General features: G+C 40.9%; 2 protein-coding genes across 3 annotated transcripts in view; both read right to left on the bottom strand.

Annotated features, from left to right (window-relative positions):
* The window catches only part of LOC144512408 (copine-8), an 88,583-nt gene extending 62,741 nt beyond the window's left edge, over window positions 1–25,842 (bottom strand). Inside the window, exons 1-3 of one of the 2 annotated variants that reach the window (XM_078243159.1) lie at window positions 25,614–25,842; window positions 2,409–2,449; window positions 1–34 (exon numbers count right to left, since the gene is read on the bottom strand). The exon at window positions 1–34 is cut by the window's left edge and continues 13 nt beyond it. In XM_078243159.1, the coding sequence (XP_078099285.1) occupies window positions 1–34; window positions 2,409–2,449; window positions 25,614–25,711 (173 nt within the window). In that variant the 5' untranslated portion in view covers window positions 25,712–25,842. Of the gene's footprint in view, window positions 35–2,265; window positions 2,335–2,408; window positions 2,450–25,613 lie in introns of those variants that run through there. The other variant, XM_078243160.1, reaches the window with a different exon arrangement.
* Window positions 25,843–37,462: 11,620 nt separating this feature from the next.
* LOC144537693 (kinesin-like protein KIF21A) lies at window positions 37,463–66,928 on the bottom strand. The gene is given in 35 exon segments (XM_078281513.1): window positions 37,463–40,729; window positions 40,924–41,123; window positions 41,262–41,432; window positions 41,535–41,652; window positions 41,754–41,912; window positions 42,012–42,101; window positions 42,207–42,291; window positions 42,380–42,516; window positions 43,155–43,187; window positions 43,987–44,160; window positions 44,410–44,624; window positions 44,804–44,858; window positions 47,645–47,702; window positions 49,114–49,279; window positions 49,970–50,071; window positions 52,181–52,375; window positions 52,571–52,715; window positions 52,806–52,951; window positions 53,060–53,128; window positions 53,858–53,965; window positions 54,690–54,889; window positions 55,542–55,730; window positions 55,822–55,933; window positions 56,034–56,091; window positions 57,626–57,673; window positions 58,144–58,350; window positions 59,049–59,112; window positions 60,119–60,308; window positions 60,436–60,631; window positions 61,344–61,459; window positions 61,939–62,103; window positions 62,281–62,415; window positions 63,075–63,224; window positions 63,733–63,915; window positions 66,656–66,928. Coding segments are annotated over 35 exon segments (4,770 nt in total). The 3' UTR covers window positions 37,463–40,671.
* Between the last annotated feature and the right edge of the window lie 5,161 nt (window positions 66,929–72,089).

Raw genomic sequence — 72,089 nt, 5'->3', positions numbered from 1 at the left:
TTGTTGCCCATGCCTTGTGTGTAGAGAACACAAACTGTGAAGAACAGAGACACATCACATGATGACATAACATTAAAGATACATGCTCAAACCTATGCTTATATCCATTGTAGTTGTCCAGGCAATCAAACTTTCTCAATTATGTATGTACTACACCTAACAAGCTACCTGACCATGTACAATGGTATTCTTTTTATTATAATATGTTTATATATTTTTGAATTGGTGGGTAGGCTAACTAAGGGAAGGATAGAGGAGCCTAACTCATATAACTCCGAGCAAATAAATAAAAAAACAAACTCAAATGACATGGTATTTATTGGCTCCATCAAAATATGACTAATAAGCCATAAATGCATGAATTATGTTATTATAACAAAACTACATCGCACCAAACAGTTTTATTCATGAAGCCCACAAACATATTTCCCTGTCTCCAGATGGTGAAAGACATCATTTCAGGCCATTATGCAATTTCCCCAAATAAGACAATTCACTAAAAGGCAAATTACTGAGCTCACTCATCATCATACACTTCATTTCTGGAGGCCTTTGATGTTCTTATGAGATAACTGACAGAAAGATATATCAATGGGCATGTACATACACACACACACACTTCTTGGGTCTGGTAGAAACTTTAAAACTCGAAGATATTTTGGGGTAGAGATAAACCAATAATAGATTAGAAAACGTTTTCACAGTTTCGCAGCTTACTGCATGTATTGAAGGGCTTTATATCTCTATCCCACTTGTAACCAAGAGTCTTGGTTTTCTTTTTGGACCACTGCTCTTTATATTTTAAAGATATGTTTACCAGCAAGTGACAGATCCAGGATATCTCTATATTTCCATTATCTCACATTATTCTCTTTTTCCTCTTTCCTTTCCTTCCTTGCTCTTTCCCCCCTGTCAGGCCGGTTCATATCAGGAGACTGAAGTCGCCATGCTCAGCATAACCACAAGTGCTACTCAGCACAAGAGCACGCCTAACACGGGTAAAGCCTGAGCTTCTTCCTCCTCCTCATGTAAATCACTGTCGTCATCGTGTTCATCACAGTCGTCACCATCACCTTGAGTCATTTTTATCCCATGCTACTGTAAATGTGCTGACAAACTATGTTTTGCAAAAAAAAAAAAAAACAGTATTTGTGTGTATTGATGGGTCATAGTAAAGTCATCCTGATATCATAACCCCAAACTCACACACACCTCAATATGACACATATCATCTTTGATAATGAGGATTTTATTTTTACAGGATGAATCTTACGCTTGCATGGATCCCTTACACACACTTCTATCCATACTCCCTAACACACACACTTCTATCCATACTCCCTAACACACACACACACACACACACACACACACACACACTCTTCTATCCATACTCCCTAACACACACACTTCTATCCATACTCCCTAACACACTTCTATCCATACTCTCTTAACACACTTCTATCCATACTCTCTAACAGACACACACTTCTATCCATACTCCCTTACACACTTCTATCCATACTCCCTTACACACTTCTATCCATACTCCCTAACACACTTCTATCCATACTCTCTAACAGACACACACACACACACACTTCTATCCATACTCCCTTACACACTTCTATCCATACTCTCTAACACACTTCTATCCATACTCTCTAACACACACTTCTATCCATACTCCCTTACACACTTCTATCCATACTCCCTAACACACTTCTATCCATACTCCCTAACACACTTCTATCCATACTCCCTTACACACTTCTATCCATACTCCCTTACACACTTCTATCCATACTCCCTAACACACTTCTATCCATACTCCCTAACACACAATGACATACCCGCCACACACACACCCAGTGGAGAATACATCAAGCATTTACAAACCACTCTTAACACACCGTAAAACTCTCCTACAGGAATAGTTCAACATTTTGGGAAATATTCTTATTCAGCAAAATAAGAGACTACTAACAGCATTATTTTAATGATTTTAATTGCTGCGAGAGGAGAATTGCCACCCATTCTGTGAATCTATAGAAGCTTCTTAGGTAGCCTCATGCATTAGTCAGACCCGTCTCCAGCCGAGCTCACACGTTTAGTGAAAAAAACAACAACACACGAGGAGTGACTCACGACTACATAAAACAAAAGACCTTCTTTTAGTCCCTAATAATTCTATCACTCCCTTAAACTCCATTCATTCCCCTTATTGTTTGACATTTTTCTCATTTGTTCATACTTTTTTTATACCTTTATTTCCTCACACCCTTCTTTTCTATCCGTATAATCTCCTCTTGTGATGTTGACCAAGCTCAGACACTGCACTGACAGAAACACAGACTTGTTGACCATGAGTGACAAGGAAAGAAAAAGAAAGAGGCGGCAGATCATACTTGGGTCTGATTTGGAGAAGGTGTCCCTGTCCAGCAGGTTTCTGTGGAGACACAAAGGGGAAAGTAGTCAGTTCCCTTGTGTAAGAAGGAATAAAAAAACATTTGTCATCCAAATGTGGCAGTGAATGCATTTTAACACACAGCCTATTTACAGTATGTACTCTGTTGGCCATGAGTCAGCACGTTACCATGACGCTCCGTTTACAGGATCCCTGTAAAACTTCTTATCTGAGGTGTAAAAAAACTAAACAAATATCTAAAAAAAACTGATATATCACAGCATTAGCCACAACAAAGAGGCTTTTGACAAATTTAGAATTTCTCCACCCTTATACTTTAACACTACACGGGGGGGGACTCTTCACATTTCTCTGTCTAGTCGTCTCCTCTTTCCTCAGTCCTCCTGCCTGTGCCTGGGACATCGATTTCAGCGCTGCATCTTGAAGGATCTGCTCGAGATGCAATTCCTAAAATGCATCTCGAGGAGAGAGGAGGCTTGCAGGAGGCGCTTTGAGCGAGGATGCACACAGGTGTATTTTTTTGCGGAAGATTTTTTTGGCACCCGTGACATCTAAAAGAGGCGTGACACACAGCTGGAATCTACAGACCGTGGCAGCCGTGCCACACGTCATATTTAATTGACGTTGCTTTAAAATGGCAGCTTCGAAGCAAGGATGTTTATCCTGCTAATTGCCCGTTGCCTCAACTCCTCTCTCCTTGTCTAAGGTTGACTAAGACGCGGGGAGACGAGGCGAGGAAAGGAATCGAGGACGTTAGGGGTGTGAATCTTCACTGGTCTCACGATTCGATTACGATTATCCTGTCAACGATTCATATCGATATCCCGATGCATCACGATGCGTCACCTCCTCAATATTAACATACATTGCTACACATGGTTTTCATCAACAAATTCAAGCAGTCATATATATATATATATATATATATATATATAAACTCCCATTTTTATTGCATCTGCTCTTAAAAAAAAGACACTTCCTGAATGTAGCGGAGTTTGAACACAGCAGACTAAAGCCAAAAACAAGTAACATCAGTAGGCAATAATCGATTATGGTCTGTCACTGCATCGATGCGATGATTAGAGAAGAAGGGCTAGGAACCAATGGACAGCTTGCAAGTACTTCCACCACACTATCTTCAGGTCATGGAACTATTATTTATTCAACTTATATTCAGACTCTTTATTTATAGGTACTCAGATTTTCTATGGCTCCTCATTTCATGCTTGAAAAAACACTACGTCTAAGATCACATCCTCTGTGTGATATATTGTGCAGCCCTCTGTCTCAGCAAACCATTGAGTTTCCGCCGAGATGATGATGATTAAGAAAACCGTGAAGAATTTATGTTCCCCAAAAAAAAGAGGAAGGAGGAGGGCTGTGGAAAACTAAATGGCTTGATGTGAAAGTGGCACAAGATCTGATTTGTGAATAGATGAATGAGATGAATGATGGCGATGATGGCACCTAATGGTCTGGAGAGGAGAGGAGAGATTGGGATCACTTACTCATCAATGAGGTTAACTCACTCTAGCGTGTTAAGGGCCTCGATGAGAAATAATATCTACTCTCCGATCCACTTCCTTCCATCTATTAAAAAGGTGCCATGACGTTTCCTGGTTGCGGAAGGGCATGAAAATGCAGGTAATGTTTCCTGTCATCCTTTCAATCCCAGGGATTGTGAACGGCTGTCAGACTAAGTCCTGAAACCTGGAGAGTACCCAGGCTGCAAGCTGCTTTTCAGTAACGGCCTCTCCAACTGTAGCCGTTTTCTTTTTTCAGCTCACAATCAGTTGTCTCGGTGTCTCTTTTTCTTGTGTGAACTCATCAACACCACCTACTGTATGGCATCTCTCTCTCTCTTGTTTGTTCTCAAAACAGAAACACCTCTGGTATCCCCTCGACCCTCTCCTTCGCTCGTTCAGTCGCAAATTGCCCTTCTATCAAATCTAGGGCTGGGTACCGAATTCAATAGTTTTTAGGCACCGACCGAATTGCCTCCAAAAGTATTAAGTATCCAAAAATGCCTTGTCATTCAAAACCCAATTTCAATACCTAAGGAATAAGTGTAATTAGCGTCAGTGAGCCAACAAGCATGCAGCATGCTGCTTCCAAGATCTAATAATGCTGGTGATTGGCAGTCTAACGTTACACGTCGTAGAGATACGCAGTAAAAACTAACTCCGGATTTCCACTGAATGCAGAACGTCTGCGGACCGGCTCCGCTGCGTGTCGGCTCCGTGCTCCGTCGTCCGTCAATACCCACCAGGTCCGGATTTGTTGCGGCGCGGTTTGTGGCCATGACTGACAGCTGTAGTCACGAGGACCCACAAGATCTCGCGAATTCCCGTAGAATAGAAGCACAAAACCAACATCCAGAGGAGTAGAGGGGAAACAACTCTGTGCGGTGTTTTCAAGGTTGTGGTGCAGGGAAATATGATCCGCCGTGAGCACGGTGTATTTTATTTTGAAAATTAACCGGAGCTCTCCGGCGTCCGGCAAAAATAGAAGCTCTGCGTATCTGCTCCGGAGGGCTGCGGACCGCCGGAGCTGGGACGGAGTAGGGACGCAGCCGTTGGTACAGGTGTCAAATCTTTTTGAACAATGCCCAGACCTAATCAAATCACTCGTATCAAATGTACCTTGTCAAGGCACTTGGCACAATGATTTGTCATCACTTTTGCGTTTGGGGAATTTGAAGCAGTTTTTTGTAGTACTTGGCTCAGTTTCATGTCCCATGGCACTTAGGGGTTTCCCATAATCCTAAAACACACACGTCTGGTGTACTGCAGACTTAAAAATGACTTGTGTGCGTTTGCCTATTGTGCCGTCTGTCCTTAGCAACAAAAACACTGAAGGACACAAGAATCCAGCTAAGATGTTTACATTTGCAAAAAAAAAAAACATTCAATTTGCCTTTATACAGTATTTCCTGATCTGGAAAACTCATGTAACTTAGCATTATCCCTGTCAAATATTACTTCATTGGTCCAGCAGGAGGGAGATGCTGTTGCCTAGTGACGGCAGAATCAAGTTGATTTTTAGAAGATAAGGCTCGCAACATTCAACGTTTTTCTTACTTTAAACTAATGCTATTAAAAGACCAAAAGCAACGATGAATCAATCAAATAACGTGTGTGTGTGTGTGTGTGTGTGTGTGTGTGTGTGTGTAATGCTCCAAACTCTCTGACTGGCTGCTGCTCAAAGCACATCAGACATGGTGGAACTCCAAATAGGCTCCTGGGCTCCCCCTGCGCGCGAGTTGTGTGTGTGAGTAAGACACATTTTCAGGATTTCCACTTCAGAGGATATTGTGAATGAGTCATGGCTTGCTCACTCTCTCTCTCTCTCTCTCTCTCTCTCTCTCTCTCTCTCTTTTTCTCAGCGGAAAGCTAAAAGCTGCCATCCGAGTCACAGAGAGGTCTGCAGGAATAAAAAGGTACCACACTTAAATAGTGCGTTAGTATTTTTAGCAGTGAGTTTCCCACAAACGCTATAATCTCGTATGATTAATGTGCGATTTTGATTTTAGGCTTTTTTTTTTGGTCAAATAAATGACAGTACAATAGGTCACTTAACAGAAAACGATGAATGCATCAATCAGCGGATCGACTATGACGACAAGCAATGGAATCCTACCGTAAATGGCAAAGTGAAGTACTCGTCGGTGTCGAAAAAAAAAAATAGATTTCTTCAATAGATTTCCCAGAGGCTTTGGCGTGTTTAGATGCAGCCTCTTTCTCTCTCTCATCCTTGCCCACAAAAACACCACCTCTGGCATTTCTGCTGGCTCTGGAATCGCTTCATGTTTTTTTTTTTGTTTGTTTGTTTAATCTCTCTCTTCTAATCCGTTACCACATCTAACTGAAACCCACTGCAAATAATTAAACATAATAATAATAATTAAATATATAAAACACTAAGTGACTCAGTCAGCCATAACTGGGTTGATTATCCTTTAAACAAGAAAATCTAATCAATTACAGATTCTGGGCAGTATACATGTTTGGTGATTCTGTGATAAAAAAAATAATATATATATATATATATATATATATATATATATATATATATATATATATATATATATATATATATATATATATTTATTATTATTTTTATTTTTTTTAAATCTATACTTGATATATTAAAATGACATTGTTCTAAGAACGGCAGTTCAACGTCTTCTGATTTTATAAGACGTTTCCGGTGATTTTGATTGGGTTCCATCTCCAGAAAATTTGCAGCTTTATTGCACAAGAAATTAGTCATGCATACATGGATAGGAATGATAAAATGCTGGATTAGCCTCTAAATAAAGCATTCAACGCGCTCCAGTTTTACCACGTTGGTTCCTTTGGGTTTGCAGCATCTTCTTCTAATTCATTTCGGCAGACTAGATGCTGTTCTACGGCAGATCCTACATTTAATCGAAATGTGATCTGAATCATCAATATAGCCTACAGATATGTGAGTCGCCACTGGTATGACCAAAGCCATCAAACTGGATCATCTTAATGCATTGCATCACTAGCCAATGAAAACTGTATCTCCAAATGGTTGTTTTTTACGAGTTGACAGAACTAAACTGGGGTCTACTAAGTTAATGGTAAATGACCCATCCTCTCTGACAATTGCCATGCGATTTATTTTTTTTGAATCATATTGTCTGCTAAATGACATCACTATTCATGTACAGTTTGAATCAACTTTAATCTTATATTTCACCACTCAGCTCTGAAGTACAACTCACTGATATTCTCATCGAAAACAAGCCAAATACAATGCCCGCATCACGGACACATTCAGTCATCGGCAGATCAGAAGGTGCTGATCTCAAATCTGATCAAAGAGTCTACGCTGCCGTCAAACCATGCTTTCTCCTCCCTGGGGGCAAACTATACCAGTTCAGTTCCCCTGCCATCCTGGCCATGCATCACCCTTGACAACTGTCAATCACAGCTACAGGAAGTGAAATCCTCCAACAGATGGGCGGGAAACACACACACACACACACACACACACACACACACACACACACACACACACACACACACACACACACACACACACACACACACACACACACACACACACACACACACACACAAAAACGAGGGACAAAAGAGACAGTCATATAGATGGTGTGGAAGCATCTTTAACTGATATGACAACTCTGCAATTATGTCAAATGCCTGGTTTTCTCCCACACACACAAACTGGAAGACACACCTCTGTGCGTTTGCTCACGGGGAGAGCCACACGATAACGGCAGAATGGGGGCAGTAGCCATGGCAACTACTGACAGAAAATTGGGGCCACTTGACTGACTTGACTGACAGGTGTGTGTGTGTGTGTGTGTGTGTGTGTGTGTGTGTGTGTGTGTGTGCGTTTTTTCCACCCAACAAGCAGGGATTCCATCAGTGCTGTGGTATCTCTCCTCTCTGGCTTTACTCTTCCTCTCCTTTCACCTCCTATCCCATTTCTCCCCTTCCTCTGATCTATTTCCTTTTTTCTCTTCATATCTCATCCTTTCCTTTTCTCTCTCGCTCATCTCCAGTGTATCCCTCTCTTCTCCCCATTTTCCTCTCCTATTACGAATACATCTAATGTGTCTTTTGGACTGGCTTGAGAGAGGCCGTGTCCCCGATAGTGTGTTATCTGGACGACACAACAGCAACAAGAAAAGAAAAAAACAACCCTCACAACCCTCTCCTACACTTCAGAAAAAAATTGTTTTTTAGCCCAATGGAGGAGAGGAGAGGAGATAGAAGTAAGAGTAACAGAGGAAATAAAGAAAGGGGAAGGAAATTAAAGAGAATGGGAGTAGAGACATTGAGAACTACACTGCGAAAGGACAGAGTTGAGAGAAAGATACAGTACAGCTGTTTAGTGAAAGAGCTGCACACTGAGGAAGAAGAGGCAGGCAGTCTGATTAGCCGTACCAAACGGTGTCTCTGAAGAGGAAGCTTGTGTGTGTGTGTGTGTGTGTGTGTGTGTGTGTGTGTGTGTGTGTGTGTGTGTGTGTGTGTGTGTGTGTCCAGGCTTAACTATCGACAGAGAGAAAAAGAAAAAGTTGAGAGTGTGAAAGAGGAGAGGGTTTAATAGCTACAGAACATGCTGGTGCAGAGTATAGAGGCTGTGGTTCATGGCAGTTATTTTTTATTATTTGAGCTACATTTATCGTTGCTAATGTAATTAACCAAAGCCTGCCAAGATCTCATTTCACGAGTGAAGCCGTCATCATCTCATAGTCAACGTCCCCGTTTCATTTTAGCTTTTCAGAGTTTTTCAACTCTGTCACTTAAAAGAACTTTTTTCCCCTCTATAACTCTCCTTCTGTACATAAACCGCATGTTTTTGATCTACTTTACTTTCCTGAAGGAAGGTTATATCATATGTTGTTTTTGTTCCTAATGGGTTTTCAGTCAGTTGTATTAAGTTAATTGGCTTAGTCAGAGTCAGTGGTGGAAAGTAACTACAGGTAAGTACATGTACTCAATTTCTGTACGTTTTGAGGTACTTCCAGTATTTCCATTTTATGCAACTTTACAGAGAAATGTTGTAATTTCAACTCCACTGCCTTTATTTTACAGCCTTATCAGATTATAATTACAGATTAAACCAGTAAAGTGATGTGACAGGGCCTGGTGCGTATGATAAGGTAAAGGAGCTAGTGAGATGGGGATCTTGTTTGTTTTCTGTCTATGCTTGATGCAAGTAATGTGTGATGCTGTATTGCTTTATCCTGAGATCTTGGGGGGGTGGGGGGGGCGCCACTGGGAAGGGCTTGCGGGGAGAGGGAAACAAAATTCAATTCAATTTTATTTATAGTATCAAATCATAACCAGAGTTATATCAAGACACTTTACAGATAGAGTAGGTCTAGACCACACTATAATTTACAAAGACCCAACAACTCCAATACAATACATATACATATTTTGTTTTACTGTATAGTCTATGCATCTGTGTACTGGATGTGTGTGTCTTTCCTTGCTCTCTTTAAGAAAAAGAAGAAAAAAAATATTTGATCACAAAAAAATGAAAGTGACACCAAAATGCTTGTTCTAAGATGCTCGGCAAAACCCAATATACAAAAAGTGCATCTAAAGAGAATCAGCCGCTGCCTTGAGTTCGACCTGAAATGACCTAGAGTTTGTATACTTCTGAATGCATGATGCCAACACCATCAACACTGATGTTGTTACATTGTATTCATCGTTGCTATAGGTTAATGTAGCTCTATAAATGAGGCTTCGCTTTGGCCGTTGCACGTTGTTTACAGAGGAAGGCAACCTCATCATTAATATATAGTTATCCTGATCTGTGCCATCATCTGACATTTATTCTAATGGCTGGCTTTCTTCCAAAGATTAAACTTTATAGTTCTACGAGGCAGTATCATGACATGTATAACTCTGGTCATGTGATCCTCCTACAGCTGTCTTGATACCTGGGACTTGCTGCTCTCAAACCTGATACATGTGCTGTGCTGTCTTTTCATCACATTTCTTCTGCTTCACCTCTGCTCCCTCAAACCATCTCTGTCCATAATTGAGCTTTTCTCACACACACACCTTGAGTTATTTATAACTACAGTATTCTTTATTTCCAAGTCTACTCATTGCCTGTGCTGTCTTCTTCTCAGGGAAAAAGGGGATTTCTCAGTGAGAGCCCAGTGCATTAATTCCTGTTCTGTCTTTGGTTTGATCTCTCTCTCTCTCTCTCTCTCTCTCTCTCTCTCTCTCTCTCTCTCTCTCTCTCTCTCTCTCTCTCTCTCTCTCTCTCTCTCTCTCTCTCTCTCTCTCTCTCTCTCTCTCTCTCTCTCTCTCTCTCTCTCTCTCTCTCACCGTGACCTGAATAGGCTCTGTGGAGAGACTACACCTTCTCACTGAACTAGATACATTTACAGACATGTAGATACACACAGATACCACATGGAGCAACCTGCATACTAGGGGTGTTCAAAAATTAAATAACTTTTTTTTTTTAATTGTATATCTACTGCAATCACATGGGAAACGTAACTACATTTACATACTGTGAATCGTATTTTGTGATGTTTTTAAGATTATATTGTTGGGCATTTTCAGCCTTTTGGATAGGACAGCAGAAGACATGAAAGGGGAGAGGGGGGGGGGGGAATGACATGCCGCCAAGATCCGCAGGTCGGAGTCGAATCCGGGCCCGCTGTGTCGAGGAGTAAACCTCTATATATGAGCAACTGCTCTACCAACTGAGCTATCCGGGCGCCCGTGAATCCTTTTTGAAATTGAAAATAGATTTTGAATCAAATCTTGAGCCTAAAAATCGAATCGTGACATTTTCTGAATCGTGCACCCCTACTGAATACGGTTGAATGATTTTCCAGTTACTACACTACTCTGGATGTCCACATACAACAAACACACAAATTGCTTCAATACTGCTTTACGATACCGGTAGGTCCAGTATTCCAGATCTAATAAACCTTTGGTACATCTGCTCAATAAAAACAGATAAAGAAGTCACACGCGGGGGGAAAAGAGGAATGCTAAAGACAATGCTGTGCGGAAAACAAAGACTATTTTATCTCTGGTGACTAATCTGAAATAAGAGTCCATGTGTGATTGCACAGAAGGAGAAAGACACGCTGATATAGCATTTCACTCTCGCAATTCCTTATACAATTTACTGGAATTTTTTTGTGTATTGTTAGTGTTGTTAGCCAGTCATCGTCGTGGTCCCTGAAGCCTCTTTCTCTCCTGATTCTTCCATTGGGGGTTAGTCCTCCTGCAGTGCCAGTGTGCCATCATGCAGCATTATGCACGGGGGTCATCGCAGTATTTATATGTTTACAACAATTTGTGATTGTTAACACCTTGCCAAAATCACAGCATTAACTAGTGGTATCCCTCACCACGAGATACAATTAGCAGACGAAAGAAAGTCTAAAAGGCAAACACACTTTTCTTCATGCAGGTTTTGTCACGAACAGCATTAAAGTTTGGATCGATAACGAGGACTTTAAGTGTAACGATTGCGCGAGACAACGGCTGTATTTCCAGACTTTGACATTTGACGATATATCTACAGTATTAAAGACAGATATTTAGTTATTTAGGCTACACTGTGTTCTGCCGTTATCTAATGCTAGGGTATTTGATGCTATCCTGTATTCCATGCAGTCGGGCCATCTCCTCCTCCTGCGCTCCGTAGCGGACAATGTGACGGCGAGACAGAGCCGATTAAACATTAAGAACAAATTCTTATTGAAGATTTGAGTTGGAGGTTTTCATGGAACAATTATCACTCAGTACAAGCGCAAATAACACTGCTGGATTTAATCTTCATGGTAACGTGGATGATATGGAGTGAAAAAATGTGCGTGAGGCATCAATACTTGAAAATATTACGAGTAATCGTTATTCCCATTTACTTTCTGCAGTCTGACTTCAGTTCACCACCTCACCATCTGCGTCGCCAATTCCTATGGTTATGGGTCAGAGTTTGCGTGGAGGACCGCACGTTCTCCCGTCAAGTTTGTTTTTTATAAATCACAACCTTTGCGTGGGAAGTGGCGTACGCACATATTCAGCCCCGTTTTGTGCATACGCCACGTTTATAAATGAGACCCCTGGCCTTTTATGTGTGTACTGTACATCTGACTGCTCTCTTTCCACTCTCACAGTGTGACGCAGCTCATCCAATCACACTGGCTTGGGCCTTAGTCATACAGAAGTGGCCTGATTCATGACACATCTATATTATGCATAGATGTAGGTCCAGTCTCCTTGCCTCGCGGCACAGGTAGAACACAGAGCAAACACTCGCTGGTTACACCAGAGATGCCTGTTCCATCCCCATATAGCTTCCAGTTGTAACTTCTAAATACTTTATCTTTGCTATTTAGGTGCTAGTGTAAAAATGATCTTTATTTTTGCCCTTAATGTCTCCTAAAGTGGTTTCTCCAAAATGTCTACAAGAAAACATCCAGAATTGAGTACTTTTAAAATATGACTAATTTCTCAGGAGACAAAGATGAGGCAGCGCTGATAAACAGACCTGACAATCTATAAAACCACAACGAGCTGGGAGCAGCTAAAAGATGCAAAAAGCTGCAGACTGGAGTGTTGGTCCTGAGGGGGGCCTGGCGGTACTAGGAACCCTTTCACCTCACTGGGAGTCAATTGAAGTGCTTTCCAGTTGGTGCATTAAACATGCTGTTTTATCAGACCCATATATACATTTAAATAAAGGTGAGCTTCTATTCTCTGGGCCTTTCACGCACTTCTCTGTATTACATAAACCACTGCAGGACTCTTCGCTGTGTGTGTGTGTGTGTGTGTGTGTGTGTGTGTGTGTGTGTGTGTGTGTGTGTGTGTGTGTGATATTCTTGGAAACATGTGGAGCGAGAGGAGACAACTGGGCATGCTCAGATGTTCTCAACAGGTCGCTGAGCACAATGCTGTAAGTACCTGCATCTCGTCTTTTTTCCCCCTTTTGTGCTCTCTAATTTCTTCGCCGTCACTTCTTTCAATCTGCAATTTTACTGATCTATCCAATTTGCTACTGATGACCATTTGTTACAGAGCCTAAAGAAAAGCACATGCTTTGCACAATCCCCCCAATCTCTCTCTCTCACACCCCCCCCACCCCCCCCCACACACTCACTCTGAAGGGGAGCATCAGCAGCTTGTATTCTCTTCCTGCTTCTCTAAGAGGGCTGCCCTAATTCTTCTTGACAAGGGCTGGGAGAGCCAAGAGAACATCTCAGCGCACGCACACGCACACAAATATGCCATGCCACTATCCATTTACACACAGACATGCAACAAAATACACATCCGTCATGGACAACACACACATCTGTGCTAGTGGCATTTTACCTTAATTGCCTTTGTCACCGCTTTCAGTGCAGTTCAGTCTAACTCGCCTATAGTTTCCACCATCTTTAACACACGTCACTGGCCTTCGTATGCTTGGAACTTCTCAATAAGGCAAAATGTCTCAGCTGCTAACTAAAAGATGTGTCTAAAATGTAATATGACTTAATAATTTATTCTCAGTCATACAGTCTATTCTCATACTACAATGTCAGTGTCAGCGTGCAGTAAATGGGACACGCTCAGATGGTATTTGTCAAGCAGCCAAATTGTGTGTGTTCAGTAGCCGTGCATGTATTTAAAAACATAAATGTGCCTATGTGAGCCGTGTGCGGGTGGTTTGTGATCGTGTCTGCACATGTCTGTCTGTATGAATAATTTCGACAGTGTGTAAGCATGCGTGCATGGTTGATGAGGCTCCGCAGAGCTACCATAGGCGACAACAGGGCAAGAGAAAAATGGAGGGAGGAAGATGAAGGTATTTCTTCCCTCATACAGTATTGACCTCCATATCTCCCTTTTTCTCCATTACATGTGTGCTGTGGCCTTTGTACAATGAGTTCAACAGGACAGCGAGTGTGTGCATGTGAGAGAAATACAGACGCATGCTTGGATGTGCAGGCCAGAGGCTTCTACATGAGAGAGAGGGGGAGACAGACAGGGAGGGAGGCAGGCAGTATCCCTAGAGGAATTCAAACAGCCTCTGTGCTATGTGACTGGGATGGAGATGACTTCATTAGGGCGGCCAGTTTCTCTCTCTCCCCCCACCCTGTAGCCGCCTCTCTCTGGCAGTAAATAGGGCTGTGAGGTTGATTTACTGTACGTCAAGTAATCTTACTTGTCAAATGGTTAAAATCTGTGTCGCACTCACAATCCGAGAGCTCGGTTTGTAGTGTTGCGCCTTTCTTTTGTGAATCAGCAGAGGATAAGTCCTAATCAGATATAGCCAACTTCTATCCAGATATCACACCCAAAATGTCAAAAAAAAATCTAATTGGGTTGGCAGCATTTATAGGAGATCTTTTGATTTGTTTTATTATGGCTTTATGTCCCGCGGAGGCAATCTACATCAGAGTGAAATAAAATGTCAGAGCATCAAATGTGTGTGTGTGTGTGTGTGTGTGTGTGTGTGTGTGTGTGTGTGTGTGTGTGTGTGTGGCTTGTGCTGAAAATGTCAACTGTCTGACTGACGGGAGATACAGCAGCACAAATATCTGTGAGTGTGTGTGGATGTGCAAGTGTTTAAATGTTTTTAATACAGGCACATACGTACATGTGTCTAAACTGTATGTGTCAGCCCGTGTGCAGTCCTTCAGCTGAATTGCTCCCTAAGGCTTTCTGCTGTACATCTTGCTAGTTATTGATGAATTCATTTGCAATTAGGACTTCAGCACGTTCTCTGCTGGCCCGACTGAGCAGAGCTTTTAACGCCCGTTGGACCCAAAGGTTAACTGGTCTTGATGCTCTATTATTCCCCAGGAATATTCTCAAGAATGCCAGAGAAGAAAGTCTGCTAAACACTACTGACAAAATTATCTCTTACACTGCAAATTCAACATAAAAAAAATCCACATGAATACATATTGCAGTTGAACTGGAAAGTCTGCATTTTCCGAGTTCCCAGTCAGAAAAGTCAACTGGAACGCCCCCTAAATTTCTCACTCAGAAACTCTTCACAATCCAATATGGCTGCTCCGAGCATCAACAGTAGTAAAAGCTGAATGTATATACTTTTTAGCACTTCGGTCTTATTTGTGTTTCATTAAATCAGTCGTACACACAACATCGTCCATCTTATATCTGTGGACAGGTTGCTACGGTGTTTGCATGCGCAAAATACCACATAATGCACTGTTATCAACTGGTATTGCTAACAATGGCTAACCTGGCTAGAGTCCCCCTACCTCTGTTTTTTCGATTTGTAACTGGAACGCGACTTGCACTCGGGTGTGACGTCATTCCCAATTCCCACCTCTGACTTCCGGGCTTAATGGTACGCAGCAATAGCAGATGGGATTCTACATATATAATCGTCACAGTAACTTTTCAGGAATGTCAGTGAGAAGGAACGGAAAAAGTCAAATGTTATGGCCTAATCTGTTATTTGCCATCATTCATTTTTGACTCAGGGTAGCTTGCCTTTGAGTTGCTGATGGGAAAGAAGTGTGTGTGTGTGTATGTGTGTGTGTGTGTGTGTGTGTGTGTGTGTGTGTCCTTGAGACCATGTTTTATCACCTGCGTTTTAAAAATAACACCACAGCTGTCTAACCTTGAGAGTAAGGTCAACATGTACACCTATTACCCCTCCACTTATTGCTTCTGCATGTACTAGTAGAGCGGTACACACTTGTTTTTGTGTGTGTGTGTGTGTGTGTGTGTGTGTGTGTGTGTGTGTGTAGCCCTTAACCTTTGCCAATGACTCGCTCTACCTCTCTGTCGGATCTTTATCAATCCATTTTCGTGCCGCAGCTATATAGCTTGATGTATGGAGTAGAGGCATTGTACTGTATCACTGTGGTGTGTGTGTGTGTGTTCTCAAAATGCGTGTGGTGTACAGTGCAATTTAACACACGCATGTTGTGACACAGTGCACATACACAGTGTCTGTTGGCCTATGTAGAAAAGCACCCGCAGGGAGAAGATAACAGAAGGTAGGAGGTCGATAGTCATTTTCTCCGAGTGCATAAATCTTTACTGACCCGACTAGAAAAAGTCCAAACCTGAGAATACATACATACACACACACAGAGTAAACACACTCTGATAGCAGCCAAAAACACACTCTGCTTCACTCCCAGAAGCAGAGGTAGTAAAGTCAAGACAATGCCATCAATTTGTGGCCGCTCAGAAAGGGTTTCTTCAATTTGGCTTTGTCTCACTGATTGCCAGCACCACTGTCCTCTCATCCAAAATCATTTGCGCTCCCTGCTGATCAGAACCACCATGTAAACAGACAGGAAAAGTTATCGGCCACCGTGTCATCACGCACACATCCTTTTGTGCTTTTGGCTGGCATTGAACCGGTGCGCAGCAGGCGACCCCGTCTTCCCTTCAAAGTAATGGTTGTCAGCGGCGTCTTCAATAAGAGAACCATTATGTGAGTTCAATGGGGCCAAAAAGGTCAACGCAATCACTATCCATAGAAGGAGTGGGAGTAAGAGACCAGAAAATAGATGGCGGGCCTTGCATGACTGCAGGGTAAGTGGCTCACCCCTAACACGGAAAGTATAAGGCAGTGTGGTGAAAGATTTTCTTTAGTTGCTTTACAAGAGAAATGGCGAGTTTTAAAATGTGAATCAATACAATCAATGACGTGAAGACCACGGGGGCCACTGGATACAATTTAGAACATACGACCCTCAGGAGAGGAACTACGTCAGCTTTAGTTTATCTCTTTCAAAAAATATATCATGGCACCAAATACTTTGCCGCTCATGGAGCTCAATGATAAATGAGAGCAATTCTCAGAAACACAACACTGCATGGAAACACGCAACATCAAATCTAAACATATAAAATTCTTTGTGAGGGATCTTTTTTCTAAGATGACTAAGACTGTATTCACAATTACAACAATTGCCTGGAGTCAAAATAAACTGTGAAATGTCAAGCTTTTCCATAAATCTTGGCTCAAAAATCTAAAGTGGGCATCTGTTTTTGTAAGATCCAGCCTTACACAACCTACAATTATCCAACCTACTTTTCATCCTCTTCTTGGCTGTGGCCCAATAACCTGAAGTTTTTTCCCCCGCTAACTGCTTCCCCTGGTGAGATTGAACCAAATCACCGTTTGCATAGCAGTCTCTTTACCTTGTATTAGAATGTGGTTATTTGTGCTCTCTCTAACTTCCTTCAACAATGAATGCATGAACTTTGCTCCAAAACCAATATGGAGACTGAAATGCATTGCAGTCAATGGGGAAATCTATGTGTTTCTCTTAATTTGCAAAAATACTTTTGGACTGGAAGATACTGTACATCTTTTTTTATAGTTTTGGCAACAGTTCAATGGTTAGTAGAAGGCAACCCACAAACCACTTGCCCTTTCCCATTTGTGGTGCTGGGAATCAATTCCCCACAAAGATAGAGAAAAGAAAAAAGCAGTCCCTCCAGGATTTCGCGGCCTTTTTTTTGAGATTGTTGCGGCCCAAAATGCCTAATTTCTTTAGTGTGACTTTTGTAAAAAATTGCGATAAAAGTTGCGATGTCGTTTGTATGTTTGTTGCAATGAAGTTGCGGGAGACAGTGAAAGTTGTGATATTTTTTTTTTTTGTATAGTTCTTTCAAAATAAAAAGGAAACTTGTTTTGGGGAGAATAAAACTACTCTGGGCTGAGATTTCCTAGTAACCTTACCAAAAAGGCTCAGGATGCTGTAAATGTTGGTATAATAGGAAAATGGCTGGTGGGTTTAAGACAAAAAAATAATTGCTTGTTGATCTTTGCATTGTTAGTTATTTTCCTATGCTGGCCTGGGACACACATTCATACGGTTTGATAATACTGACTTTAACTTATCATTGCACTTACAATAACGAGTGCAGCTGTCCTCAATTCAGGTCATCGTGTCGTCTCATCTCTTTTTTCTCCTGCATCCACCGTGTGTGTGTTGTTTGTGTGTTTGTGTGTGTGTGTGCAGCGTCAGTCGCGGGGGGGTACGGAGCAGTAGCCCCGCCCGCTGCAGAGAGCCGACAGCCAGGACGGAAACGGCAGCAACTTCAGCGACTTTTAAATCGTTAAAAGTCTACGTTGATGTTAAAATGTATCGGACGGTCCGAAATGTTTTGCACGGTCTTTCGCTGTACGTTTTTGTTGGTAAATGAGTCACACACACACATCTCGTCTTCATATCACAAACAAGGGAATGACCAACCCGTTCTCACTCCCGATTGGTCATTGGCTCTCAGAGTGCACGTGGGACTGCTGTGATTGGTTGAAGTTGCGAGAACCTTCAGGTTATTGGTCAAATGTGCGGTAAAGTTGCGGTGATTGGTCAAAATTGCGAGTCGCACCAAATTCGCGGTGATTGGTTGAATTGGCGCGATCGCGACATCGCCAAATCCTGGAGGGACTGAAAAAGGAAATTCCCCACACGCACTAATCACGTGCACGTTTCGGTGAAGCGTCGACCCCTTTTAAAATAAATCAATGGAAAGGTGATAAATGAATTATTTTTTTTTCCTTTGGAAACATTTCAATGGTGCACATATCTGTTCTACAGCCTCACAAGTTCAAGATTCGAATGTTTGTTTAGACCCTTTACGAATGAAAAGGCTTCAACAGTATTTATGTGTAATTAAGCTTTCTCCTGGTGCGTCTGAAATTGAAAGAAGGGACACTTAAACTAACTAAACAGCCCATCCCTTTACAGGTCTGGGGGGATTGTAGGTTAAATCTTCATTTGTATCGAGCATCGACACCTCTGTGCTTCTGATGGTGTAATATTATTTTCCAAATTATTGTCAATATTACAATGACACATTGATTACAATGCCTGCTGATCATTTTGTCCTTCAGCTTACACGTTACATGTTGATTTTCCGCTCACTGTTTTTTTTTTTTTTTTTTTTTGCTGTCTGTTGTGTTCAGACTCCACTACATTCAGGAAGTGTCTTTTTTTTAAGAGCAGATACGATAAAAAAAAAAAAAAAAGGGGATTTCATACATGTATGACCGCTTGAATTTGTCGATGAAAACCATGTGTCGTAATATATAATAATATTGATGAGGTGACGCATCGTGATATCTTTTTGAATCGTTGACAGGATAACTGTAATTGAATTGAATCGTGAGACCAGTGAAGATTCACACCCCTATATAAATATCAGAAGGACATTAAAAATCCTTCAGTCCAAAACTATTGGCATTGTATCGTCCATTGTGGACCACAACCTGCATTGAGCGAGGGCTCAGGCAGACTTGTGTGTGTTGAGAATGGCTGCCATGCTGGTTTTTCTTAGTACAACTGTGATGTTAGAGAGGTGCCGTTGCCATCTTAACAAAACTCCTTTGGCAAACAAAGCCATTTAGAAATACCACAAAAAGTGCAATGTGACACATGGGAAGTACAAACAACAAATAAGCAAAAACGGTTGAAAGGGGCTACGGTGTGTTAAGTTCAAACAAATACTCTCCTGTACAAAGTTCTTAAAAGACTTTACTGGTTGTGTAGGCAACATGAGGGCCTGACTGAGAGACAAACTAGTCTTAACTCCCTCTCTTCTAAAATTTGCCAACAGTATGTCACATGTTTACCTTGATATTGGTTGTCTGGATACAGTACTGCTGGTTCTTTGTCCTTATACATACAAAAGGTAATTGCGTTTACCTGGCATCACAGGTGTAAAACAGCCCCTGATTAAACAACCAGTGTTGAACACAGGTGGCTTTTCATCGCAATAAAATGATGAATTATCCACCAGGCATGTTTAATATGGTTTTGGAGAACTACTGGCAGTAGGAGATCATGTTATGTTGCAAAATGTTTAACCAATGTAAAAGGTCTGTTTACACGCTGCGTATCAGCCGATGGGCTACAGCAGTGCTCAAGAGAAGAGAAGGAACGAGATGTTGCTCATGCTAGTTGCTACTCATTGGGTTGCATAGAGTCTTTCACCAGTTTCAAACTGTCAGTATGTGCCTGCCAACAACCATGCTGCCAAATGGGCCTGTTCAAATGGCCAGGTTTTCCATGAGGAGGAAGAATAGCGACCTTTTGAACGCCATGACGAGCATAAGATAAGGAGCTTCCATTAACTCTGCAGTAATCCAGCTCCTGTATGACAGGTTAGATTGGTTCCACTGGGGAGTACACTCTCACCTGTGGTTTCCGGAGGCAGTGCTTAGACTTTTGTCCCTTAGTACAGTGGTTCTCAACCTGAGGGTCGGGACCCCCAAGGGGGTCGCGAGATCATTTCTGGGGGGGTCGCCAGAGGGTTAGGCAGAAAAAAATTGAAATTACGTATTCTAGACTGGGGAATAGTTTCTACATTACTGTTTGAGTTTGAAAGACAGAGGGGGGTCTGAAAGGGGTCTGAAGGTGGGTCAGGGAGAGAGAAAAAGTCCCAAATGCATCAAAAGCTCTCTTTCTCTTGTTGTTGAGGGGGTTGGGGGTTGAGAACCACTGCTTTAGTAAACCAGATAAGTGACTTGTAATGTACACACACCAAATCCACATCAAACAATTGTACACAATTGATTAAGAAAAACATCAAGCTGCCATAAGAGATTAGCCTAAACTACTTTTATGTAACGGGTATTTGAACTCATATTTGGCATGACAAGAAATACCTAAAGCTGCAGGACTACTTGTGGTTTGAAGTTGATACGATGACACATTTTTTGAGTGAATCCATTAGGATCACAGCAGTCGCGTGTCCCAGCCTTCAGGCCTGCACAAATATGACCTCGTTTTCAAATTTGGCCTCTTTTCATATTTCCAAACCAGGCTTTACTGAAATCAGTCAGGAACCATTTGATTATACATGGACTTACAGTATTTTAGATACATGACGGTTAAGACCAATGCCTTTTTTTTAACTTTTGAAAATTCTAAGCTGCCTCATATGGGGAAATAATATGACTTGACATGCAGTCAGAGGGTCATACCCAAGACTATGTGTTCCAATTTAGCAGGTTGTAAGAACACATGCAGGAGTAAGCCAGCCCTAACTACCTCTCTCTGAATTATTTCATTTACACCACAACCAATATGTTGTGACAACGGTTTTTTTTATTCCTTTGCTTCGCACCACAGCAAAGAGAAGGTAGACAGAATAGGAGGAGAGAGGATCATTTACTGTCAACAGTAGAATGTTTGCTGACAGTGCTGGGATGCATGGCAATACAGAGAGAGAGAGAGAGAGAGAGAGAGAGAGAGAGAGAGAGAGAGAGAGAGAGAGATGTCAAGCTGTCTGACAGACATTAGGGCAAAAAAACAGTTTTGATCCTACTCAAAAACCAGCTCCTTTTTATCGCTCTCAGATCATCTGTGTGTGTGTTTAAGTGTTATTTCTCACTCTTCTATAATGCTGGTAGAAAAAAGAAAACCTGAAATTAATTTATATATATATATATATTTTTTTTTTTATTTATTTAAAAGCACTAGATCGGGACTTATCGGCAGATATTCATTATTTAAAAAAAAAAAAAAAATCGGATTGGAGTCAAAAAAGCTGATCGGGACATCCCCACTGGGTATTGTTTGCAATTTTTTTATAATAATAATAATAATAATAATAATAATAATTTATTTGATATAGTACCTTTTACAGACAGTCACAAAGTGCTTCACACAATAAGCATTTGTTAAAATACAATAGGATCCAAAACAGAAAATAAACTAGCAAAAACAAATGCAATACCAATGAAGGTAAAAGATTAAAATGACAAACAATAAAAATAATTACAAACATGATACAAAAATGAGTTGAAACAAGTGTGGCTTTCTAAAAGCATCAAGCGAGACTACAGAACGTAAGTTAATAGGAAGGGTGTTCCACAGAGTTGGAGCTACCACTTCAAAGGAACGCTCACCTTTAGTTTTTTCGAATACTAGTGCTGATACCAGAGTTTCAGTACCAATATAAAAGAAATTATGTAAAAATGTCTTTGATGCCTTACTTTTGGGAACATAAACATAAGCAGCTGTACAGAAACTTTGCATGAACAAAATACAATCCAAAATCTGACTAATGAATGAGTACACAAATCCCACCAGGCATTTCATGTTAATGCAAACTGCAGACACATTTGGCCAAAACAGTAATGCAGTTTGATTCCAAGCCCTACTCTTATAGACATAATAGAAAAACACACACACACGACACCTTCACATTAAATCACAGCACGTGTAGTTAGTTACCCAAGGAACAATAACAGGAAGGTAGCATCCCCAGTGTAAGCAAACTCAATCAATTTACATAGAATGCCTATGCATTTTTTTTTGCAGTAGTCATTTGAGACTTACTCAACAAACTTTAACTTTAGCTTGTAACTTTCCTTGAGAAATACTGCTTTCGGGTGTGCGCGTGCGTGGAAAAAACAGGTAACAGCTGGTCCGATCAATGAAGTAATGGAATATTTTTGGCTTGAGGCCATTCACAGCAGAGTCCCCTGGTAAGTGCATCAGGGATGTATTCTTCTGTGACTGTTGAATGAGTGTGGGTGAGGAATGGTTTGTGTGTACAGCCAATCATATATGTAGACCTATACAGTATGTGTAAACATACTTTTATGCATGTTGGCTTTTGTACAGCGCAGTGGGCAGAGTTGGTGGCGCATCGATCCCAGCTGAAACCTCAGGCTCTCGCATCGATCACGCCGAGTCAAAACCAAGCTCTTACTTCATATCCCCATAGCATCATCTGAATTAGCTGGAGATGCAGGCTAAGAGCATCAGTCAATATTTCTGCAATGGTTATGTCATGACTGACTAAACAATAATTACATGAGGAGAGCTACTTCGAATGAGAGACTGCTCCAAGTCTCTCAACCTTTTTCCTCCTTTCCTTGGTTTATTCTTTACATTTTAATAAGCCATTCAGTATCTTAAAAAGATTTGAAAAGTATGACTATTAAATTGCATGTAAACGTGAAAGCAAAGATGATTACGTGTCACTTGTAGGCAAAATGCCTGTTTCAGCTATTCCTGAAACAGGTGTCAACATCTAAAAACCTGATTGTACACTCAGAGTGTTTTAAGAACGCTGATTTGCATTGGAAGTTAGCCAAAGTAGCTTATCCCCATGCAGATTGTTGCATTTGTTTACATAAGATGCACTCAAACTCTACAGACTCAACTAAATGACCTGTTAAGATGGAAACTTTTGTTCGGTCTCTCTCCTATCCTATAAATGACAGTGTCTACCATTACAGCCGCATTACAAAACATTAAAATCCAAAATGTTACAACGACCTTTCATTCATGTTACTTTCACTTAAGCCATTGTCTCCCCGGTGAAATTTCTCACTTTAACACCCACCTACACACACAGAGGGAAACTTTTTATTTTTAAAAAGTAGTAGCCATGGTGATACTGTACACTGCCCTTTGTGTCCACTTGTCACAAACACATAACCTATATGCTATGAGCTTACACAAACATTTATGCGTTGGCCACACACTTGGCCGTAACCATGGCATTCCACCTTGGGTTGGAGGTGGGAGGAAAGCCACCAAAACACACTCCCCCCCCGGAGGCTGTGGGGAGCTGGGTGACTCAGACATTAACTAACTCTGCCCAACATGTTCATATATTCTGCTGGGCATGACATTGTCTCTGTTACTAAGGAGATGGTACTAAAACCTTCTGGAAATACAGTAACTACAGTATCTGAAAGGACTCAGGCAGGGCAAGAAACCGTTTCTGTCCACTCCTCTTGGACTAGTAGGGTAGTAGTAACATCATATAAAGTTTGATCTTTGAATAGTATCAGCATGTGGGCAATCAATGTCATTTATACACTTTTAAAAAAACAGTGCCAAAATACTGTATGATTAAGTTAAACAAAATTAGAACATTTGAAGTATGGCCTAATTGTACAGCACTCTTATTAAACCAGTTACTGGAAATCAAAAGGATAAATGGATTCATGTAGCATGCTTAAAGTCAATTCCACTTAATGTGTAAGATAAAAATTTTATTAATGCCTCAATGAAAATGTGTTAGGACTGTGTTAATGACAACATAAAAGCCTTATGTGTCAACTGTTTAAATATGATCACAATCCTACCAGCATCATCAGCAACATCATGCTTGATTGAAAAAAAAAAAAAAAAAAACCTAACCAAAACCACAACAATGCACAGACAGAAGGGGAACACCAACACTGCCAAAATGAACGCTGCAACAACGTTTCCATTTTATTTATTGCATTATCTGTCCAACCCCAGGGAAGGAAAATGTTTTTTCTAAATTCAGTAAAAGTTTTACAAGAAGACTTCTTTTCAACATTTGAATAACTGCAGGCAAGACATATTTGCATATCATCAGATATACACGCACACTGCACAGTCTCCAATTAAAGTTCAATCAACAGAGAGGAACTCCACTACACTGAAACCTATTTTACTGAATGACAGTGCAGCTTCAGGGACCCGTATGACACCATAACACCGGTTCATTTTCAACAGCTTTTTCTTTGTGTACATTTTTTCCTCTCCATATTAAGCATTCAAATGTGTATGAAATAACCTCTTAATGGTAAATGACAGCAGATGTAAAGTAACCCATTTAATTTAATGGGGATGAAATATTTAATTGGATTCCCTTACAGGGGGGCTCCTCAGAAAATGTGGCTGAACTGTGAAGCACAGCCTGTAGCCTATCTGTGGATCACCAGTCAGGCAGAAATAAACCACATTCTCTGCATTTCTCACCCAGCTTGTATGCAGAGAGGAAAATCCAGCCTAAATGACAGAGAAAGACCTCTTTCAAAGAGGGTTAAAGACACACCAGCCTTGTCCCCTGCTTTCTCTGTCAATCACATGTCCACACACCATAACTGCATTATACAGAAAGGATTTTAACACCTTTAGCTTTCCAGAAGCCCCATAATGATACCTCTCTCTAGACAGGTGACCAACCAACAACAACAGCAAGACTGTCAAATCACAGATAGAGTATGAATTCCTAAATAATAAGTAATAACTCATGGGCATCCAAGCTTTACAGACACAGTGGATGGAATCCAAGTCGGACATTTACAGTGACATCAAATCATCAGTTCATACCGTATCCTACTGTTCCCTATTTCCTATTGTAGCCTACCACTATAATATAGGCTACATATGGTATTTAAGTGTGACTGTGTGTCCGACAGTGTGTCTGTAATAGCCATAAAACACCAGTGTTCTCATAGTATCACTGTAAACATGTCCGTGTAACGTTAACGCTATACTAGCGTTAATGCGTCTCTGATACTTAAAAGTGAGTTTGAACTGACCTTACTGGGTTTAACGTTACAATTTTTACCATAGTATTCACGTATTACGTACACTTTTTCGAAAATAGTCGTGTTATCATTATGAAATAGTTGGTTTTAACAGCGTTGAAGTGGCATAAAAGTGACAAGCGGGCACACTTATCTAATTAGCTAAGCTAGCTAAGACATCTTCACGTTTATTCGCTATAGCGTAAAAGTGACATTTGTCCACGGCACGCCATTCTAGATGCTGTAGTCGTTTAAAAGCCGCCTAACTGGAACTAAACATAAACTTAGACGGAGTTGAAGTAGGTGACTTCCAGCTGCGTCCGCAGCTCGGTGTTTTTCCGTAAGGAAAAGGATCAAACCAGGTAACACAGACACATTCCCCTACCTGCAGGACACTGTGATTTCAACTTTGGTGGCAGGAATAGATGCGTTGAGCGGGTCGAAGTCGCCTATCGACGCCATGTTTAGGAAAGTGTTGTTCATCCTGTCAAAAAATGTTTTGCCTTCCCCCTTCTCCGTGTGACCCAGCCCCTTTTGTGAGCTGCGAAGGAGGATAGCGAGAAACTGAGTGTGCGCCTCCTCGGCGAGAAGTGGAGCAAAGGTGCCAGTAAGAGGGAGAGAGAGGCAGGGAGATGTGATGTCACTTCTCTCCTGTTTTTCTCCTACTCTCTCTCTCTCTCTGTGTGTGTGTGTGTGTGTGTGTGTGTGTGTGTGTGTGTGTGTGTGTGTGTGTGTGTGTGTGTGTGTTTCTGTCTTTTCCTTTTCCATTCCCTCGTTCTTTATGCCTCTCTGCCATCTCCTTCCCATCTTTCTGCCTGTCTCTCACTCTTTCACTTCAGTTGATTCAGTTGATATATATATATATATATATACAAATCAGAACCACGCGACATGTCAAAACAGTGTGTTGCTGGCATAGCTGGACTGGGCAAAACTGGTACAAGTCTGTTTGGATGTCTGCAAACAGACTTTTATGTCCACTATACCGTTGATTTGCTTCCCCTGCTTCTAGCATTTCTTTCTACGAACAAGCCTGTCAGAAGAAGGTCCTGTTCAAGACATCTTATTCCAACAGATCATATGCCTATAAACCCTATGCCCTAACGGAGTGGCGCTATCATTTTAGCATTCGACGGGGAAACCCACACACCATTGTGCTTCTGTCTCCGTGACCAGAGCTGGACGTTGGATGAACGTCCAAAAGTCAGGATATTTCTGCCTCTGCTGCTTCGATTTTAACCATTTTTGTGTTGAAATGTCTCTAAGATCCTCAACTTTATTATTAATACTAAATCACTGGAGTCCACCTTTAAGGTCTTACTACAAGATTTTGACACAGGGTCCCTCTATACATTTCCAAAAACCAGAATAGTTGCCCATTTGGCTTGCTGTTGGTAATCCAGTCTTTGTGTGTGTGTGTGTGTGTGTGTCTGGACAGTAGATTATATGTGGTGCAGCACATTTAGTCCCTGTGCCACACACTTTTCTAGTCTCAGTAGTCTGAGAGTAGATTCTTAACATTGTTATTATTAGTGTTTGCGTCTCTTCTTTCTCGCTACATGTTATGAGGATAAGCATCTGATTTAATTAACAGGAAGGGAGACCCTCCGCTGGCAGAGAATAGAATGACAGCATAATGAATGCGAAGGGATAAGGAGGAGAGTCACATTATGAGGACATCGTGTTTGTATGTGTGTGTGTGTGTGTGTGTGTGTGTGTGTGTGTGTGTGTGTTTCCAAAAGAGACCTACTGTATGTTGAACTGTTTCGTTCTGGGTGTGTGTGTTTGTGGATAGTTTGTCTGAAACAGAACACATTACTCCTTATTTTTCTGTATGTGTTCTGACCTAATGAGTCTTTTTTTAAATAAAACAGAAGGATTTTATTGTTAGAATGTCAGCTTTCTTAAAAGTTTTACATCAAAGCTACAACTACCTCTTCTTACATTACTAGACCGCTGCTAAGTCCTGTGGAGAGGCCCAATCAGGCTGCATAAGTAAAACACCTGTGTGTGTGTGTGTGTGTGTGTGTGTGTGTGTGTGTGTGTGTGTGTGTGTGTGTGTGAGAGAGAGTGAGTGTGTAAGCATTTTGTTTAGATCATGGAGTCATAGGATCTTAAAATGACACATCTCAGTATTACTCAGTGTGTTTACCGGCTAACCACGTCTCTAAATATAGCTGTCTTACACACACACACACACACACACACACACACACACACACACACACATGCACCGACCGCCCTGGGCTGGATTTATGGCATGGTGGCAAAAACCAATGGGGCACCTTTTGGCAAACACCATGTCACCGCCCTATGTCTACATGTGGGTGTGGTGGATGGGGGCAAAAATTAACGGACACACTGAGACAAACACACACACGCATATACAGTGTACAGATAGAAGCCATTTGTGTGAGCAAACATCACATCATCGCCTCCTGACTAGCTTAACCTCTTTCTGCAGTGCCTCCTGGTGTGTGGACGACATCTACAATTTGTTCACGTGTTAAACAACTTTCTCATTTACCAAAACTAAGGCCTATATCATACAAATGTGGGTCTTAAAATGATTAGCAATTTATAAGCTACAAATGTGGAAATTCTGATTCTGATTGTAGAAGTTTATAAATTAATATTAAGAGATTAGCCTATGGTTTTTTTTAAACACGTTTCTTGAAATATTGGAAAGCACATTTTACCATTTTTTGGATTGGTTTTTGCACACAAAACGACGCCGAGGTACACTCCTTACTATTGCCCTGGTGCTTTTACATATCAACGGAAATTTCGTACACATATGGGTAACAAGTGTTGGAACCAGAAAATGTAAAATAGAGGAAAAAAAAGAGTTTTCTAATTCATTCTGTAAAACTCACTGTTCACTGTAAAACAAGTCTGATTTAAATAAAATAAAAATAAATGTGTCTTCACCGTCCTATATTTTCATGAAGATCAATAAATTAAGTAATTGATGCTTATACATTTAGTGTCTTCATCATTTACGGTTCTGTGATGTTCACATGAGAAGCTATTAAGCATTAAAGAGAGGTGTGTAAATTCGGAAATAGGCAGAAAGGGGTTAAAGATGCATATACACATCACAACACACACACACACACACACACACACACACACACACACATACTTTTTAGTCAATGCTGTAAGAATGTTAATTCCCCACAAATCATAATTCAGCTACTGAATCCCTAAACATGCAGAAAACATGAAGCCATTTGTTACCAATAAATTGCTGCATAATTATTACACACAACCACGATTGCTATCATGGTCGGTTATTCTCATTCATTTATACTAAAAGACCCATCTACCAACCAGTACATCCACAACTAATGTTTGTATGTCCATAATGTACAAATGTTTTATGAACAAAGTATTTGTCTTGCCCTTTCACATACTGTAGAAGTTATATTTGATTTGATAAATTGTGATTTTAAAAAGGGAAAAAGTGATATTTCCTATACATTTTTATGCATAAATTTTACCTAAAAATAAAGTAGGATACAATGAATATTTATGAATGTCACTCATCCCAAATGAGATCCAGTAGGGCACTGTATTTACTTCTACATCTAACACCTTATTTAAAAAAAAAGAAAAGAAATCCAGGCACATTATTACATTCTATATTTCAAAATGTATGTTTTAGTTGAGAAAATAATGTCACCGCTATGTTGATCATCAGTAAGTTTTACTTTAGATATTTTGCAATAACTGATGAAGCGAACTGGTGGAAAAAAAAAAGAAATGTAGCTTACTTTTTTTTAGATCTCTTTTTTCCAGTTCAGCCAACCTGTTAGGATTTAAAGCTAGTATCGGCTAGAATTCACCTCTTAAATGGAACAAATAGCGACGTGGAAGACTCCATAGTAACAAGGGTCTCATTTATCTACATAGCTAAATACATTTATTTTTGTTTTGTTTTGTTTATAATTGTTTAATGCTTCGTTTATTATTGTGGATTAATCAACAGTGTTTTCCAAAGTTCCATATTGACATGCACCTTAGCTACATAGGCCGACTGATAGGCCTATCTTTGTGAGTCATGCAGGTTTATGAACAATATTTTTTCCTAGGCTTTGCTAACCCGTCCCTCCATGCCCTCTAACGTGATTTCTGTTTTAATTTAATTTAGTTTAATATGGCTTTTCAATTAACCGCTTTGTTCACCTGTCTACCATATAAGTTACAGAGGGGATACACAAAATATCAGGCTGTTTTTTCACCTGATATTTTGTGTATCCCCTCCCCTAACATGCAAAGGGTCTGTCCTGTCCTCATGTGTGTTATTTTTAGTGTTTACCAGGTCACAGTGAACAACCTGAGATAATATGGAGATGTCTGGTATTTTCTAGCAAAAGTTACAGAGGGGATACACATTATATCAGGCTGTTTTTCACCTGATATAATGTGTATCCCCTCCCCTAACATGCAAAGCGTCTGTCCTGTCATCATGTGTGTTATTTTCAGTGTTTACCAGGTCACAATAAACAACCTGAGATAATATGGAGATGTCTGCTGTTTTCTAGCAAAAGTTACATAGGTGATACACATTATATCAGGCTGTTTGAATACATGAATATAGCTTACAAAAATGTAAGCATCGAGTTCAGTCACAATGGTGATGAAAAACACGGAAAATAACACAAATGATGGCAAGACAGACCTGTAAGAGCCATTGTCATTTGTTTTGGGTGTAGGACACAAATTGTGTGCTTTTGAGTGATGTCTATTTAGGTAGGAACCTTTCAGCAGGTAACATGGGGTGCTGTTAATTGGAGGAGCACAAATCAAATCGCTCCACACCGCAACGCTCATGTGGATGTGTAAATGTTTGTTGATGGAGCTTAATGGACACATGGATTATTGCACGTTCATTCGAAGAACATTGTAATCAATAAATGTCCATATAAATGCAACGATGACTATTGGAGTCTATGATTTCAACAGTAGGCTACTGAGCGGTGTAAGACAGAAGAGAGCGCGTCAGCTAGTTTACTAGCCATAGACTTGTGTCAAGTTTGTTTCAAGTCCGTATATCAGCACCTCAGTGGCTTTAAGTTGTTAGGCTTAGCCATTATAAGACCCTTTGCATGTTAGGGGATGGGGTACATGTTATATCAGGTGAAAAACTGCCTGATATAATTTGTATCCCCTCTGTAACTTCTGAGAGAAAAAAGCTGACATCTCCATATTATCTCAGAAAATAACACACATGATGACAGGACAGACCCTTTGCATGTTAGGGGAGGGGATACACATTATATCAGGTGAAAAACGGCCTGATATAATGTGTATCCTCTATCCAATCCAATCCAATCCACTTTATTTATATAGCACGATTTTAACAAACACAAGGTTTCCAAAGTGCTGCACAAAAAGATAAAACAGAAATAAGTAGAATAAATAAAATACAATATGACAAACACAATACAAATATGCAAGTATACACATAAGATCAACACTCTACCTGGTGTTAAAAAGCCAAAGAAAAGAGGTGGGTTTTAAGAAGATTTTTAAAATTAGACAGAGAGGAGGCCTGTCTAATGTGCAGAGGCAGTCCATTCCAAAGTTTTGGAGCTGCAACGGCAAACGCTCTGTCCCCTCTGAGCTTAAGCCTAGCTTTAGGCACCATCAGGAGCAGCTGGTCAGCTGACCTGAGAGATTGGCTGGGAGTGTAGGGGTGCAGCAGCTCAGAGAGGTAAGGTGGGGCAAGGCCATTCAAGGCTTTAAAAACAAAAACATTTTAAAATGAATCCTCAAATGGACAGGCAACCAGTGGAGTGAAGCTAAAATAGGTGAAATGTACTCGTACTTGCGTGTGCCAGTTAAAAGACGTGCAGCAGCATTTTGTACCAGTTGAAGACGAGCAATGGAGGATCCACTAGCCCCTATATAAAGTGCATTACAGTAATCCAGCCGAGTGGTCACAAAGGCGTGGATTACTGTCTCAAAGTGTTGTCTCCGAAGGACTGGTTTGATTTTTGCCAGCTGCCTTAACTGGAAAAAGCTAGACTTCACCACAGCTTTAATCTGGCTGGGGGGGGGGGGGTCACAGACAAGCCACCAAAGACCATGACTTCTGTCTTTTCTTCATTAAAATTTAGAAAATTTAAAGACATCCAAGCTTTAATGTCATGTAAACACTGTAGCGGTGGGTTAACAGAGTAAGAATCAGACTTTTTGAGGGGGACGTAGATCTGGCTGTCGTCCGCATAGCAGTGAAAAGAAATGCCATGTTTCCTGAGAATGGAACCAAGTGGGAGTAGATATAGAGAAAATAAAAGAGGGCCAAGCACCGAGCCCTGTGGGACCCCACATGAGAGAGGAGCAGTGGAGGACACCGAGTCATCAAGGTAACTATGTAACTTTTGCTAGAAAACGGCAGACATCTCCATTATCTCAGGTTGTTTATTGTGACCTGGTAAAGACAGACAATAACACACATGAGGACAGGACAGACCCTTTGCATCTTATGGGAGGGGATACACAAAATATCAGGTGAAAAACAGCCTGATATTTTGTGTATCCCCTCTGTAACTAACTGTAACTGTAACAAAGCGGTTAATTGAAAAGCCATATTAAACTAAATTAAATTAAAACAGAAATCACGTTAGAGGGCATTGAGGGACGGGTTAGCAAAGCCGAGGAAAAAATATCGTTCATAAACCTGCATGACTCACAAAAATAGGCCTATCAGTCGGCCTGTGTAGCTAAAGGGCCCAGACACACAGAGCCGACGGCCAAACGTCGGCAGAAAGGCAAACACACCAAAGCAACGAGACGTAATACATCTCCATAACAGCAGGCGGAGCTAATCTGTATTGTCGCCCAAAAATGAAAACCGGCAGCTGATTGGACGAACGTGTCACGTGGGTCTGGTTTCACCGGAAATTCAAAGACAGACAGTGATGACAGTCATGGCAGCTTGTTCAGAATACGTTCTCATATTGTACTAAAATAGTTCACCGAAACGTGTTTCTGAAAACATTTTAAGGGAGAAATAGGCCGTGCAGTTGCTGAATCTGTCTTCATTTCAGATCAACAAAGGTCAGTTTAAAAGATTTTCATCAGATTTTGAGAGACTCTAGTCGCGCTCATTCCGCTCCCCGTTTCCGGGTTAGCACTCTACCAATCAAATGGGTCATTTGAGTCCGACTCCCTGATTCAACATGTCAAATCGGCCAAAATGAAGGACGACGGCCCCTCGGACGAATGACGGCATGCACGGAACACACCGAACAGACTCGAGTCACTGACCTCGCCAGACTGTCCAACGGTGCATGTCAATATGGAACTTTGGAAAACACTGTTGATTAATCCACAATAATAAACGAAGCATTAAACAATTTACACGTCGCCTTAATGTAACAGACAAATATATGCAGATAAATGAGACTCTTGTTAGGCCTACTATGGAAAACTCTGTCCACGTCGCTATTTGTTCCATTTAAGAGATGAATTCAAAGTGCAGCAGTTAAAGCAGCACTATGTAACTTTTAGCTGCAGCTGTAGTTCCAATGAGACAACCCGTAGGGAGACCAAAGCTCCGCTCTGAGTGCACGCGCGCTCCCGCGGCCAGGAGATATAAATCCTGACGGAGATAAGCACCGGCACAACACCGGCCACGGAACTCTCGCCTGCCGCTGGAGCTCAGATTGCTGGTCAAAGGCGGCATGTAGTTATATCATAAAACACATTCTCACCTGTGAAATGTTATCCCTTGCTGTTTGGTTTTTGAATTTCTTTTGTTCAAACATCAATAAGCAGCACAAAAGTCCGGCATCTTTAGCGTTGATCTGAATGTGGGAAAACTAATTTGGCGCTTCAGACCCCTGTTCCAAGATGGCGGCGGTGTTGACGCATGCTTAGAAGCCCAAGGCGACATCTAGTCACTAAAAACATTTGTGTTTGGTAGATTATTTCTCTGTGGTAACAATGCTTTTTGGCAATAAATCTTATACCGTTGGAATGCCTGTTTAGTTCCCTTTCAAATGGTGCCCCATTTGTAAGGAACATGCATTTGTGGGATGAGCAGCAGCGCTGAGTATGTGGGTAGCGCCCATGAAAAATTTGCGAGAGCTGTAGTTCCAATGAGACAACCTGTAGGGGGACCGAAATGGGAAAAGTTACATAGTGTTGCTTTAAGACCATGAATGATTGGACATTTACAAAATGTCATGGCAAGACATTTCAGTCTGGACTATAGTGGGGGAACAACAGAACAGCATTGCCATCCCTAGAGCTGCGCCACTAGTGTGGCTAAAGATCTCGGTCATATAAGTTACAGATGTTTCCTAGACCTAGCTACTAGATTGGTCTATCTAGTTTAGAGAACATTGAGCCAGATCTGACTTGTGACAATACATTTGACAGCATGGTAAAGAAACAAATGCAAAATGTCCTATCTTTCTCTCTCTGCTCAGCCATGCCTACATTCACTATTGTGTTGAAGTCCCAGGTAGCTATGATCTCTCATATTCTCATTTACTCTGCACTACACAGAGTTCAACTGGAGAGCTCGCCTGCTTTAATAGTCACATAGCCACTTGACACCCAATTGATACTAACCTGCACTTACATAGAGATTATTCAATGTGGAGAGCTTCCTTCTGTCAAATGTATACAAGAGCACACACCTGACCCTCTCACTATGGCTGTCACTATCAGCTAATGTCTCTCACTGTCATTTCCCACCCCTTCACAATCACACTGCTTGGTGTTGATCTCCACCTCCATCTCTTCACACTGTTCTCTTTGTTGGGACAGAAAAACTCAAACTGATTCAGTAAATTAAATTTTCTTCAAAGGCACTGCCCTCTAATTTCATGCTAAAACGCTTATATAAAAAATGTTCTTCCCAATCTGTTTTGCCTGATAACTGAGATCCGCTGAGAAGGGACAAGGTTGATTTCTGTAGCCGCATTAAGAGAGCAAGCAGCAGTATCACGGCTCATCAGTTCTGGTCATAAAGCAGCAGCGCTGGTATTTTTAGCTGGAGGATTCACTCTGTGGACGCTCAGAGATAGGAGCCGGGTTGGTGAATATTGAACCTGTCCTCCTGAGCCTCATTGCCCGATCAGAAAAAAATGTCTTTAACTGCCACTTAGTTGTCTCTGCCTGTTTTCCCCCACACCTTATCTATTTCCTTTTTCCATGTTTCTGTTTCTATCTCAGCCATGTCTTCTCCCACCAATTCTGTCTTTGAGTTTGTTTCCATATGGCTGTCAAAAAAATGCAAATTGGGTGTGTTTTTTGCACCACAGGTTGAAGCAAATAGCTCCTGAATGTCAGAAAACAAAACATTCTTGCTCCTAATGATGCCCATATGTATTTCATGATTTCATCCAAAGGTAAAAACAATGCAATGCACAGTAAAAGTCTCTAATGCACCAACTAATGACCAAACAATAATGGGAATATAATACTGGAAAGATGGTCCAAAGCATAGACTACATCATTATATATTTGACGAATGCATTTCTCTCACTATTTTCATCTAATTTTTTTGTACCAATATTGAAGGGAGCCTGGCAAGCGCACGCACACACACACACACACACACACACACACACACACACACACACACACACACACAGGGCTAAATCTCATCCCGGGCCATTTCACATAGAAATGAACCTGTATTGATTTGAATCCCTCAGTAAATAAAAAGCACCTGCAGCTGTACAAATCACATTACTCAGACGGATTAAACTGTGAAACAACAGCATCCGGTGTAAGCCGACACACATTACCAATCAATGTGTTCACTGAACAGATTAGAAGAGGGTATATTATCTGAACTCATCATAGATTATGCTACAATTAAAGTGAAAGTGGAACTCTCGGCCCACACTTTCTGTCTGAGAAGTCGTTATTGATTTCTGGTGGACCTTGATCATCTGGTTCATACACTAATGTGGCAGGATTAGATTCCTGTAGAGTAAACATCCTGTGGAGCTGGTAGGACAGAGACTTGGTGTTCAAGTATGAAAGATAATTAACGACATGCAGGTGCTTTCCAAAAATGTATCAACATTACGGTGGAAGTCACCGCACCTTACATTTCTGCTAGTAAACCATAGAGACACAACATGTTAAATCTTGAACTTTAGTGCAAGTAGCTGGATTTTAACCTCTGGACAGAGCCCGGGCTGGCTTTTCCCCCCCTGCTTCCAGTCATTGTGCTATGCTAAGCTAACCAACTGCTAGCTGTAGCTTCATATTTAGCGTAGAGTCATGAGAGTGGTATCGATTTTCTCGTCTAACTCTCAACAAGAAATCAAATTCAGTTCACATGTAGACTTTTAAACTTTGGAGATACACAAATAGTAAAGTGAGACATTACTGAACATCTATCTGTCCCATGATAGTTAAGTAATGTTACATGTTATCTAACCAACAATGATAGTTGTTGGTTTGTATAATCCGAATCCGTATACTTTATTGATCCCGAGGGAAATTATTTAGTTGCAGTTGCTCACAGTCAGATTCAAGTTAAAATAAAAGTAAGAAAGAGCAAGTCAATAAGTGTATAAAGTAAATAAAGTAACATAGCTACAATAAGAAATAAATAAAACGTAAGTGAGAAGTAAGTGAGATTAGGTTACAAGTAAAATTAGGTTAAAAAGATTGTTTCAAATATATATATACACATATATATATATATATATATATATATATATATATATATATATATATATATAAACATTTAAACCAACAAGTGAGTAGTAAGTTAGTTAGCTACCTAGTACATTATGCCACTGATGTGATCCTCTGTAGAGCTCACCAGTAATCGCCCACATTTTGAAAGGCTCTTGTTCCAGAAGTGATTTTCCCCATTTAATTTCTCCATTGACGTTTCAGAAAAGAGTTTGAAGCCTGGAATCAAGCCAACCAACTACGAGATGAATCATGAACATAAAACATTTGATTCGGCACAAAGAAACAAACAGAAAAAAGGATCGTAGAGTTGAGTGGTAGCAGCTCACTAGCGGTAAACATTTCCATGAGCTCCACCAATCAGAGATGTCATCGCGAATAAAACTTGACATAAAAATAAATAAAACGTTTGTCTTATAACAAGGTTGATAATCATACGGATTTGTGGAATCTACAGGAGCATATACCATCATTTCACAATCTCATCATTTATGGTAAATCTACCTAAGACATTATGTCTAAGAATCTAAATCTGGATTCAGAAAATGCATGGGATTTTCACTTCCGGAACCACACTGTTGAGCTCTATTACATTATATTATATGCACTGGCTTGTGTGTGAATCATATGGGTGTATAAAGACAACATGGCTAGCTAATTTCCAAGCTGACAATGTTGACATGATGACATTCATGCAAGTCAATCACACTTCTCAAAATGAGAAATAATCAGTTTCCTGCACATAAAAAACAACAGAGAAAAGAAATAAGTTGAGTTAATCAGGTTGAGAGATGCATCGTGAGGGTGTGTTATGCCATCCAAAAGCACTTGTTAGAATGGTATAAAGTACATTAGAATAGAGTAGAATTTTAACACTGTACACATAAGGCAGTGCGAGTCTGCCATGAGCCAAGGCTCTGCACCTACAAGGCCAATTAACAGTCTGCTGCTCTCAGTACAGCTGAACATTAAATATTGATCCTTCCATCACTGTTCACATTAATTTGTGTCTTCCGGGGGAGTTTCTTACCCTTTTTCACCTCTGTCTGTCAGTGTCTACTGCGCTGGAGTAAATGACAAAATACAACGTTACTGCCTGAAGTTATAATTAAAGGAGGAATGAAACAAGCTGCAGATAAACGATCTACTCAGGGCAGAAAAGATCCAGAGATTATGTAAATTCTTGTTATTATATACTGTAATATTTATCCATAGTGAGGCTTGTGTTATGATTTTCTTGAGTGACAATACTCTCTTATTCCCCTCTTAATAAAACAACATTTGGGGGATGCTTGAAGGTAACCACTGAGCCACAAACACAAAGAATACACATTAAAATAAGAAAATGTAAAACAGACCAGCTGCAGCTGTTATCATTGACCATGTCATATGATCAGACTGCGTCATTAAAATATTTGCCAGGAAAACACAAAGCTCACAAATACAAACGTTGCCAGAATTATCCAGTACATCACGTCATTATACAGTACTACCACCATGTGGTCGTAAAGTATTAATACATGGTTAAAGAAAATGAAAAATATAGAGACGTAACACTTTTAAAAAATTTATTTTCACACTGCACCTAATATTTCAATCACTTGAAATTGTGCACAAGAGAATCAGCAGGAAGAAAACATCACATATTTACACAAGGGCAGATTCACAGTCAAATTTCAAAATAAGATGCCACAATTAGAAGGATAATTACGATTTTTGATTTGATTCATTAACAATTAGGAATATTTACAGCTCATATTGTTTGTTTTTTTGGGATATTTTACTTAGCAATCCAAGTACAAGTCAACGGGACTGAAAAACGGTTTCTGTAACAAATCTATTTAACTCGTATTGTATGTATTAAACTATGTTATGAGACAATGGGGAAAAACTGATTTAAAGTTGGAATAAATTAGATTTTTCAGTGCGATTATTTAAGTCCCATTGACTTTAGCATTGCTAACGTACCTCCAATATCCAAACCAGAGCAGCAAGTGTTTCTCAATAAATTGAAAGGATACTCCTGACATTTGTAATAAGGGACAGTCTGCCTTTCACATGTAGTAATTCTACAGTCACTACCGTCACTACAGTTTAGGATTTATTACAGGCACTGATAATACACCTCTGATTATGCAGAAATCCATCCCATGTATTTTGTGCAATCCATCGTCAGGCGTTAGACGGAAATGAGTTCAAAATCTCTGATTGATAAGGAAGACACAACAGCAAAAATTAAAACTCAATGAAACAATAAATAAATAGTAGCATTGTAGACCTCACATTTAGAAGATTGAATGATGTTTGATATGGTTAACTGCAGCATGTGTGCAGTTTACAGACACTAAGACAGCAGAGGTGAACAGTACTGTGCACGGAGAACGGAATGAGAACTCACACAAAAACACATACACACGTCTTTCAGGAGTAGATGCTTTCACAAAGTACATGTCATATACTATGATTTAGAAATTACAAGGTGCTTGATTCCATCGGATTAAAGCCAGCATCTCATTAAAGTATTTTTTTCAAACATCTATAAGACTCTAGCGACAGTTTTCCTAAAGCACTTGCTGTTGCCTGCCAGAGTCGTACTTCAGCTTTAAAAGTGTTGCACGGCTACTAAAGGTTAGAGAAAGTGAATACTCAGTGGGTAACCTTTTCATTTGAAGAATCAAAATCAAATAAAAAAAATTAAAAAAAGAAGTGAGAAATTGTTTCCTTGCCAGAGGGGAGCATGCTGTCAGGAAAGTAAAACCATTCAACAGAGGAAACTAAAACACCACTTAAGGCTACAAATGCCTAAAGGAATCAACCAGAGAATACTGGAACCAGAAACCCAGCTGCTATTTCTGAACAAATCACTGACTGAAATATTGCAGCTGTTGTGATTTTGGATAAACATTGTATTATTTTAATCTGGATGTAACAGCTACTCTGCCTGGGTTGATTTACAGATACAAGCAGGGTTTAACTGTAGGGTAACTGTAAGGTTTTCTTGAAAAGCTCAGACTAACTATGCTGCCCTACAAAGCCAAAAATGCAGAAACTACATGGGTCAAAATTGAGCTAACACTACAATTTGACTTCTTGAAATCTGTTTCACCAGCTGCAAAATCATTATGCCATAGAACTTACCAAAAACAACCTGACTCCACGCTAGCTAGCTGGTGTAAGCTAATTTACCCATGTTTTCCTATGTGTTTCCCGCATTTAAAATCAGCTTTTTAAAATCTTAGCAATTGAGACATTTGACATTAATAAGGCAGCAGCTAAATCTGATCATACTAGAGAAAACAAGAAACACCAGTTAAACCTATCTGGCTAAACGCTAACTAGTCTCTTCGCTAGTTAGGTAGCAGTAACTCTTGTCTCAGCCTCCAAAACTAGAGCAATTTACATGATTTTATGTGGTAAAGCTAACATTTAATCACATATTTCAATGTAGTGAATCATAGATTAATTAATTGGACTAGATCATCGGTGTCAATGGACAAGAAAGCTAAAGGAAACATTGGTTTACTGCATGCAAACTTCAAGCTAACTTTATCCAACTTTCTGTAGTTACTGCTCTCTGCTTTGGTAATGTATGTAAGAATATTGTCGTTCAGCCATGATACACACAGTTCTATAGAGACATAATATCGGTCAGCAGTTGATTTAATAACCACTGACTTAACACTAACTAAATCACCAGAATAAATACAGAAATTTGAATCGGAAAATGTGTAAGGACCCTGTCAAAGGAGTGCAGTAGGTTTTATTTAGAGGCCTCTCATGTTCCACAAGAGCAGTGATTCTCAGCCTGGGGGGGGTCACAAGATAATTTCCTGGGGTTGCCTAATGGTTGTAGAGAAAAAAACCAAACACATAATTATAACAGATTGGGAATGGTTTCTACATTACTGTGTGAGTTTGGTACCTTTCATGTGTTATATGTAGTGTTTAATTTGTACATCAGGACATCCTGGAACGCCAACCTGATTATTCTGAGGGGTCGCTACTCAAAAAGGTTGATAACCACTGCACTAGAGGGTTTGGCAGTAACAGCTGAATAATAAGACCATGTGCAGTTTCAGGAGTTATTTGGTCCTTTCTTACAGAGAACACACACACACACACACACACACACACACACACACACAAACCCTAACACATCACGCATCATCTTCACACACAGGATAGACTCACAGTTATTGCTGGTGATCAGGAGGAGATCTCCATGTCTTTCAGCAATCAACAATTAGTGCGAGAAAACCCGTTTTGTGTGGGTTTTTTTTGTCAGGAGCTCTGGCAAAATTCACTATGGAAGGTTTTCATGTTGTCTAGTTCTGAACTGGGGAGAGGAATGTTGAAAGCACAGGAGAGAGATGAGAGATCCATAAGTCAGTTATGAAAAATGCTGTTCCTCGCAGCTCTTCTGTAGTCCTTGGAGCTCTACAGGAGGCTTAAGAGGCTCCACTGTGATTTGTTTTGACCTAAAATAGCAGTAAATACACTCAGCTTGAAAGACTGAGAGCTGTCACATCTAATTAGACTTCCCTGAAACGGATCCCTGTGCAGCATCAGTGAAGGATCAGTAGATTCTTTTGAAAACTGGGACCCACACTTTCAGGTACCCAGGACTCATTTGGGCTCCCATTCAACACTTCATCAAGTCATGGTTGATGTAGTTGCTTCATAAATGATTCATTTTGATTGGGTAAAGGCCAGTAGACGATCCTTAATTTCAGTTGCGCTCCATGATGCTGAGGAAGCAGATGTCAGTGGACTCCTTCCTCCAGAGATCCTTTGGCTTCCCAAATCTTCACTGTGCGGTCACTGCCAAAAAAAAAAAAAAAAAACACACACACGAAAATGTTCACTACAAACAGGTCATGATAGTCAATACTGGCTTCATTTCTGTTTTTACGATTCAGTATGTTTGATAAGAGTCAAATCATTGCACACTTGTCGGTAATGGGAAAAAGATTGTTGTTTCACAACAAGTGAAATGAGCATGTTTTGTGACTCACTCTGAGGCAGTGAACAGTTGGCTGCTGTTGGTGGCAAGGCCGTTAATGGGACTGTCGTGTCCCCGGACCTCGCCGAGGGGCGCTAGCGAGTCGGCATGCCAAAGGCGAAGCAACCCTCCTCTGCATCCGCTGAGGAGCACCGGGGAGCCTGGCACAACGCCCAGAGCGCTAACCCAGTCTGCCTGGGCACTGACAGACTGCTAGCAGAGGAAACGACAGCCAGTTAGTTTGTTCTGTACCTCAGATTATTCTGTGGTGTTTATTTTCAGCTCATGTAAGTTGAAATATGGAGGGAAAAAAGCTTCTGGCTCCACTATGCTGCTCTGGTATTAGCGTACCTGTAGCAGCTGTTTACTGCCTAAGTCCCACTTCTTGATGTAGTAGTCTCTGGAGCCGCTGTAGAAAACGTCTCCGTGCACGGTCAGAGACTCCACGCTGTCCTGATGAGCAGGATCAAACGTTTGGCTGGAGCTGACGCTACCCTGAGCACCTTCTGCCACCTCAAACATCTGGAAAAAACACACATATACCCACCATGCATCAAATCCTTGTGTGGTTTATTGCATACACAGAGAAAAATGGGAATGCAATAACATGCAAGTGTCTCTTACTTTAATATGATGGTCTTTGGAGCCAGTGAGGACAACGTCTTGTCCATTAGCTAATTTGTCAACAGTCAGACACATGACAGGTCCCAAATGGCCAGTCAGCTTCCCAGTGGACACAAACCTAAAGAAAGAAAGAAAAGAAAAGAAGATTTAATTCTCTTCTGTCCGCCTGTCTGTTAAATGCTTTGTACAACTTGAACCCTTATATGTGTTTTGACTTACTTGCGGAGGTCCCACATGCGCACAGCATTGCCAGCGGCAGCATAAAGGAAGGTGCCGGAAGGGTTGAGAGCAATCTGGTTGATCTGACTCTCTCCTGGCGGGATGGATAAACTCCTGACAGACGAACAGATGTCCCCTGAACCCACCTGGCCTGATGACCTGACATCCACGAAAAAAATGTAAAATCCATCTTTATTTGGGGCATTAAACGGAGACAATGTAAAGTTGCAAAGATGTCAGAGGAATAAATAAACTTACGTGAGTGTGCGGATACACTTGGCAGAGTCTCGTATGTCCCACACTTTGATGTAAGCGGTGGAAACAGTAAAGACGAGACTAGAAGTATACCTACAAGGAAAACAGACAAAATAATTCATCAAAAGCACCCCATGTACTACTACTAAATACTACCATTACTTCTATTTAGCTTGTACTATTGCTGCATACTAGTACCTGACTGAGACGACACTGCTGGGATGATCTGCCAGAGACATGATCTCCTGGCCTGTCACCAAGTTCCAGACTTTACATGTACGGTCTGAAAACACATAAACATGTTAGAGAACACACCCAAAAGAAGAAGAAAGCAATACGTTTTCTGAGTTGCAAACAATTGTGTTTTCAACCTTTGGATCCTGTGAAGAGCAGATCATCTGTGGCATCTACGCAGAGAACAGGTTTGGTGTGCCCCTCTGCTACGTAGACGCACTGAAGTTTGGCCCCACGGTTGTTCTTCGGGGCCGTTACAGGATTGATCACACCTCTACAATACACATGACATGATGAAAGCTATACCTAGTGATTAGTGCTACTACAGTGGATGTGATACATATAAATAACAGAGTTTAAAACAGAAATACCTTTACTTTTTCTATTTGAATAGAAGAGGCTCAATGGATTTTCTTTAGGGACACATTAAAGGTCCCATATCATGCTCATTTTCAGGTTCATACTTTGATTTTGGGTTTCTACTAGAACATGTTTACATGCTTTAATGTTCAAAAAACATTATTTTTCTCATACCCTCTGTCTGAAACGCTCCGTTTTAGCGCCTGTCTCTTTAAGCCCCCCCCCCCCCTCCCGAAAAAGCCCAGTTGGCTCTGATTGGTCAGCGTATCTGGGTTCTTCGCATCTACACTCTCGAAATCTCTTCACCGTCATTGCAGCCGGGGAACTGTAACAACACTATAGCGGCTCTTTCTGTCTATCACAACCGTACGGAAGTCCCGACGGCTCGTTTAAAGGCACAGTTTCTGAATTCGGGCTGTGTGCATTTCTCTGTGGATTGAGCGTTTTAATACTTTCACAGTATTTATACAGCACCTCAACCTGCTTTATAATAAAAAAAGACATGGAAATCTCGCTTTTTACAATATGGGACCTTTAGGACATGCACATTACCTATGGCCTTCAAATACAGGTGCGTCCTCCAACCTGAATGAGAAAACAAAGTAACATGAAGTAAAATGTAACCTGCACATTTCAAAACCTTTAACTGTCTTTCACGGGAGCCATGAATTTTAACACTAATACAGCTGAAAGTTAGGGGTGGTACGATTCACAAAATCCACGGTTTGGTTCGTATCACGGTTTTAGGGTCACGGTTTTCGCGATTCCCACAAAACGCTGGCGCATCCTCCAATTCCGGGCAGCCTTCCTCATCTCTCCCACTTACCATTTCTCTTATCGTGTGACGTGACCTGCAGCACTCCACACTCCACCTGAGGAGCGGTCGGCTCGGCGCCTCTCAAAATCTGACGAAAGTCTTTTAAACTGACCTCTGTCGATCAAAAAAAACACACAGCTTCAGCAACTGTATGGCCTATTTCTTGCTTAAAATGTTTTCAGAAACACTTTTCGGTGACCTATTTTCGTAAAATACAAGATCGTATTCAGAACGAGACGCCATTAGAGTCTGTTTTGAAATTCAGGAGCAGCAAGAACCACGTGACACGTTCGTCCATTCAGCTGCCATGTTTTACGTTCATGTTGCTCATCCCCCTCGTCGCTTCCAGTAAGTGTTTTAACATAGGTGTCGAAAGTGGGCACTGCGGCAGTATGTGGTTAGTGCACATTAACAGTTTACTGACGAACCGTGCAACACACACACGCTCCGAACCGAGACATGCGAACCGAGCAGTTCCGATGTTTTTTCATGAACCGTACCACCCCTACTGAAAGGACATTTTCAGTTTAAAGAGAAACACTGCTATTGATGCCACTTCTCACTTACATTGATTTGTGGTCACTGCCTTTAGTTTTAGCCTCTGCTGTGCTAAGCGGAAGTGTGTGTGTGGGTGCTGGGATGTGTGTCGCCGTGGCTCCTTTCTCTTGCACCTTCCTTCGGCTGAGCGGCGAACGCTCCAGCAGCCTTCTCTCAGTCCCTGTAGGTGACCTTGATCCAGAACTGCAGACAGTAAAAGTGACAGGAGTCATTTTGTACTTTAGTACAGTACTGAATAACACAGGAGGGTGGAACTGAATCTCCCTGATCACAGCTCTCCTTACAATCAACAGTCTTCAATACTTTACACTGTACAGAATGTTAACTTACGATAATGATCCACCCACCAAAATAAATATTCAACATTTCAGACAAAGCGAAATAACTTGAGATATCGGTCTACCGCTGAGAAATGTTGCCCTCAACACTTACATGCCAACTGGCCTGGCAGACAGAGCAGATGGGGAAACAGTTTGCTCGTGATCAGGGGTTTGACCAAGCGCGTGGCCCTGCATGTCTGCCGACCCTTCGAGGCGCTCTGAGAGGGGCAGCAGAGGGACAGAGAAGTCTCCGGTGGGAGATTCACAAGACGGATCCCCACTGCCAGCATACAGCAGCTCCATCTGGGTGGTGGTTCGTCTGCGAGCCTGAGGGACCAAAATAGTTTGGCTCAATATTCTGTTGACTCACAAGTCAATGGACCAGTTAGTAATTGTTCCCAGTCCTAAAAATAACTACTGTGGAACGGAAAAAGTTGTAGTTATATGAAGGAAAATAGGACAACTTTTTTACAGTACATCAGATTGCCATGCACAGTACAGTATACCTTGCTTCTCGGTCTGGATTCCCCACATAACTTCATTAGATCTGATGCCAGTGTGCTGAAACAAAGTGAGGGATTTTCAATCACATGTTAAGCAGGTATAGTGTTTACCATGTTGAGAAAGGACAGCTGAGGCTGTTGCAACTATTTGGTCATAAATCTAAATACTGGACAAATTGAAATGTTGACCTGATTGTGGTGTACATGAAAGGACCTCCAAAGTGATTACAATTGTAATGTGTGTACAAAATTAGCTGTTTTGACTGACTGACCGACATTGCATTTGCATGGCTCAAAAACTAAAAGAGGTGTGAAATGTAAATATATATATATAGTATAATCCCCTTGGATTCTTCTCTCACCCGTACATATATTAGTTCTAAGTAAATTAAGTAATGTTTTGTAAATAAAGACGCTAAAAACTGTTTCTATATCAAAACACAATACTTTAAAACAGTTTCGAGCATAAATGGATATACTGTATCTGTGCATTATATTGTGTATCCATTGCTTTTAGCCAAGGGCGTAACTTTAGGTTCAACATTGGGTAGGTTTTGAGCAAAAATTTTAATTTTGTTTTTATTTAATGTCAAACACTTCATTTCCTGCATTCTGGTGAAGAAAGTTAGCTCGAAAACCGTAACTCCTATCGCTTAATGTTTAATACTGTGAGAGATACATACACGCACGCACTGCATGGCACTATCTTTGTGGGGACCCGTCATTGACATAATGCATTCCCTAGCACCTTACCCTAACCTTAACCATCACAACTAAATGCCTAACCTTAACCATAACCTAATTCTAACCCTAATCCTAAAACCAAGTCTTAACCCTCAAACAGCCCTTTAAAGTTGTGAGGTCCAGCATTTTGGCCCCACAAAGCTGTCCAGACCCCACAAAGTATACTGTATTCCTGGTTTTTGGACACCACGAATATAGTCTCACACTCACACACACACACTCACACACACACACACACACACACACACACACACACACACACACACACACACACACACACACACACACACACACACACACACACACACACACACACACACACACACACACACACACACGCTTTACTTATGCAGCCTGATTGGGCCTCTCCACAGGACTTAGCAGCGGTCTAATTAGCCAGAATTCAGAACACCTGTGTGCTGTAGAATCAAACGACAGCTTGGACTTTAAAGCACTTTTTGAGCAGCAGACATGCTGACTTGTCACAGCAGGGAAAGCACAGGTGTAATTAATAACATTAACGACGGCGTGTTTAATTTGAGTGTCCCAGTAAGCCAGGTTGGTGAGTCTGGAAGTGTCACGGCTAAATGGAGTGCAGCCATAATCAGTGTTGGAAGGTTACTTTGGAAATGTAATAGGTTACCGATTACAAGTTAACCTATTTAAAATGTAATAGTAGTGTAACTATTTCAATCACTTCATCAAAGTAATGTAACTTGATACATTTTGATTACTTTTCTAAATTTCCAAAATGCATGTTTTCAACTGTTAACCATTTTCAAATGTTCAAACCTGGCAGTGTTAACCTTACAGCAGTACCCAACACTGAATACTGTCAAACTCCTTTTAAAATCCTTCAACACATGAATTAAGATTATAAACGGTCGGACGGCTCGACATTTTCAACGTGGATGGCATTTTGACCGCTGGCAAACATTCTTTATATTGCGCGGTTATGTTCAAACCTTTTTCAGATTTTTTGTATGAAATTTTTTATTTTTTTTTATATATATATATTTCCAGCACTGGGATGTGTTTTTATTAGGGCTGTCAATCGATTAAAAAAATTAATCTAATTAATTACATACTCTACATACACTATAACAATAACTTATTTCACTAGTAAATTGCTGTTGAATGAGAAAAACCACCAAATGGGAAAAGGGCATTTAACAACAACTTTGAATGCACCACGAGGCTGTAGGTTACCAGTTTCATTGAACGCACCGTCTGTGTTTTTCCGACAACGGCAGCTGCACATTGTTACATCCCGGTGTTGAATCCTCTACAGTCAAACTTTACACCGTTTAGCGTTAGCTGTCAGCATTGTACCCAACCCTATTCAGGAAGAAGATTTTTAGAAGTAAATGTTCCAATTAATGATCCAGGCAGCACATTCTCGTCTCCCTCCTTCATTTTACAGTCCAATGGTGGCTAGAACGGTCCGGGTCAAACGTCAATATGGAATGGATTAATCAGCGTTATTGTTTTTAACGCGTTATTTGTTCTCAGATTAATTAATCGAAATGAACGCGTTATTTTGACAGCCCTAGTTTTTATCCGTAGCCATAGTGGCGACTCTCAGACAGATTGCGAGGCAATTTAACTGTCAAGACGGGTGGCGCTGCAAATTCAACCAGCAGAACCCATCGAAAGCATCAAACTTTACTAAACAGCTGTGGCTGGAACTGTCAAAAGAAGACATTGCAAAGCAACAAAATTAATATTATTCGACATATAGCCTAGCTTTTTCCAGAACATATTCAGATGTAACCCCCAGTGTAATCATAAACATTTTCAAAAGGTAACTGTTATTTAATTGCACTTTTTTTTCCCCAGTAACTGTACCTTTATTTTGTAATTAAATTACGTAATGCCGTTACATGTAACTAGTTAGTCCCCAACACTGGCCATAATTAAAGTCATCAATTACACCCGTGCTTTTCCTACTATGAGAAAGACCTATTTAGTGTAAAAGTTAAACATGACACATAAAAACATAAATACCAACTTTTCTGCACATATAAATAACAGTATCAAGGTCAAAAGTGCTGTTAAATTGTTAATATGAAAAAAAGGAATATGTGTGTCTGTATTTACCTGCCCTCTGCAGCTGGACTGGGGGTGGACTCGTCACTACTGCTGTCATCTCCATTCTCTGTGAAAAATAGGATTTCTCACTTGGGTTTTCCCTGAATGATACATTATGTGCTAACAAATTGTCTTTTCAAGGAATCTTGCAAAACACAGCGTCCATTCAGTAAGCTAAATATTACAGCACACCAATGATTTTACGGCTGCGGCAGCTCAAGGGTCACTGGGTTTAGTTTTAGATAAAGGGGGACAGTCGGGGGACATTAGTGTAATGTGACTGGAAGCTACGGTGTTGGGAGTATTTATCCTGTGTAAAGGATGAATGGAGAAAGCATAAGAGAGACAGGAAGACACAAACACAGAAAGACACACACACACACACACACACACACACACACACACACACACACACACACACACAAAAACAAACGGCTGTGTACACTTTAGCTCGGAGTCCTGCGGCAGCGTGGATGTTTTACTGCTGTTTAGATTTAGTGACCTGAGTGAGAGGGACGTGCTAGCAGGTGGTGTAACAGGGGAAACTTAACACAACACATCATGCACATGGCAGAGTTATTTCAACTGGGTTAGTTTTTAAATGGGGGGGGGGGGGTTGATGCACGCTACAAGATTTCTGAATCTAGGGTAGAAATATAGTTATCATGAGCACATTAATGCATTAATTATAAAAATAAAAGGTCAGACAGTCACCTTGGGTCTTTAGTAGGGATGTAACAATGTAATTATTAATTTTTTTTATTGCATTTCTGTTATTTAAGATCCAATCCAATTACAGTTGCACTTTTGATAAGAGGACATATATGTTGTTTTGTACAGTTTACATAAGTAAATGAATATTGTTCAGGTCATTTGTCTGCAGCTCATTCTGTTACAAAAATCATAAATCGTATTGCGAACTTAAAATCGTGAATCGTATCAAAACGTGATTTGTTACATCCCTAGACATTAGATATCATTTTCAAATATGATATATTTTAAAAAGCCAAAGAGCCATACAATGCGCTGTTACATCACTTTACAAAGATTAAATGCACTCATGGGACCAAAGTTTGAAAAAGGCTCTAAACATAAAGTAAAATGTTCTTTTTAATCTTTTAGTTTGCCTGCATATCTGCCTTTAATTAGGGGTAAATGCTGTGGAAATCTTGTAGTGCGCATGTGCCATGCTCTCTCAAATAAATTGCTATTCAACCCGTACTCACCTGGTGACAGGTAACCTAACTCTGAGTTCACACCAACACAACAGAGAAAACAAATCAAAATCAAACCCAAAGATGAGAAAAGGGCTGCTCTTTATTTTACAGGCCTTGACTTTTGCATTTCAAGCATCAATTCTCTTTGCACACCTACAAAGAAGTGAGGCCTACAAAATAAAATGCAGCCACATGGTGAAAGAAAAAAAGTGATTGTGATTGACATGCTCAGACCGGTATGGATTCGTTGTTGTTTCCCACCTTGCAGAGCGCTGCCCAGCAGAGCGTCCAGCTCCGGGTTGATTTCTGCTTTCTCCTTCAGCATGTGGAACAGCAGCTGGTTCTGGGTGGCGCTGTTGATCTCCGTCTGCTTCAACCGGCCCTCCATCACCTTCAGCTGGGAATCCTTCTGAGCCGCCTGCAGACCCTGACACATGATGGCATAGGAGAAGGGTTATCACTGGAGACACAGCAGTACATTCTTTTTTACTGTTTGTATATCTCAACAGGCCAACCTAATGTAGGCTCTGTATCTTTGCATTTAGTAGTCTATGTAATTACTTCCACTGCTTAATTTGTTCCATTTGTCTTGTCTTTGCCTCTGCGTTGAATGCATTTCCTTACTGAACCATTTAGGTTTCATCAAATCTAATCTTTTCTAATTTAATTGAAACCTAATTTAATCAAGTTGTTCCATTTAAAGTCTCATTGAATCTAATCTTATAACGGAACCATGACTACGAAAGCAAGATCAAGATGAACAGACAAATTGTATGCAAGTTGCCACAACAACCAACGGTATACACAAGTAATCACAATGCAATCAAATTCATACAGTCCATATATTTAAGATATGGGTATCGCATTTATACCAGAAAATAAGGAGTGCTTCATGTTATCTTAATTGATCTGTGCTTGATTAACATGCTGGGGTGGGGTTGCCTGATCAGTCTTAATGCTAGCAGTCTTAATAAAGGTAACAGCAAAGGTAAAATAAGTTGCTTCCAGAAAAATACAAAAACCTGACTTTACCTGTTGTCAGTACGTGAATGCAAACAAAGACACACTGATGACATTAAGACTGAAATAACATTAAGTAAGCAAGCGCGGTAGGTACCTTACTGATGGCCATAGTCATGAAATGATCCAGAAGGAAGCGGGCTTCTGATAAATTACAGGAGCTGATCACCGCAGTAACATCCACTGTGTCTCCTTCCTCCTGTAGCAGAACAAAAGCACATTCATTGTAAAAAAAAGTCAGTCATAGGACAATTTATTTGACCATAGTTTATCTTGTGCAATTTGGGAAATACACTTACTCGCTTTCATACTAGGGATGTAACGGTATGAAAATTTAACCTCACCGTTATAGTGACCAACATTATCACGGTTTTCGTGTGGTCAATATGTTCAGAAAGCACTGATAGGCCTACAGAAGCTGAAATAGTTTCAGAAAGTGTAACTGTTTATTATATTACAAACATATAGGCAAAACCGTATCAAAAGCAACTTTTAACATCAAAGGAACAAAGGTACAGCATGTAAACAGCTTATTTGTCAGGAACATTTCCAGTAGTGCAGGTTTAAATTATACAAATCCAAACATTCAAGCTAAGACATAAAGGACAATATGTAAACAAATCAAAGAAACACTGCTAATTATATACTTGTTTTCTTCATAATCAAAATTAAAATATAAAACTGTACACATGAACACTTTAAAGTAAAATTAAATTATCACGGTTTTTGGTATTAAAACGGTAATTGTTATCGTCAACATTTTTAATCACGGTTTACCGTTACACCGATAATTGTTACATCCCTATTTCATACTAAGAGTTTGACAAAAATATTGATACTACTCTTGTATCGTTCTGTTAAAAAACAGGCTCCCACCAGCAGCCGTTTAAGTTAGCTTAGCTTAGCTTAGCACAAAGACTGGAAAAAAGGGGAAACATCTGGCCTGGCTTTGTCCAAATGTAACAAAAACGGCCTACCAGCACCTCTAAAGCTAGTTCTTACGCAGAGATGAGTTGTTAAATACTCACACCCAACTGCCAGGTGTTGCGTAGCTAACTAAAGCAACTTACAAAGCTAACCTTAGCTTGCTTACATTTGCCCGTTTAGATTGATGAGTAAAATAGGTAATGGGAATGTGTTTGACACTACAGGCATGACATTTGATTCAAATGCTGTTTAATAACGACATACAACATTTTTGGTTTTAAATTAGATTTCACAGATATAACACAAGATAGCTAATTCAAAACTACAAAGTGTTAGCTAATAGCCTAAAAGGCCAAATAATGTCATGTTAGGTTAGCTTAATCAGATATTTCCCTCTCATTGTAAACTGTATAACTAATTCTGACGCACATATTTCTTATGCAGATAGCTACATTTATAAAGGATTCGTTTCGCCTCCTAAAACTTTAATTTTTCAAAGTTACACTACAGCTATTAACGGTACAGTGACTTCCTGTTTACATAGGCATTAGGAGGCTTTCGATTGGGCAGCATCTATAAATGTTTCCAATTTACACATTACTGAAGTCTTTACTAGCTGATTCCTCAAGTTTTAATGGTGCACCCTAGTTTAGTTAATCACTTGTTTCATACTAGCTGTTAGTTAGCAACACAATCCAAAGCCCCCACAGATATTGAACATATTATCTTACACAGCATTATAACAGTGCTAACACTGTAGCCCTCAGGCTTTTAACTGATACATCATTGCACAGTTTAGCACCAGTGATAGCAGCCACAGGATTTTGGAAGCCACTTTTCATCCTGCTGTTAACTTCTGATTGCTCATTCTTTAAGCTCAATAACAATTCAAAAACTACAGTATGTCTGGAGCATCATGGGAGTCTGACAGAGTGGATGTACCATATGAACCTGTGAAGCCATGCAGAGCAATGTGCTCTTCAAATAAAACATTTGTAAAGTTACATTTTATCTATTTAACTGCTGTTCAGTGTGCATCATTAGGCTGCTGGACCTACGCTTTTGGCTGTAGTAATGGGCTGTGGTTGTTGTTTTATTGAGCCATTGTTACTCTGACGAGTAAGCTGTTTGATGTCTGATGCTTATTTATTAGGGGTGGTCAGTGGTGCTGAACTGTGCAATTATTTCCCAGTTGTTTTGCCTGAGGTTTACAGTCCAGTACAAGCATAGTATAGCTAATGAGGTAGCGATACACATCACTGTGCACTGTGATCAACTATATGCTTCCTTTACCCTACTTTACCTTCATTTATTAAGCATTACAACCACAAGCATCATGACTACCAAGGAATAAGATTCCTGAGATTCCCCACCACCTCACCTTGGCCTCCTCCATCTGCATGATGTTGGCCTGGCAGTCGGCGATGCTGTCGTTGATATAGTCGATGTTGGCGCTCAGAGACTCCAGCTCTTCGTTCAGGGAGGCCAGGGAGCGGTCAGCGTCTGCACCCTCCACCGCCATCTTTTCTCTTTTTCTGGACACACGCTCCCTCCGCCTGGTCAGCTCCTCCCGTTGCTAAAGCGGTGGCGGAGTTTAGGGCAAGGGAATTGAGAGGAACAAAAGAAGAATGAGAATAAGGGACAAAAAAAGCAATTTACATTAACCCATTTAACAAAACATACATTTGTCAAGCTTTGGGTTTTTGGAACTCTGGTTTAAATTGCTTTATTTTTTCCGGCCCATCTTGAATGTGATGAAGTCACGCGTTACCTTCAGCAGTCTGTTCATATCTGTCTCCATGTTAGAGATGGTCATCCTCTGCATGATGATGTCAGTGACACGTCTCTCCAGTGACTGCCATTTGGCCCTGGCCGTCCTGCTGAGGTAGGTACTTCCCATCCGCACCGGGGAACTCCTGAGGAGAAAGATACGGCTCTTTTAAAAACTGTTTAAACGCGCACTGGCAACTGTGCGACGCACACATAAACACGCTCAGATACCGCACCTGGCTCCATTGACCGCAGATGCTCCGGATGTATTCATCCTTCCTGGGGTGGCTCTGTGCGACGACTCCTGGAGGGGTTCAGGTAAGCTGATTTTCCTGCTCACCTTCCCAGACACAGGCCTCACCTGCCGCCTAAGAGCTGTCACCTGTTCACAAAAAGAGAGTCATTTTGCGTATTAGAGGGAAACAACAGCGGATGCAAACCCAGTGATATTGTCCATACTCTCCCCTATGTGACTGTGTGTGTGTCTCACCTCTTCATTCTTCCTGCGAAGAATCAACTCCTGCTGTCTTTTCTGGGCCTCCATCTGCTTCAGTTGGTGCTGTAAGACGGAATGAAAGTCGGAAAATAAAAAGGCTGGTAAACTGGTTGTATCAGCCTAAAAACCTTGAGTTAAGGTGGGTCTACTCTTGACTAGGGCTGCTCGATTATGGAAAAAAAAATCATGATCAGGATTACTAATTGACTTTTAGAAAGATGTTGCATTTATTGAACTTAAAATCTGAAACAGTTAAACAAGTCAATAGTGAACACCTGGAACTGTGAAATTTCCCTTAATACTTTCCTGTTTGAGTTTTTTTGTTATTTAAAACACAAGACGAAATAAGAGTTTAGTTGCAAAAGGTAATGTTTTTCTCGATTACTCCGTTTTTGTGATCATGAGGAGCTGAAATTATAATTGGAGCCAGGCAATATATTGATATTATATCGATATCGTGATATGAGACTAGATATAGTCTTAGATTTTGGATATCGTAATATCCTAATATGGCATACATGTTAGTGTTGTCAACACTACAATATTGTTGCGGTATCAATATCGAGGTATTTGGTCAAAAATATCGTGATATTTGATTTTCTCCATATTGCCCAGTCCTAATCGTAATCACAATTAAAATAACGATTAATTGCACAGCCCTACTCTTGACTATGTACTTGCTCATGTGTAATATAAACCAAATACAAGTACTTTGGCTATATGACTATATGTAAAATGATAAAAACTTAAATAAATTGTATAGCCCTCTGTGAGTGTTTCCATCTCTCTCACCTCAGATCTGCGCTGGTCTTTCTTCAGAGAGGCGATCTCCCTGTTCCTCCTGCACTCTGTTACTCGATTCCTCTCCTGTTGCTCCTTCATCTGACGCATCAGCGCCACCTGGTGGAAAACCACAACACAGCAGGAGAAACTCAGCACTGAAACAAGACAAGGAGCTTGGTTGCTCACCGGAGGCCCTGCAATGGTTTTGTTTGGTTCGGTTATTCCTTTTGTATTTGTATTAGATGCAATTAGTTTAACCCTATATATGTTTTTATTTATTTTTTATTTTATCTTTATTGAGGCCAACATGTTTTTTTTACATATTTTCTCTTTTGTCATATGATTTACAGGATCCTGGTACAGAGGATAAGATAGAGAAAGAACAAAAATGACATGCATAAACAGACGATTACAACAAAACAAAAATGCCTCAAACTAAATCTGATTTTAGGCCTATATATATATATATATATATATATATATATATATATATATATATATATATATATATATATATATTTATATATTATGAACGAAATCTAACCATTCTCCTATTGTAGGAGAGTCTTGCTTTAACCATCTTATTGTTTTTTGCTTGCAACCAGAAGTATAAGTAACAACTTTTTATCTCTGTAATCCCATGTGTCAAATGAAATGTTTCCTAAATATAAAGTGTCAAACCTACATGGGATGTTTAACCTTATATATCTTATTGTAATAAATTATTTTGTTGGCATCTTGTGACGCTTCCCCAGTTTTTGTCGTGACTTAGGGCCGGGTTTATGACAAGTGTAAAAGTGAAAAGAAAAGAATCTAAAAGGAACACAACCTATTCCTTTACCTTAGTCTTCTTCATCTCGGTCACATCCAGCTGGAGTTTCTTGAGCTGCTTCTCGTACTGCGACTGGTTCTTCAGCAGGCGGGCGTGCTCCTTCTGAGCCGACTGGAGCTTCTGCAGCTCTTTGTTCATGGAGCTCAGCTTCCTTTCATACTCAACTTTGATCTTCTTGGCCTTCTCCTCCGTGCCCGTCTCCATTGAACCTGGAGATGAGCAAGGAAACGATGGAGTTTTCAGCAGTGGTGGAATGTAACTAAGTACATTTACTCAAGGACTTAAGTACAAATTTGAGTTACTTGTTCTTTACTTGAGTCTTTTCTTTTCATGCCACTTTCTACTTCTACTCCGCTACATTTCAGAGAGAAATATTGTACTTTTTACTCCTACATTAATCTGACAGCTTTAGTTACTAGTTACTTTACAAACAGATTTCTGCACACAAAACACACATAGTTTATGAAATATGATGTTTTATTATAAATTAAAACTACCCAACAATATAAGGGCCTACAAGTACAGGTGAAATGATCAGCTGATTACCGTTTCCAGTTTCTAAAATTTGAGGATTTTTTTTAATTGAGTACTTTTACTTTATTCCTTAAAGTACATTTGCCTGATGATACTTGCATACTTTTACTGAAGTAACATTTTCAATGCAGGATTTTTACTGAGGTATTAGTACTTTTACTTAAGTAAAGGATCTGAATACTTCTTCCACCACTGGTCTTTTTTTTTATTGTTTTGTTCTTTGAACTCGAGCAGATTCCCTTGTCTTATCTGTTTCAGAGAGGTGTTTAGGGACCCGTTAAAATGTTGTTCCCTAAAGTCAAGTACCTGTTTGCATGCGTCTCTTACCCATATTATGCAGCACCTTGTCCCTCTCCAGCTGGGTGTCTCTGATCTTGTTGTGCAGCATGGCCAGCTTCTGCTCGTACTGCTGTTTTAGAGTGTGCAGACGCCGCTGGCTGTTTTCCAGCTCATCTATCAGCTTCTGCTTGATGGCGATCTCGCAGGTAATGTTGGCCAGGTCGGCCTGGACGTTTTCTGCACACAAACATCATCAGATCCTGATGCCTCTTCCATATCTATATCACCTACTGTGACTTCAGAAGCAGTACATAATGGCTAATTTTACCTTTCTCCTCCAGTTCGTCAGAGTCAGAATCGTCGGACGTCTCGTCTCCCGCCATGTCAAAGTCCTCCTCCTCTCCATCTGCGTCCTCGCCCTCTTCGTGGTCGCTGCCCTCCTGTCGACATGTACGCGCACGTGTGAAGAAGACAAGAAAAATACACAATGTGCGGTCTTTAAACTGCAATCTAAAAAAGCTTGATCTAGTGATTCTCCACCTCTGCCTCCTCGTTGCCTCGCTCGTGGTCGTTGTCTGGCAATTCCTCTTTGATAACACTGAAAGAGGAAAAGACAGTTACTCAGCTGCCGACCGAGTTCTTATACTGCAGGTCCGATTTGAAATTGACAGCAATTCAAATTACAACAAGGATGGGTAAAGTGCACATGCAAATTAGTATACACCTGATCAGATCAGGAGCAGATGTGGAATCAGTGTATTAATGAATCATTTCATTGTGACTGCATGGTGTGCGCCATTATTGCGACAGAGAAAGGCAAAAATGATTAAGTGATCACCAGTAACAGTTATTATTACAAATTGTTACAATTTCGAGGGCTGCCACACACTACTAAGATTTGTTGACCATATTCTACAGACCATCATCATAAAAACTTGATTTTGTTTTTTACATCTGACTCCCAACTCCATTTTTCATCCTTCTTTTTAAGGTTTAGACCAGGGGTGTCAAACTCAATTTCACTAAGGGCCACACTGGAAAAAGAGCCAGACGTGTAGTATATTAAGATGCTTTCATTTAATAGGAAAAGTCTAATACCTTTGACTGTTTTATTGCATGTCTCATATAGCTTTCTAATTACAGTTTGGTCGAAAAAAAGTCAGAAAAAAAGTCAGAAAAAAAGTTCCTCAGCCATCATAGAAAGAGAAAAAGAAAAAAGGGACAAAAGCTTCGGAAAAAGTGACAAAAACGTTGAAAAAAGCGAAAAAAAACTTGTATTGTGAACCTAAATTGATATGCGGGCCGGAACCAAATCTGCGAGGGGCCCGGATTTGGCCTGCGGGCCTTAAGTTTGACACATGTGGTTTGGACCATAGACTGTTAATATTAAGGAGCAACGCATCCGGTTCGGCGAAGTGCCGCAAATGCGGAAGTGCCTTAAACCTGCATTCTATCTGAATTCCAGCAGGGGGCGACACGTGCGGTTGCAAAAGGAGGTCGGTTTCTGTAGAAGTCTATGAGAAAGTGACCCATTTCTCACTTGATTTATTACCTCAGTAAACATTTTGAGTTTATGGCTTCAATCGCTAGTTTTAAGTCTTCTGCAACACAGAATGATGTTCATTTTTTGAATTATGGTCTCGTTGATTTTAAAATCTGCTTTGCCAGTGAAAGTGTGTAACGTAACGTGCCTCCTCCCTCGCTCCTCCCTCTCGTCTAAAATCGTCACATCCGCAACCAGGATGTCTGTGCCCGTAACTGCAAACTCGACGCCTCATAGCAGATCTCCACCCCAAACCAATGGGTGATGTCACACATGCTCTGTCCATTAATATTAACAGTCTATGGTTTGGACACTCATGATCAACATCTTGCCGTTTGCAGTGAAGAGGAAAAGAGTGACAGAGCAGAGGGTTAAGAGGAAGAGGTTAAAATATCTGCTTCCCTCCAGGTGTGTAAACCACCTGTGGGTGCAGAAGAAGTTAGTCACTTTGGGAACTTAGAAAAGGAGATTTGGGTTGGGACATACGTCAACAATCAACTGAAATCCTTTTGATTATTTGGTGCATTTGCACCGCTAGTAATTGAACCAGCTTCAGATTTGACCCAATCCTGGGTGGGATGTAGCAAACCTGGTGGGTTCGAACTCGTGGTGGTGACTCTCCTCATATCGCCTCAGTCTTCAGAGAAAAAGATGGCAGGTGTGGATGGTGAGGTGACGAGGTGAGGTGGAGGTAGAGAGGGGCAGACGGGATGCAGAAGTTAGGGCAAGTGAGGGAATATTACAGGATAGGAGAAAAACAGAAAGTGAGAGAGCAGCAAGAAAGGGCGGGGCGAGTGCAGAGACTCACAAACACAGTGTGTTCGAATGATGAACACTGCTTATGGAGATGCAGATGACAAAGACAGATTTGAAGAATCCTGCTAAAAACAAAATGACCAGATCACAAATTAAATTCCTCACGAGTAATGCAATGATCAGTGTGCTGCAGCGTGCCAGACCTCGACAGACCAGCCATCATCATTAATAGCTGTTGCTATCATCTTGTCTAAATCCAGCCTTCATTCCATTAGAGAAACATCCGGGTGTACAGTGCTAATGCAGGGAGCCAGGCGATAATTACAAGTGTGTCAGACCCCCAAACTATACCTCTTCTTCTTCTTCCTCTCCTTCTTCTTTAGTTTCTCCAGGCTTTTCTTGGCCATCTCGATGACGTCGCTGGCCTCCTTCTCAGGGGCGAGGAGGGCAGGGGAGAAGGAGCCGCCGGGGCCGCCGTAAAGCGAGGGGCGTGTGGAGGCCCGAGACAAACTCTTCCTGAGGCTCTCGTTCACAGCCTCGCTTTCAAGAAGTTTAGCTCTGAGAGAGGGGGGAAATGACAGTGTTATTGTCATCATCTGGCTGTGCCACTCCCTCAGTCCTCTTGTTTCCTCTGTTTCCCCTCCCTGCTGTTTCTGTCCGTCATTGTTGGTCATGTTCTGTCTAGTTTGTTGTGTGTGCGGTTGTGGGTGTGGCTCTTAAGCTTCCCTCGCTCTCCTCACCTGATCTCCGGCAGCGTCTCACACCTGAAGCTCATCCCTGCAAATCAAGCTGCTCAGTGATAAACCCCGGCTCTACAGTCAGTCTTCGCCAGTTTGCCCGTTCACCTCTGAGGTAACAACGCTACGGCTAAACTTAGTATAGTTCTGTGAGATTACTATTACCTGCCTTTTTGTTCCCTTGTCTGATATTCTGTGTTTTTGCCTCGCTTAGAGCTCTACCTGTGTGTGAACGCTGCTGGTCCATCTCGTGTCGTGTTCAGAAAGAGACGCCATCATTCATCTGTCTGCCCGATCTCCACCGCTGCCCTTTTGCTGATCATTTTTTGCACATTTTATTTTTGTAATAAACCTGGCTTGAATTGATTCTACCTCTGCTTAGTGTCCGTTTCTGAATCCAAGCAGGAAACATAACAGTTATTACTGTCACACAGCATGAACAACTGTGTTTAATTGTTATAAATGGCTGCTGATTAAATAATAATACCAAAATAAATTAATAAAGTGGTCATGCCAAACCTGAGCTCCTCGATTTCTTTGATGTAGTTCTGAATCATGTTCCCGATCTCTTCACTGCCTTCACCTAAAAGCAGAGGCATGACTTTAGCTTTTACATGGATTCATGGTGACTTGTCGAGAGCCGTGGTGGAGAAACCACCACGGCTGTGTAATTAAATTTTTTTGTACATACAATACCTTCCCGACAAAGCTACTCTTTATTCTTACATTACTTCTGTGACACCCATTTTAAAAACATGCTTTGGTGAACCAGCTCACTTTTCATGTAGCGCCATCAGCAGGTCAACATTCTAATTTAGCCTGAAACCTGAAAAACTAATATTTTTCCCATCAGGCTCAGTTGTACTTTGTGTTTAGTGCTAATAAGCAAATGTTAGCATGCTAACATGCTAAACTAAAATAGTGAACACTATAAACAAACCTGCTAAACTTCAGCATGTGAGCATGTTAGCATAAAGACATTAGCATTGAGCTTGTAGCACCACGGAGTCAGAGCTGCTAGCATGGCTGTTAAAACAGTAAACTAAGTGGATATCACTTTCTGTGCTTAAAAATGTGTTCAACAAAAAATAAAACATTATGATAAATACTGACAATTTCATTCTAATAAAAAAAAGGTATCTGGTAACAGACAGCAAGAGTTCCAAAATGTATTGTGTATGTGCAAAATAATGTATGCTAATCCGAGCAGCTAAATACATTATTAGCTAAATACATTTTGAAGTAATTAGTTAGCAAGTAGCATTAGAAACATTACAAACACTACTACTTCTAATAAACTATATTATAATAATGGGTATATGCTTTTGATTTCTGACAAGACAAGAGTGTACTGATATCCAGAGTGATTTTAAAGAATATATGCAAAAAACTAGCTGTCTCATGGTTGTTATATTGTAAGCTAAGAACCTAGATAAAAAAGATTTACGTAAATTGCAAAAAAAAAAAGAAAAGCTTGACATTATTGCCGTAAAAATCAAATAAATATATGTAAATATGGTTTGTATTTTTTTTTTTTACACCGTAATGTAGTTCCCCACTACGGCAGTACAAATGAGTTTGTTGCCCACCTGCTTTAGCCAGGACCTGGTTGGCCTGGTCACTGAGGATCTGTGTGAGTCTGGCTCTCTGGGCATCGATGGTCTCCTGCATGGCCTTCACTCGCACCCTCAGGTTGTTGTTCTCTGTTTGCAGCATGGAGTTCTCATGGACCAAGTCGTTGATGCCCTCCATGCCATCTTCACCCACCATACGCTTCCCCTGAGCATCAGGCAGGATAATTAATATCATGAAATATATTTTCCACTCATATCATGTGCACAGATCTTATTTTCTCTATGCATCTCTTCCATCTACTATCCTCCCTCCTTTCCTTCTGCCTTCTTACCGTCTTGTACTCCATCAGCTCCATCTGCAGTCGTGCTATCTCCGTCCTCAGGGTGCTGATCTGCTGGCTGGCTTTGTCCTGGTTCACCATCACCTTGTTCTTAATGTTTCGGGCTCTGTTGGCGTACTTCAGAGTATTCAAGGTCTCCATGAAGTCCCGGTCCGACGGGCTGACACAGGCGATCATCACTGTTTGACTGAACACAAAAGAAGAAGGGTGATCGTTTGCAATGATTAATCTGTAAAACTAATAAGTTCTTTTTGTACTACTTTAGGCAAATTAGTGGTGAGGAATGCCATGTTAGGTGTACTGATGGAAACTTGTAATCTACAGGCAGTGGTGGAAGAAGTATTCAGATCCATTACTTAAGTAAAAGTAATACTACTTCACTGTAAAAAATACTCTGTTATGAGTAAAAAATGTACTTAAAGTAATCAATGCAGAAAAATTCTCACATTTTAGAACCAATCAAAACAGTTCCGTGTTTAATCGTCCAATCATTTCAGCATAGGCCTGTATATTGTTGGTAGTTTAATGTATAATAAAATCGTATTTTATAATGTGTTTTGTGTGCAAAAATCTTAGTTTGTAATAAGTAACTTGTAACTAAAGCTGAGTAGAAGTAGAAAGTGGCATGAAAAGAAAAGCTTTAAGTAAAGAACAACTACCACAAATTTGTACTTAAGTACAGTACTTGTACAGTACAAGTAAATGTACTTAGTTACATTTCACCACTGCCTACAGGGTGCATGTAAATATTGCTCTCTGGTTAAAACTGGTGGCACTTCTGGACACAGCTTAATCACTGATTTCAAAGCAGGTACGTCAACGTATGCAGCATCAAAATACTTGGTTTGTGATCCACTGTCAAAGATATACATCCATATTTGCACACAGTGTTTACAAACCTGTTGCCGCCTAGCGAGTCCTGTAACAGCCGGGTCAGTTTGGAATCTCTGTAAGGCACGTGAGAGGAGCGCTTACTCCTGTCTCCCAGAGCGCTGATGACGTTTCCCAAAGCAAGCTAAGGTGAGACAGGGAAAAACAACAAAAGTTATTGATTGGATATTTGAGGGTAAAAACAATTCCAGGACTAGTGAAGCGATAAATAATCATACTTGTGTTAGGGAAAGATATTTAATATGCAGTTCATGTTCTGGCCACCTGAGGGTTCTCTTGCTCCACAAAATCAACTGACGCTGGTGAACGTTGAAATGCAATTGTAGAATGACAGATTCACTGCTTTTGTATCATCACCCCAATGAAGAAAGAGACACACTTTTATGGTAGATAATGCATTTAATCCATAATGGATCAATTGCATAAACACAGTACATGACTATATGACCTATGCCTGCACTTCACTATGTAATATATCCATAATCCATAATGGATCAATTGCATAAACACAGTACATGACTATATGAACTATGCCTGCATTTCACTATGTAATATAAGGTAAAATGCCCAACGCAGACTCAGACATGCTCTTGGCTTCCTCACCAGCCCACAGTTGATGGAGATGCCCTCTTTAGCCCTGTCTCCTGTAGCTCCAGTTCTCTTCAGTCTCTCAGAACCAGCCAGGTCCACAAAGTGGAACTTGGCTGTCAGCGTCTCAAACTCGTTAATCTCTGAGCTGTTAGCTAGACGGTTGTCCGTTACATTATCCTGGAAGAGAACAAAACGGAAAATAAATATGAGGGGATATGCTTTTCCAGCAAGTGCTACAATTTAAGGGATTTGATTGTGAAATTGCAGATGGTGATCATCTCAATCTAGCAAAGTGTCAGTAACATTCAGGTTCAGTGGCGGCAGAGATCCACTGCTGTGTGTTCGAGCACGTACGTCGTTATCGGGAGAGCAGACTCGAACTTGGCACAGGTGGATGGTGAAGATGGCGTGGGAGCGCGAACTCTGGGCGTTCATCTGAGTGCTGGCGGTGGTACGAGACAGAGCGCCCAGCTTCAGACACTGAATCATCTGTTAAGAGGAGAGGAGGAGGGAAGAAAGACCACAAAACATACAGACACCTTTGGGTGAGGGTCATTGGATGATATTAATATAGAAACTGTCCATTATGTCAATGGGACAACGAGATTCCTTTAGGAGAATTTGGCAACGAAAGGTAACACTGTTTCTATTTCCTTCATTGCCCCGTCACTGATCCACAATCAGCTTTCACAGGACCTATTTCTTCAGCAGAAAAGAGTACCGTACTACGGTTCACAGTGAGGTATGTGGATTATTTACAGTAACATGGATACTGTTTTTGGAAAGACACGTTGCTGCTGAAATGTATATGTAAATGTAGTTTTTCAGTGCTGTGAGCAAAACAAATAAAAATTCAATTCACCTCCACAATATTGGATACATCTCATTCATAGATGTCTGAAAACGTGAAAATACAGCCTAAACTACTGTATCTGCATGGATAGAAAGCAAAACATTTTTTTCTAATTTGGGTAAACTGCCCCTTTAATATAATAGTGGTGGTTTGGAGTATCAAACCATTTCAGGAAATGTTTATTAGGATGGGATTATACTGAAAAAACAATGCTTTTTAAAGCCACTTCTAAGTTAATACAGCTAAAAATGCTGGACAGAGACGGAGAATGGTGTTTTTGGGTGTTGAAGCTGACCTCAGCCGCAGAGGTGACGGTGCGGGTGGTGACCCCCACGGTGTAGATGCCTCCGTTGGCGTCTTCGTGGATCTTGATGTTGGATCGTTGCTTCCTGGCCTCAATGTCTCGCGTCGAGTCAAACAAGTCCAGCACCTCCTCGTTGTATAACTGGAGAGTGTGTAAAACAAATAAAAATCAGACAGACAGAAAATAGATAATAGACACATATTATTGCATGAATAGTCAGTGTAATTTATTACATAATCAGCACTGTCATTTGTTATATTTCCCAAACTCATCTTTCCCCCCTCAGCTGCTTCTTCACCAGCTGTTAGCAGCCGCTCGTTGGCGGTTAAAAATAAAGCCAGGAGCTGGCCACAGGGGCAGGCTAATGACAGTTTAATGGCTATAGGGTCATCTGGATCACACCCTCTGCTGACCTTTGACCTCTTGCTGTCTGCATGTTCTAGCTTACACCTAATTAATGGAACGCAAGTGGACTGGTGGATGTCCTGAGTTTAGAGTTTAGATCGAGGGCTGATTATTGCTCCTTATTTTGAAACCAAAACACTCATTTCGGGGTCAATTCTGTGAAGGTTTTGATCTCTGTGTGTGTGTGTGTGTGTGTGTGTGTGTGTGTGTGTGTGTGTGTGTGTGTGTGTGTGTGTTTCTGCACCTCCAGGAACTGTGCGTTGATCTTGAACTCAGGAACAGGCTTGCCCTGCTCGGAGGCAGCCTGTCTGCGCTCCTCGACCCCTCTGAACAGGTGGTTGATGGCCCGGGGAATGATACCCAGCTCGTCTTCTTCGATGTTGACGTCGAAGCCGGTTCCCATGGTGTAGGTCTTCCCCGAACCCGTCTGGACGCGTGGTAGAAGACATAAACAGTTACTCTACCAAACGGGAATGAATGTCTATTTCGGCTCTTATTATGTGTGTTTCTAATGTGATTTAGTGCGTACATTTCATGCATATTAGATGTATCATTAAACTAAACTAAAAAGTCTGAGAGGCTGGGGTGTTCTTGAGGCTGGTGTAGTTTCTCTAACAGCGGGGGGTGTCAGAGGGATGGGGTGGTCGCTGTGGTGACAAAACAAGGAATGCAACATTGAGCTCAAATTCATGCGTCACCCCTCTCCTCCCTGTCGAAACGCCTGAAAGAGACCCTGATGTGTGTGTGTGTGTAGCTAAAAATGTGTGTGTGTGTGTGTGTGTGTGTGTGTGTGTGGTGATGTATCAGGGAGTGTGAGAGAAAGACAGTGTGTGTGTGTGTGTGTGTGTGTGTATGTTGGTTTTATTAATTTACAAGTCCACACCTGTGTGATTACTACGTTTGTGCACATGCCCCTGTGTGTGTGTGTGTGTGTGTGTGTGTGTGTGTGTGTGTGTGTGTGTGGCCTCCACTGCGCCCTGTGAAAAGCTCTTTGACAGGAACACAAGGGCTGCAGGAACAATGTGAGGAGAGAATAATGAACAGAAAGAAGAAGAGCGGAGGCGAAGATTAAGCGGAGGGAAAGTTTTATCTGCTGCAGCCGGAGACGCTGTGTGAGAGAAATGAAAAGCAGGAAACTTGCTCTTTCTTTTTTCTCTCTCTCTCAATGTACATTGCAGTATATATATGAGATGCAATAAAAGCTAATAGAAACTCTTGTAATCTAATAGGCTTTGATGTTGTTGCACCTGTTTTTGCTTCTTCTATACAGGCCTATGTTACAGGCCTCCACTCAACCACAGGTGCCAAAACATTTACAAAACTAGAATAACCGCCATGGGGATGTATGCCTTCGCCAACCAGTGCAGTTATTGTTGTCTTAATCAATGTCCATCCAGACTCATATAATGTATGTAGTGATGACTTTGAAGGAATTTTATCAGAGGTATTAAGTGTATTTTTTGGTGAAACGTGGATGCTTCACACCCATCTTCAACCTGGCAGCACAGAAGATTTATATAATCACCACAGTTATCAAGACCGACATTTGGTCGGATACCAAATCAGTATCCGACCAAATGTCTCCCCTGCTGTTCCTGAGTTATTGCGTTGAATAATGGCCAGAAAAGTGTTTTTGCAGAACATTATGATGTCACAGGACAGACAGGTTGCCCTTGGTGCATGTCAACCCCAAATGTGACACAGTCTTTTATTGGAGGTATTGTCTTTCCGTCTTAAAAGGTACTCTGTGTAGGAATTTCTCCCATCTAGCAGTGAAATTGTATTTTGCATTCAAACGAATAGTGCTCTCTAGCGCCTCGCTTTTTCAAATGCGTGTTGCAACTACGGTAGCCATTATATACCAAGAAGCTATAATTCCCTATTTCGCTTTTTTGGCGACGAGGATTCCTTCTCCTGTGGCTCGGCATAAGTATGACCCTCCATTATGAACTAAAGTGCAGTGCAGGCTTTCAAAGTTGCCGGGGCAGTGACAAGCGCCTCTCACTGATCTCCTTCTCCGTTTCAGCTGGTTTCAGTCACGTGACGCTGGCTCTGAATGAAAACGCGTTGTGGATTAGCTAGACAGGTAGGCTAGTGCTTTATGTCCCTCTCAGCGATTATAGTTTTTCAAAATGGCGGAACGACATGGAAGCCTCCTTGGACTTACCCGTCCAATGTAAATACAGATAAGAAATTCTTATTAATTGGCAGAGGCAATTTTACACCAATGAGGACATATTTATGAATGAAGACATTGATTGTAGCTAATAAAATAATTAACACACTACACAGTGTACCTTTAAATTATGGTCTTGTTAAAAATTGCATGTCTTAATGTGTCTTTTTAGGTGTCATTTGTCCAGTTATTAGTGGGGAATAACAAAAATACCACCTTAACAAGCAACTATATGACCCTTTAAATTACAGTGTACACTACAAAGTGCACTTAAGCTGTGCCTTTCCCTTCATCTCTGCTATCCGTGGGTGTGAAAATGTGTAAAATAGTACACTTCCATTTCTTTTTGATGTATTATTAAAAGAGTTAGTTCAATATTTTGCAAAATACGCTTATTTGTCTACTTGTCGGGAAGCTTGATGCCACTCTCGTATCTGTCCGTACAATATAAGCAACAGGCAGCAGCCAGTTAGCTTAGCTTAGCTTAGCATAACGACTGGACACAGGGACAAACAGCTAGCCTGGCTCTGTCCTCAGGAGAGAAAAAAAGTCTGCTAGTGCCTACCAGCACCTAATGTTTCTCAATTATGTTTCGACTTTGCAGTTTATTTCCATGCTCTGGTATGAGATGAAGCAATCTGTTCCCACTCTGCTTTGACTGGGTAATAAACTCCCTTTCTTTATCGCCCTCTCAGGCTGATCTATCAGAGCCAATATCAAGCTGCGGTGGTGAGAGCAGGTTGAAACATGTCAGCTGATAGTGTATTGACAGAGGTGGTGCAGCTGCGAGGCCGGTTCACTCCCTCATTACTTGTCTGATGATATGAAATGAAATCAGCTCATCACATGCTATCACAATAAATCTTGCTGCTCCATCCCCCTACAGCGATGCAATGTGCAAGCGTCAGCAAATGTGAATGGGTGAGTGTTTGGGGTGTTATGTGAACTGTGTTGATCTGGTAGCATGCAAGAGGAAAGCCTGTTGACCAACCTGTCCATATGCAAAGATAGTGGCATTGTAGCCCTCAAAGCAGCCTTCAATGAGGCTCTCGGTGCAGTGGGTGTAGATGCTTTCCTGCTGGGTGTCCATGTCGAAGACGTGGTCGTAGGTGAAGGCCTTGTCCTTACCCAGGACCAACTGCGGCTCCCCGGGCATCACATACGTACAGATGTGGCATCCCTCGATCTTCTCTTTGGCCAGCTGAGGACGGATCCTGATAGACAGAAGGAGAGAGACACAGTGAGATTTTTAACTGCCCACCATTAACCCCGGACTTTAAAAAAGGAGATAATGGTAAGAAGCAGCCCTGCCTTAAAAACCCTGAAATCCTACAAAACGTCAAATCCAACTTCAATTGCATGTTTTTTCTAAGCATGTGAAGTGTTGTGAAGATATCCAGAAACCAACCGATATACTGACATTGCCATCCCTATAGCTACGCCGTGAGCAAGGCTAAAAATCAAGCCATTTCCAAGATCAATATCAACAACTTCCTTGGTTACACTTTTTATATTCAAAAACTTTCCAGATTGTCATAGGGCTTTGGCACCTCTGCTCTGTGGATATTGGTTAATGTGTGTGTAAGAGCAGAGCTGTCTGTGCATGCATAAAGCCTGATCATGAATATGTCTTATACTTGACATGATTGATTTGATTATAGGATTGATGGTAAAAAAATTTTTAGCTGAGCAGAAGACAGATAATATTTTCAACGAGCTGCAAACAGATGAGTGCGGCTACTGTGCAGTATGTGTGTGAAGGACCACGCAGTGCCAGCACACTCTCCAGCAGCCACCATACACAGTACAGTGCCCTCACTGTTCGAGAGAGAGAGAGAGAGAGAGAGAGAGAGAGAGAGAGAGAGAGAGAGAGAGAGAGAGCAAGCTCTGGGTAAACAGTCCCACCCTGGATTTCATTAAGGAATGTTTACTGTTTACTTTAGCGCAAATAAACACACTGTTATTACATCATTTCCTCCCATGATGCACCTCTGCCTCTCATCACTGAACTCACTGTCCACCTGAAGAGGAAGTGGAAATATTGGAAGGAAATATTTGGACACATTGGGAGTATTAAAATATCAGAAATATTTGCAGCTTTGACAGAAACATATTGAAGGTCATATACAGAAAAAGACCATACTGAAATACTACAAATAATATTGGACATGCAAAAAAAAAGAGATACCTTCCTGCTGGGATACCTTTTGTAAATACATTTCTCGACTCCACGGCTACAGTCAAAATGAGCCCAGATAAATGAAAATTACACAGAGGAAATAATAACCAAGACACCTAAGAATCTCAGAACAGTATCGTTATACATGGCTGCTATTGTTGCTCTTTGCTAGCAGGCATTAACTCTGAGTGTGTGTGTATAACGATGTGGCACTTTGCATGCAGTTTGTATTCTGTGTGCATTACTTTCTGTGTGCTTGCATTAAAAAAAGTCTCACATTCATCACAGCAGTCTATAGAGCTTCTGAATGGTTTGAGTGTGTGTGTGCGTGTGTGTGTGTGTGTGTGTGTGTGTGTGTGTGTGTGTGTGTGTCATCAGATCCCAGCTATTTAGCAGACTCTATCTGGGATTACAGCCCTGATGAAAAAAAGAGGACAGAGCCAGGGAGGGACCAATGGTTCCGGGCTTGAGGAGAAACACAGTCCTACCTGCAGTAACTGTACACCTGCAGAGCATTACTGTCATCTTTGTGTAATGGGCAGCAGAGATGCCCGATTTAGCAGTGTTACACAATGAATGATGTGTTGCGTCAGTCTTTCATCGGCAAGATGGCCGCAGCGTGAGTGAACGCGTCTCAAGCTCAAGTCTGCATGTCGCTCTTATCGTAGCCTTGTAAATTCTCCTTTATCCTGATCTATATGCTTTTGACCTAAACTGACTCTTAATAACTCAGGCATTGACTAATTTACTCTAAACAGCTACAAGATTTGTTTTTTCTTTAGCGTCTAGCTGTTAATGTGAAATGCTGCTTGTAAATTAGTCAACTTTTTTTTCTTTTTTTCTTATTTTTGAGCTACGTTTTTTTTGTCTTGAGTTCAATAGATGGACTTTACCAACATAGTTTGGTTTACTCACGGTTTCTTTTAGCCTTGTTTTGGTCTCCACCAACACCTGTTGGAAATATCTGGCTGAATATTGGCTGCTAAATGCTCCAATATGTTCACCAGCTAGTCGCTAAGTTTGTAGCGTTGAGCTATCAGTTATTTTTGCTAAAACAGCTGCACGCCACATCTGGAAATGATGATGAGGAGAGCAGTGATAGCGAACCAAAACAATAAAGTAGTGAGCCTTAAAACCAAAACAACGAGCTGAACAACGATCACTCCCATTGCGTCAAAAAGGAACGCTTGGTCAGGTGCCACTCTGGTTCGGGACTCTTGGCGTCACTATTTGGCGCTCTGGGTCAGGACGTACTTTAAATTGACATGCGGCACAAGAACGGGACAGTTAGGTTTAGGAAAAGATCATGGATGGGGTTTTAAAATGTACGTTTCAGTGACACGCGGGACAAGAACAGGACACAAACCATGGTCTCTTGGGTGAAATCTTCTGTTGTTTGACCCATCCACCAACCCAACCAACCACCCTATGCGGATTTTCGGTCCTTCATACTACTCGCTACCGTTGTCGCTCTTAACACTAGGTCATCTTACAGCACCGTGGTCGAGCTGCTGCTATTCCCGGTGCGTTCCAAACAGACGCTAAAGGGTGATTTTTGTGTTGGTATCCGACGCTGAGAGCCACTGACCAAGTGTCCGTATTTAAAGAGTTGGGAGTGAGAACGGGTTGAGCTGAAACACGCTAAAAAGCTCCGTAGAGCTGAGTCGGGTGATAATTCTCTTTGTGTTCGTCATTACAAGAATCCTCTTCCATATTAAACACAGTAATTTAGCCCATCTTTAACATGAAAATATGAATTTGTGCAGCTTTAGGTTTTACAGCAGTGCTTATTAAAACCGTACATAATAGAGGCTGTTGTCAACGAATCTGACGTAACGGTTACACTCAGAGTGTTTAGGTCATCTGAGGAGCCTGTGATTTAATGGTAGGATGGTTTAGGGCATTACAGGAGTGAATCTGCATTAATCCTGTTGGCCACCTTCCCAAAACTTGACAGAGCGCCATTACTGTAATCCCTTGCAACAATGGAGGCACTCACTGCAGCTTACACTTACAGCAAGGGCATTAAGTCACTTGGTCATTGTTTACTTCGGCAACTTGAAAGAAGTGGTATGAAATATGGTCTTCAAAGTGAGATGTCAAATTTAGAAAAAGCCAAAGACGGTGAAGTATAATTAAAGTCAATGGTTGCTTGTTGTATAGAAGAACCAAGGGAACAAGTCTGTACAACTGTGGCACCATTTAGAATAAATGTCCAGTCTTTCTGATTGTGTTCATCTCCACAGTGTGATACAATGTTTGTTTTGTGTGCGACATCTCCGGGGTCCTCCATACATAGAGGGATAGACGGGTGGGCTAAAGAGGAAAATGAATATCTGAGAAAATGTCAGCGAGATAAAGAGAAAGAAAGAGGATGAAAAGAGAAATAGACGAGACATAATGGTTACAGCCCAGACAAAACACTGATGACAATCTCTGCATTAGGAGGCTGCCATAGTCCATCCAGTCAGACCTATTATCTGTCTGCGTAATGATGGTCTTTCACATAACAAGACTCTCAGACAGAACCAGTTCAGCCTTTTTTTTGTCTTACAAATTTCTTGGCTCTAAAGGGGACCAATACTAAGACTTTCCTATGTACAACTGTCAAATAATTGTGACACCTTGTTTCAATTCATCTACTCTAAAGAGGAAGGTTTAAATCTCATGCCAACCCAATGGACAATTCTGATAAATCTGCCTCTAGACAATTGGTTTAATCCGTGTTGTGCATTATTAGATCTCTGATGGTGTGTTACAAATCTCAAATAAAGAAATGTCAAGTATGTAAGTTTGAGCATTGTGGTACAATGGACCTCTATTTTGAGTACTATGTATTCACAACTAATACAAGTTCTGGCATACTGCTAACTCAGCTAACTGTAAACAGGTGAGGGATAAGCTAGGTGTGTAGCACGTCCTGCTGGTGTATTATTAGTGTGACTGACTTTAGCTGTGATTATGATCTGGAAGGCTTCACTCTGGGGTTCAACCGAAAACACTCTTTTCTCCTGGCTGAATAAGGGCTGCCCTTCAGCACTGTGGAGATTTACAGCGCTAATCCAGGATCTAGGATGACACACGCAGGCTCCTCACAGGCTGTTTCCCCAGGAAATTTAACTCTGCCCCTTCCTAAATGTGCACAATCACACACTTATAACCACACACACATGCACATAGAGAAGCATGCCTCAACACTTTTATACTATTGTGCACAAGCAACTTCACTGTTTTTGGGAGTTGTTCACTAAACGTAATTAGGGTAGTGGTTATGTAACTTCAATGTTTAGCTGTGCTTAATATTTCGTATATTGCTCCTCTTGTATATCATATATTTGGTACACACACACACACACACACACACACACACACACACACACAGACACACAGACACACAGACACACACAGAGATAGAGACAAACAGACAGACAGATCAGGATCAGGACCCCCCAAGGCCAAGTGAAAACCTTTGTGTCATAACTGCTCAACGCATTAATCCGCTGAGACAGTTTCAGCTGGTTGGAGGGAATGCTTAGAAAAACAACACTAAGAAGTTCCAGAGTGGAGAGGATTAAAGATATACTTTTAGATAGTGGATTGTGAAGTATTTGTCACCAGGCACTTTAAATTACAGCATAAAGGTTTGTGTTGTTTTATCACAATACATACACAAACCAGGAAGGATTTTGATGGACAGCGTTGTGCAAGAGGTGGCCATTAGTTCAAAACCAACCCAAAAGAACAAAAAATGTATAAAGTATGACACCTATATTTTAGTAGTTTACTTAAAGGAATATTTTTGACATTTTTGAAGATAAGCTTATTCACAGCCTTGCCAAGATTTAGATAAGAGGATTGATTTCACTCTCATGGCTGTATGGCCCAAATGCAGCTGGAGCCAGCCGCTGGTTAGCTTAGCTTAGCATTGGAAACCAATAAATTGTCTGGCACATAATTCCCTTGAATACAGCAACTTGTAGTTTACCCTTTGTTTTTTGTGTGGATTAAACATCACAAAACAACATATTATTTAGTGAGCTTTACAGGTGATCGTAGGCAGATATTTTTAGCTTTGGACAGAGCCACGCTAGCTGTTTCCCCTTGTTTCCAGTCACAGTGCTAAGCTAACTCTCCCAGCTAGCTCCAGCTTCATATTGTAAGGACAGATATCTTCTTATCTAACTCTTTCTAAGGAGGCCTATATAGGCCTTCCACATTGAACTAAATGTTAGCCCAACTGCTCAGA

This window comes from Sander vitreus, chromosome 23 (genome assembly GCF_031162955.1).
Source record: "Sander vitreus isolate 19-12246 chromosome 23, sanVit1, whole genome shotgun sequence".
In the NCBI taxonomy this organism is placed as follows: Eukaryota; Metazoa; Chordata; class Actinopteri; order Perciformes; family Percidae; genus Sander; species Sander vitreus.
This window is presented reverse-complemented; position numbering and strand designations above follow the sequence as displayed.